Source organism: Procambarus clarkii, chromosome 28 (assembly GCF_040958095.1).
Source record: "Procambarus clarkii isolate CNS0578487 chromosome 28, FALCON_Pclarkii_2.0, whole genome shotgun sequence".
NCBI classification, from domain to species: Eukaryota; Metazoa; Arthropoda; class Malacostraca; order Decapoda; family Cambaridae; genus Procambarus; species Procambarus clarkii.
Genome location: NC_091177.1, coordinates 42,929,652 through 43,001,740, shown reverse-complemented (window position 1 = coordinate 43,001,740; position 72,089 = coordinate 42,929,652). Strand labels below are relative to the sequence as shown.

The 72,089-nt window shown below is 46.5% G+C and overlaps 2 protein-coding genes across 2 annotated transcripts; one reads left to right on the top strand and one right to left on the bottom strand.

Moving 5' to 3' along the window:
- Positions 1–16,546: 16,546 nt before the first annotated feature.
- Positions 16,547–19,377, bottom strand: LOC123755142 (flagellar attachment zone protein 1-like). The gene is made up of 2 exons (XM_045737622.1): positions 19,368–19,377; positions 16,547–17,625 (listed from the first exon to the last, which is right to left on the bottom strand). Exons 1-2 carry the CDS (start codon positions 19,375–19,377, stop codon positions 16,547–16,549), a joined length of 1,089 nt encoding a protein of 362 aa, XP_045593578.1.
- Positions 19,378–20,170: 793 nt separating this feature from the next.
- On the top strand, positions 20,171–26,207 carry LOC123755141 (uncharacterized). The gene is made up of 2 exons (XM_045737621.1): positions 20,171–20,268; positions 24,878–26,207. The coding sequence occupies exons 1-2, from the start codon at positions 20,171–20,173 to the stop codon at positions 26,205–26,207; spliced, it is 1,428 nt and encodes a 475-aa protein (XP_045593577.1).
- The last annotated feature ends 45,882 nt before the right edge of the window (positions 26,208–72,089 follow it).

The following is a 72,089-nucleotide window of genomic DNA, read 5'->3' as shown; positions in this document are numbered from 1 at the left end:
CGCTGTCCACTCAGCCGCGAGTCCCGCGCGCACACATACATTCCATATGAGTGTGTGCACTCACCTCACCAAGTTTAAGTTCAAGTATGTTTATTGAGACAAGAAAAAAATACATCTCAAAGGGATAGAGTAGCTGAGGCTATGGCACGAGGAGCAATGGCCAGTATAAACCCCCATGTGGTTGGCAGCATTCTATGTCTGCACCTACTGGGTTAGGCACCTAGAGAGGTAGGCGTCTCAAAACAAACTCCACCTGGTTAAAATTGCTACCGAAAACTAAACTATCAAGCAGAAATCTACAATCTAGAAACAAGCAACCAAACATGACGTCACAACCATCACCACGCCGCTGTCTGCCCAGCCCCAGACCCTCGCACCGGCCATCCATCCCCAGGTCCGTGTTGTGCTTGCGGGGGTTGAGCTCTGGCTCTTCGGTCCCGCCTCTCAATTGTCAATCGACTGGTGTACAGATTTCTGAGCCTACTGGGCTCTATCATATCTACATTTGAAACTGTGTATGGAGTCAGCCTCCACCACATCACTGCCTAATGCATTCCACCCGTTAACTACTCTGACACTGAAAAAGTTCTTTCTAACGTCTCTATGGCTCATGTGGGTACTCAGTTTCACCTGTGTCCCCTTGTTCGCGTACCACCCGTGTTAAACAGTTTATCCTTATCCACCCTCTCAATTCCTCTGAGAATTTTGTAGGTAGTGATCATGTCTCCTCTTACTCTTCAGTCTTCCAGTGTCGTGAGGTGCATCTCACACAGCCTTTCCTCGCTACTCATGCCTCTTAGTTCTGGGACTAGTCTAGTGGCATACCTCCAGCTTTTTTCCAGTTTCTTCATGTGCTTGACAAGGTACGGACTCCATGCTGGGGCCGCATACTACAAGATTGGTCTTACATATGTGGTACACAAGATTCTGAATTATTCCTCACACAGGTTACTGAAAATTGTTCTGATGTTAGCCAGCCTCGCATATGCCGCAGACGTAATTCTTTTTATGTGGGCTTCAGGAGACCTGCACCTCTTTTTCGCAGGTATATTCCTACGCGGGCCCTAAGCCTCTGGCTGGCCCACTAAGTGTTGCTTGTTTCTGTTTTACTTGGGCGGAGTATGAGTATTTACGACTCGAATGGTCGCTTCAGTAAGGTTTTGCCAAATGTGTTTAACAAGTTTTTCTGCTCTGTTGAATCTAAGTTGAAATCTTAATGGGTTTTTAACTGTGCACTGTGTGAGATAATGTTCCAGTGGTCTGTCGGGCATTTCTCCACAGTGCTGACATTTCCTCTCATCTTCCGTAAGCCTATTTCCCATGCACACGGGTATCCAAGCCTGATGCGATGTAAGTGTACTTCTGTTCTTCTACTGCTCCCTTTCATCAAACTAAGAGGTTTGTAGTTGGTTGAATTCTTGTACTAACAGGTTTGGTGTGATATCAACTCCTAGAGTTTTCTCTCTGTCCGTTACATGAAGTACTTCATTTCCCATTCGGTAGCCTGTGTCTGGCCTCCTGTTTCCACAGCCTAGTTTCATGACCTTGCATTTACTCGCGTTGAGCTTTAGTAGCCATTTGTTGGACCATTCATTCAGTCTGTCTAGATCTTCTTGTTGCCTCCTACTATCATCCTCTGTTTTAACCCTCCTCATAATTTTTGCATCAGCAAAAAATGAGAGGAACTATTCTATACCCCTATGGGAGATCATTTATATATATCAGAAACAGTATATATCAGAAACAGTCAGTCCCGCAGGTACTGACCCCTGCGGGACTCCACTGGTGACGTCTTGCCAGTCTGAGGCCTCACCCCTCACCCCTCACAGTGACTCACTGTCTTCTGTTGCTTAGGTACTCCTGTATCCAATGGAGTACCTTCCCTTTCACTCCTGCCTGCATCTCCAGCTTTTTCACTAGCCTCTTGTGTGGGACTGTGTCAAAGACTTTCTGGCAATCCAAAAAAAGCAGCGGGCCCACCCCTCTCTTTCTTGTCGTGGAATTCAATTTATCCTGTGAGGTATGACTTGCCATCTCTGAACCCATGTTGATGCTGTGTTACAAAGTTTTTACCCTACAGATGTTTCACTAGCTTTCTTCGCACAATCTTCTCCATCAGCTTGCATGGTATGCAGGTTAGGGACACTGGCCTGTAGTTCAGTGCCTCCTGTCTATCCCTTTTCTTGTATATCGGGACTACGTTAGCTGCTTTCCAAATTTCTGGCAGTTCCCCTGTTGCCAGGGATTTGTTATACACTATGGAGAGTGGCAGGCACAGTGCTTCTGCTCCTTCCTTTAGTATCCAAGGGGAGATTCCATCTGGGCCTATAGCCTTTGTCACATCCAACTCTAGTAAAGACTTCCTTACTTCTCTGCTGGTAATCTCAAACTCTTCTAGTGGTTCCTGGTTAGCTATTCCCTCTCTTATCTCTGGGATTTCTACTTGCTCTAATGTGAAGGCCTCCTGGAATTTCTTATTCAATTCCTCGCACACTTCCTTGTCGTTTGTAGTGAATCTGTCTGCCCCTATCCTCAATTTTATTACCTGTTCCTCTACTGTTGTTTTTCTCCTGATGTGGCTGTGCAGCAATTTAGGCTGAGTCTTTGCCTTGCTTGCGATGTCATTTTCGTATTGCCCTTCTGCCTCTCTTCTCATCCTGACATATTCATTCCTGGCATTCTGGTATCTTTCTCTGCTCTCCAGTGTCCTGTTATTTCTATAGTTTCTCCATGCCCTTTTACTCTGCTGCTTAGCTAGCCTACATCTCTGATAAAACCACGTGTTTCTCATCACCTTTTCGTTGTTTTATTTTAGACTGGGACAAACTTGTCTGCTGCTTCTTTAAACCTCTGAATGATGTAGTCCATCATGTCTTGGGCCGTCTTTCTTCTAAGCTCTGTTTCCCATGTTATATCTGATAGGAATTTCCTTATCTCCTCATAGTTTTCCTTTCGGAATGCCAGCATTTTGTTTTCAGTTCCCCTCCTCGAGTTCTTGAACCCTTCTTCAACCAGATACTCAAACGTCAGTACACTGTGATCGCTCATTCCTACTGGGATCTCGAAACCGATTTCTCTTATGTCGGAGTCGTTCAGAGTGAAGACTAGGTCGAGTCTCGCTGGTTCATCGTTTCCTCTCATTCTTGTGGGTTCCCTGACATGCTTGGCTTAAGTGTGTGTGTGTGTGTGTGTACTCACCTATTTTTGCTTGCGGGGGTTGAGCTTTTGCTCTTTGATCCCGCCTCTCAACTGTCAATCAACTGATGTGTACAGATTCCTGAGCCTACTGGGCTCTATCATATCTAGATTTGAAACTGTGTATGGAGTCAGCCTCTACCACATCACTGCCTAATGCATTCCATCTGTTAACTACTCTGACACTGAAAAAGTTCATTCTAACGTCCCTGTGGCTCATGTCGGTACTCAGTTTCCACCTGTGTCCCCTTGTTCGCATACCCCCAGAGTTGAATAGTTTATTCTTGTCTACCCGGTCGATTCCCCTTAGGATTTTGTAGGTTGTGATCATGTCTCCTCTTACTCTTCTGTCTTCCAGTGTCGTAAGGTGCATTTACCGCAGCCTTTCCTCGTAACTCATGCCTCTTAGTTCTGGGACTAGTCTAGTGGCATATCTTTGAACTTTTTTCAAACTTCGTCTTGTGCTTGACAAGATACGGGCTCCATGCTGGGGCAGCATACTCCAGGATTGGTCTTACATATGTGGTGTACAAAATTCTGAATGATTCCTTACACAGGTCCCTGAAGGCTGTTCTGATGTTAGCCAGCCTCGCATTTGCCGCAGACGTAATTATTTTTATGTGGGCTTCAGGAGACAGGTTTGGTGTGATATCAACTCCTAGATCTTTCTCTCTGTCCGTTTCATTAAGTACTTCATATCCTATTCTGTATCCTGTGTTTGTGTGTGCGTGTGTGTGTGTACTCACCTATTTGTGCTTGCAGGATCGAGCACTGACTCTTGGATCCCGCCTTTCCAGCCATTGGTTGTTTACAGCAATGACTCCTGTCCCATTTCCATATCATACCTAATTTTAAAAGTATGAATAGTTTGCTTCCACAACCTGTTCCCCAAGTGCATTCCATTTTTCCACTACTCTCACGCTAAAAGAAAACTTCCTAACATCTCTGTGACTCATCTGAGTTTCCAGTTTTCGCCCATGTCCCCTCGTTCTGTTATTATTACGTGTGAACATTTCATCTATTTCCACTTTGTCAATTCCTCTGAGTATTTTATATGTCCCTATCATATCTCCTCTCTCCCTTCTTTTCTCTAGTGTCGTAAGGTTCAGTTCCTGCAGACGCTCTTCATATCCCATCCCTCGTAACTCTGGGACAAGCCTCGTCGCAAACCTCTGAACCTTTTCCAATTTCCTTATGTGTTTCTTCAGATGGGGGGCTCCATGATGGCGCGGCATACTCTAAGACTGGTCTCACGTAGGCAGTGTAAAGCGCCCTAAAAGCCTCCTCACTTAGGTTTCTGAATGAAGTTCTAATTTTCGCCTGCGTAGAATACGCTGCTGTCGTTATCATATTTATATGTGCCTCAGGAGTCAGATTAGGTGTCACATCCACTCCAAGGTCTCTTTCTCGAATCGTTACAGGTAGGCAGTTCCCCTTCATTGTGTACTGTCCCTTTGGTCTCCTATCACCTGATCCCATTTCCATAACTTTACATTTACTCGTGTTGAACTCCAGTAGCCATTTCTCTGACCATCTCTGCAACCTGTTTAAGTCCTCTTGGAGGATCCTACGATCCTCATCTGTCACAACTCTTCTCATTAATTTTACGTCATTCGCAAACATTGACATGTAGGATTCCACTCCTGTAAACATATCATTTAGGTAAATTAGAAAGAGGATTGTGCCCAGCACCGATCCTTGAGGTACTCCACTCGTTACTGTTCGCCAGTCCTTCTTCTCGCCCCTTACTGTAACTCTTTGGCTCCTTCTTGTTAGGTAGTTCCTCACCCATACTAGGGCCTTTCCGCTTACTCCTGCCTGCCTCTCAAGTTTGTATAGCAGTCTCATGTGCGGTACCGTATCAAAGGTCTTTTGGCAGTCAAGAAATATGTAGTCTGCCCAGCCTTCTCTTTCCTACCTTATCCTTGTTACTTTATCATACAATTCTAAAAGGTTTGTTAGGCATGATTTCCCTGTCCAGAACCCATGTTGGTGCTTGTTTACAAACCCAATGTTCTCCAGGTGCTCAACAAGTCTTAGCCTAATTATTCTTTCAAGTATAATTTGAATATCTTTGTGTGTGTGTGTGTGTGTGTATTCACCTAGTTGTGCTTGCGGGGGTGGAGCTCTGCTCTTTCGGCCCGCCTCTCAACTGTCAATCAACTGTTTCTAACTACTACTACTACTTTTTTTCACATCACATCACACACACACACACACACACACACACACCAGAAAGCAGCCCGTGACAGCTGATTAACTCCTAGGTACCTATATACTGCTAGATAACAGGGGCATAGGGTGAAAGAAACTCTGCCCAATATTTCTCGCCGGCGTCCGGGATCGAACCCGGGACCTCAGGATCACATACCAGCGTGCTAACCGCTCGGCCGGCCGGCCCCGTGTGTGTGTGTGTGTGTGCTCGCCTATTTGTGCTGGCGGGGGTAGAGCTTTGGCTCTTTGGTCCCGCCTCTCAACTGTCAATCAACTGGTGTTCACGTTCCTGAGCCTACTGGACTCTATCATATCTACACTTAAAGCTGTGTATGGAGTCAGCCTCCACCACATCACTTCCTAATGCATTCCATTTGTCTACTACTCTGACACTGAAAAAATTCATTCTAACGTCGCTATGCCTCATTTGGAAACTCAATTTCCACCTGTGTCCTCTAGTGCGTATGCCCCTTGTGTTAACAAGTCTTTATCTACCCTATCAATTCCTCTGAGAATCTTGTATGTGGTGATCATGTCCCCTCTAACTCTTCTGTCTCCCAGTGACGTGAGGTTTAATTCTCGTAGTCTCTCCTCGTAGCTCATACCCCTCAGTTCGGGTACTAGTCTGGTGGCAAAGCTTTGAACCTTTTCCAGTTTAGTCTTATAATTGACTACATATGGACTCCATGCTGGGGCTGCATACTCCAGGATTGGTCTGACATATGTGGTATATAAAGTTCTGAAAGATTCCTCACATAAGTTTCTAAAGGCCATTCTTATGTTAGCCAACCTGGCATATGCCACTGATGTTATCCTCTTGATATGAGCTTCAGGGGACAGGTCTGGCGTAATATCAACCCCCAGGTCTGTCTCTCTGTCTCTTGAAGTATTTCATCTCCCAAATGATTCCTTGTATCTGGTCGCCTGTTCCCTACACCTATTTTCATTGCATTACACTTGCTTGGGTTAAACTGTAGCAAACATTTGTTCGACCATTCCTGCAGCTTGTCCAGGTCTTCTTGAAGCCTCAAGCTGTCCTCCTCTGTCTTAATCCTTCTCATAATTTTGGCGTCGTCAGCAAACATTGAGAGGAATGAGTCTATACTCTCTGGGAGATCATTTACTTATATCAGAAACAGGATAGGTCCGAGTACAGAGCCCTGTGGGACTCCACTGCTGACTTCACGCCAATCTGAGGTCTCACCCCTCACTGTAACTCTTTGCTTCCTATTGCTTAGGTATTCCCTTATCCACTGGAGCGCCCTACCAGTTACTCCTGCCTGTTTCTCCAGCTTATGCGTCAGCCTTTTATGGGGTACTGTGTCAAAGGCTTTCGGAATATCCAAAAAAATGCAGTCGGCCCATCCTCCTCTTTCTTGCTTAATCTTTGTCACCTTATCATAGAATTCTATTGTAAAGCCATCCTGGAACCTCTTGTTGAGGTCTTCACACACCTCTTTGTCATTCTCTGTGTACCTGTCCTCACCAGTTCTAAGTTTCATCACCTGTTCATTCACTGTTGTTTTCCTCCTGATGTGACTGTGTAGTAGCTTTGGTTCGGTCTTGACTTTATTAGCTATATCATTTTCATACCTTTTCTCAGCTGCTGATCACACTAACATACTCGTTCCTGGTTCTCTGGTATCTCTCTCTCTACTTTCTGGTGTTCTGTTATTACGGAAGTTCCTCCACTCTCTTTTGTTCAGCTCCTTTGCTTTCATACATTACCTATTAAACCACGGATTCTTCTTTTGCTTCTCGTTTTTTTCCTGTCGGCCCGGGATAAACCTGCGTACAGCCTCTTGACACTTTTGGGTGACATAGTCCATCATGTCTTGTACAGACTTGGTTCTGAGTTCTGTTTCCCATGATATATCCCTTAGGAGTTTATTCATCTCCTCATAGTTTCCCTTTCTGTATGCCAGCCCTTTGTTTCCCAGTTCTTTTTGGGGGGAGATAATTCCTAGTTCAACCAGGTACTCTAAGCTCAATACACTATGATCACTCATTCCCAAGGGGGCTTCCAACTTAACTTTTCTTATATCCCACTCATTTAGGTTAAATATCGGATCAAGCAAAGCTGGTTCATTCTCTCCTCTCATTCTTGTCGGTCCCTTGACGTGTTGACTTAGAAAGTTTCTTGTTGCCACGTCCAGCAGCTTAGCTCTCCATGTGTCTGGTCCTCCATGTGGGTCTCTGTTCTCCCAATCTATCTTCCCGTGGTTGCAGTCTCTCATGATTAGTAGTCTGGATCCGTTCCTGCTAGCCACAGAAGCTGCTATCTCTATTATGTTTATGGTGGCCAAGTTGTTTCTATCATATTCCTGTCTGGGTCTTCTGTCATTTGGTAGGGGGAGGGTTATATATGACTACTACTATACGATTCTATCCTCCAGTTGCTATGGTGCCAAATATGTAGTCACTGAAACCTTCACAGCTCTGATTAACCATGTCATCAAAACTCCAACCTTTTCTTATCAACAAAGCTACACCACCTCCTCCTCTCCCTTTTCTCTCTTTCCTCACTACATAGTATTCTTGTGGAAACACTGCATTTGTTATGGTTTTCATTAGTTTTATTTCTGTGAGTGCTATTATGTCTGGGTTTTCTTCTAGTGCCCATTCTCCGAGTTCACTTGTTTTATTTGTAATCCCATCTATGTTAGTGTACATTGCCTTGAAGCTCATTTTCTTCTGTTCATTTTCTTGTCCCCTTCTTGGTGAGCATTCTGCTGGTGTGGGCAGCTGTTCCGTGGGTGAGAAGATCTGTGAGGTGGTTTGCAGGGTCTCAGAAAATTTTGGGGTGGGGGTTTAAGGGAAGGGGGGGACAGGTAGGATATGGGGGTAGGGAGATAGGGGGGGACATGGAGGATATGGGGTGAGGAGGAATGGGGAGGGTATGGGATGAAGGGGGGAGGGAGGACGGGGGGATATGGTGGGAATGGGGGAGGGGTGACAGGGTCGGAATGATATGGTTGGGTGAGCATTTGAGTGGGGGCAGGTAGGGAGAGGGGAAGGGAGGGTTTCTATGCAGAGGGGATGCTGGTTGTGGGTTCCCCTCTTGTCTCTGGGACTATTGTGTTGGGGGCTGTGATTTCCTGGTTTACTCCTCTCTCCCTGTGCTTCCTCCTTGCCTCTGCTGCCCTGGCTCTCTCCTCCTTCATCCTGTCCCTCTGGAGGAATACTTTTTTGTATTACTCCACATACTGCAGATGACTCTTACTTTCCAGAATAACCTCCTTCGTGGCCTCGTTTGTAAACACCACCTTTACTAGTCGGCTTCTGTCCCTGTTGTACCAGCCCAACCTGAAAACCTTCTCAATGTTTTGTTCAGTTCCTTTCATCTGTAACCCCTTCAGTGTCCCATGAACTTCCTCTCTGTCCTCGCTATTCCATTCCTGCCTATTGGATCCTTCCTGTTCTTTGATGCTTACAACTACCACTGATCTTTTTCTTTCCAGCAGGTGACTGGTGCACATTGCTGCTTCCTGTGAGGTAGCTGCTTGCATGGCTACCTCCCTCACTGTGTCCATTGCTTCTGAGCTCTTTCTCAGTATTTCCACAAATGTTTCAGCTACAGAGGCATTTCCTTCAAATGCAACATACCCACCTTCCCTTTGAATGATAATCTGATGCTCAGCCTCTTTATTTTTCTCTGGGAGGGATTTGATCTCCTCCCTTGCTGATGTCAGCTCACTTTGCAGGCTGCTAATTGTAATCCTCATTTCATGCATCTCCCTCCAGAATTCCTCCAGAACCTGGGCTAACATTTCCTTCGTTTGGTCACTTTGACTATTCCCTGTTGCATCCTCCTGCCATCTTGTCCCTTTCCCTGATATGTTTTGTAGGGTTAGGCAGGGTGGGCAGAGAGAGAGAGAGAGAGAGAGAGAGAGAGAGAGAGAGAGAAAGAGAAATAGAACAAGAGAGAGAGAGCAAGAGAGAGACACAGAGAGAGAGAGAGAGAGAGAGAGAGAGAGAGACCAAGAGAGAGAGAGTGAATAAGAGAAAGAGAGGGCAAGAGAGAGAGCAAGAAAGATAAGGAGAGGGCTAGAGAGAGAGGGAGAGAGGGGGAAGGGGGAGATAAGAGAGGGGAAGAGGGCGAGAGGGCAAGAGAGTGAGAGGGCAAGAGAGGGAGAGGGCAAGAGTGTCCCAACTGGGACAGAGAGAGAGAGAGAGATGGAGAGAGAGAGAACAGAGAGGGCGAGAGATAGAGAGAGAGGGCGGGTGGGGTGGGGGGGGGGAGGAGGGAGATTGTATGTCACTATCTATGGTGTTCAGTTGACATATAGGGGGAAGGGGGGGGGGGCGGTTTTACCCTGACTTGTTAATCTCTTCTTAATAGAATTCTACGACGAGGTGACATAGATTAAGCAAGAAAGAGAGGGCTGGGCGGACTGCATTTTCTTGGATTGTCGGAAAGCCTTTGGCACAGTACCGCATAAGAGTCTGGTACATAAGCTGGAGAGACAGGCAGGTGTAGCTGGTAAGGTGCTCCAGTGGATAAGGGAGTACCTAAGCAATAGGAAGCAGAGTTATGGTGAGAGGTGAGACCTCCGATTGGCGTGAAGTCACCAGTGGAGTCCCACAGGGCTCTGTACTCCGTCCTATCTTGTTTCTGATATATGTAAATGATCTCTCGGAGGGTATCGATTCATTTCTCTCAATGTTTGCGGACGAAGCCATAATTATGAGAAGGATTTAAACAGAAGAGGACTGTTTGAGGCTTTAAGAAGACCTAGACAAGCTGAAGGAATGGTCGAACAAATGGTTGTTAGAGTTTAACCCAACCAAATGTAATGTAATGAAGATAGGTGTAGGGAGCAGGAGGCCAGATACAAGGCATCATCTGGAAGAGGAAATTCTTCAGGAGTCAGAGAAAGAAAAAAACTTGGGGGTTGATATCACGCCAGACCTGTCTCCTGCAGCACACTTCAAGAGGATAACATTAGCGGCATATGCCAGGCTGGCCAACATACGAACGGCATTCAGAACTTTGTATACCACATATGTCAGACCAATCCTGGAGTATGCAGCCCCAGCATGGAGTCCATATCTAGTCAAGGATAAGACTAAACTGGAAAAGGTTCAAAGGTTTGCCACCAGACTAGTACCCGAGCTGAGAGGTATGAGCTACATGGAGAGACTACGGGAATTAAACCTCACTTCGCTGGAAGACAGAAGAGTTAGGGGGGACATGATCACCACATTCAAGATTCTGAAGGGAATTGATAGGGTAGATAAAGACAGGCTATTTAACACATGGGGCACACGCACAAGGGGACACAGGTGGAAACTGAGTGCCCAAATGAGCCACAGAGATATTAGAAAGAACTTTTTTAGTGTCAGAGTGGTCGACAAATGGAATGCATTAGGAAGTGATGTGGTGGAGGCTGACTCCATACAGTTTCAAGTGTAGATATGATAGAGCCCAATAGGCTCAGGAATCTGTACACCTGTTGATTGACGGTTGAGAGGTGGGACCAAAGAGCCAGAGCTCAACCCCCGCAAACACAACTAGGTGAGTACAACTAGGTGAGTACACACATGCACACACACTGAGTAGTCGGTCGCCGCTGGAGAGAGACACACGTGTTAGTGAGGTCTGCGGAGATTCGTCAAATACTCAGCACATTGAATGCGTATAGAGGCTAGATCATAGTATTTGGCCTCTCGCAGTGTGTAGCAAGCGGGGTGCAACGTAGCATAATCATATCGCAAGCGATAGAGCGAGGAAACTAAAGTGGAACTAGTGGCATCACCGGTGCATATACAGTGTGGAGAACCACGTGGAGCGACATGACCTGACTGCCAGCGTGGGAAGACCCGCCTTGGAACTGCCTGGTTGTGCTTGTTGGGTGGTGACTTGTAAGTGCCCCTCTCTTTGAAGCCTTCAATAAATGTGCAAGGTTTATCTAATATCATATAGTAGTCCAGCCCGTCCTCCAAAAATGGGGTGGTAAATGTGAGGAGACAAATAAGTGCAATTATGTACTATTCATAGCAGTTAGGAATTGTACTTATTTTCACTTAGTATTAAATCGTAGTGTTAAATATATTGTGAATATTTGAGTTTACCCCAAAAACTGAATAGAAAACCACAACCTCACCTAACCGTCTTAGTTTTTGAAGATAATAATTTTATTGCTTCTTAATTACAATTAGTACTTAACCAATAGCTATATTGATATTACAGTTTTATAAAACTAATAAAACAAAACTAAAATATATCAATAAATTGTAAAATAACTCTGGATATTTTAAAATTTTGTATAAAATCTATATTGTTTAATAAACCAGAAAAAAAATTCTTGATATTTAAAACTTGTGTATTTCAAAAAGAAATTGAAAAATTCATACTATAATTCTGAGCGTCTTAACAGAAAACGAGGGGAATTAAATCGGGGGAGGGAGTTGGGTAAATGTAACAGCCCCATAAGTGCAATTATGCACTGGTTATGACAGTTAGAAAGTGTACTTATTACACTTAGTATTAAATCGTACTGTCAATTCGGAGGATGGGTTGAGTAGTCACATATAATGCATTTCATTCGATAATAGAATAGTAATCTTGATAGATTGATAAAGAATGAGACACAAGCTCAAGTTGTTCAGGTGAGCTCAAGTTGGGACATAAATTGAACTGTGTGTGTAGGGATTAAGCCAGTCTGGCAAGATTTACCCTCCCTAAACCCATGTTGGCAGGTTGTCACGAAGTCCCTTCTCTCCAGATGTGTTACCAGGTTTTTTCTCACGATCTTCTCCATCACCTTGCATGGTATACAAGTCAAGGACACTGGCCTGTAGTTCAGTGCCTCTTGCCAGTCGCCCTTTTTGTATATTGGGACCACATTCGCCGTCTTCCATATTTCTGATAGATCTCCCGTCTCCAGTGACTTACTATACACTATGGAGAGTGGCAAGCAAAGTGCCTCTGCACACTCTTTCAGTACCAATGGTGAGATCCCGTCTGGACCAACAGCCTTTCTAACATCCAGATCCAGATTTCTTTGTGTGTGTGTGTGTGTGTGTGTGTGTGTGTGTGTGTGTGTGTGTGTGTGTGTGTGTGTGTGTGTGCGTGTGTGTGTGTGTTCTCACCAAGATATGCTCAATGGGTCAAACAGGGTGTCTTTTAGAATATTCTTAGATTAATGAATTATTTCTCATGCATTTATCATATTTACATTTAACAACATGAATCAAAGGTTTCAATGACTTCTAGGTCTAACCTGTTCCACTTATAGACAACTCTGACACTCAAAACGTTCTTGCTGACGTTCCTGTACCTCAATACTGCTTCCAGCCTCCACCTCTGGCGCCACGTTCTGCAGTTCCCAGCACTGAACAATGCCGTGGTGTTATCGTGCCCCACCCAATCTTTCCTCATGCGGTAAGGTTAACTTTTCTCAGCCATTTCCCAGACCTCAATCCCTTCAGCTCAGGTACGAGTCTCGTTGAATATCTTTGCACCTGTTCCAATTTATCTTTGTCCCATTTACAGGTGAGATTCCATGCTTGGGCAGCGTAATGAAGAGTTGGTCTCACCTCTGCTGAACTTGGAGCCTGGAGAGCCCTTGTGTTTGAATTAAGGCACTTTTCAGGCTTTTTGTTTCTGAAGGTTACATGGATGTTGTATGAAGGTGGTGACCTTTGTAATGGTGTGACCAGTGTTACAGTGGGGACTCTGGTACAGTGGAGACCAGTGTTACAATGGAGACCAGTGTTACAGTGGTGACCTGTGTTACAGTGTTGACCAGTGTAACAGTGGTGACCTGTGTTACAGTGATGACCAGTGTAACAGTGGTGACCTGTGTTACAGTGGTGACCTGTGTAACAGTGTTGACCAGTGTAACAGTGTTGACCAGTGTTACAGTGTTGACCAGTGTAACAGTGTTGACCAGTGTAACAGTGGTGACCAGTGTAACAGTGGTGACCTGTGTTACAGTGGTGACCAGTGTAACAGTGGTGACCTGTGTTACAGTGGTGACCAGTGTAACAGTGGTGACCTGTGTTACAGTGGTGACCTGTGTTACAATGGTGACCAATGTTTCAGTGGTGACCAGTGTTACAGTGGTGACCAGTGTTACAGTGGTGACCAGTGTTACAGTGGTGACCAGTGTTACAGTGCTGACCTGTGTTACAGTGGTGACCAGTGTTACAGTGGTGACCTGTGTTACAGTGTTGACCTGTGTTACAGTGGTGACCTGTGTTACAGTGGTGACCAGTATTACAGTGGTGACTAGTGTTACAGTGGTGACCTGAGTTACAGCGGTGACCAGTGTTACCAGGGTGACCAGTGGTGACCTGAGTTACAGTGGTGACCAGAGTTACAGTGGTGACCTGTGTTACAATGGTGACCAATGTTACAGTGGTGGCCTGTGTTACAGTGGTGACCTGTGTTACAGTGGTGACCAGAGTTACAGTGGTGACCTGTGTTACAGTGGTGACCTGTGTTACAGTGGTGACCTGTGTTACAGGGGTGACCTGTGTTACAGTGGTGTCCAGTGTTACAGTGGTGATCAGTGTTACAGTGGTGACCTGTATTACAGGGGTGACCTGTGTTACAGTGGTGACCTGTGTTACAGTTGTGATCAGTGTTACAGTGGTGACCAGTGTTACAGTGGTGACCTGTGTTACAGTTGTGATCAGTGTTACAGTGATGACCAGTGTTACAGTGATGACCTATGTTACAGTCGTGTCCTGTGTTACAGTGGTGGCCTGTATTACAGTGGTGGCCTGTGGTACACTTGTGACCTGTGTTACAGTGGTGATCAGTGTTACAATGGTGACCAGTGTTACAGTGATGACTTGTGGTATAGTGGTGACCTGTGTTACAGTAGTGACCAGTGTTACAGTGGCGACCTGGGTTACAGTGGTGACCTGTGCTACAGTGGTGACATGTGTTACAACGGTGACCTGTGTTACAGAGGTGATCAGTGTTACAGAGGTGATCAGTGTTACAGTGGTGACCTGTGTTTCAGTGATGACCAGTGTTACAGTGGTCACCACTATAACACTAGTCACCACTGTAACACTGCTCACCGCTGTACCACTGGTCACCACTGTAACACAGGTCACCATTGCAACACAGGTCACCACTGTAACACTGGTCACCATTGTAACACAGGTCACTACTGACCAGTGATGACCAGTGGTATAGTGGTGACCTGTGTTACAGTGGTAACCCGTGTTACAGTGGTGACCTGTGTTACAGTGGTCAATATTACATTGGTGACCAGTGTTACAGTGGTGACCAATATTACAGGGGTGACCAGTGTTACAGTGGAGACCAGTGACACAGTGGTGACCTGTGTTACAGTGGTGACCTGAGTTACAGTGATTACCTGTCTTACAATGGTGACCTGTGTTACAGTGGTGTCTAGTGTTACAGTATTGACCAGTGTTATAGTGGTGACCAGTGTTACAGTGGTGACCAGTGTTGCAATGGTGACCAGTGTTACAGTGGTGACCAATATAACTGTAATGACCAGTGGTACAGTGGTGAACAGTGTTACAGCGGTGACCAGTGTTACAGTGATGACCAGTGTTACAGTTGTGACCAGTGTTACAGTGGTGACCGGTGTTACAGTGGTGTCCAGTGTTTCAATGGTGACCAGTGTTACACTGGTGACCAGTGTTACACTGGTGATCAGTGTTACATTGATGACCAGTGTTACAGTGGTGACCAATATTACAGTGATGATCAGTGTTACAGTGGTGACCAGTGTTACAGTGGGGACCTATGTTACAATGGTGACCAGTGTTACAGTTGGGACCTATGTTACAATGGTGACCAGTGTTACAGTGGGGACCTATGTTACAATGGTGACCAGTGTTACAGTGGGGACCTATGTTACAATGGTGACCAGTGTTACAGTGGGGACCTTTGTTTCAGTGGTGACCAGTGTTATAATGGTGACCAGTATTACAGTGGTGACCTGTGTTACAGTGGTGACCAGTGTTACAGTAGTGACCAATGTTATAGTGGTAACCTATGTAACAGTGGTGACCTTTGTTACAGTGGTGACCCGTATTACAGTGGTGACCTGTGTTACAGTGGTGACTACTGTTATAGTAGTGACCTGTGTTTCAGTGGTGACCTGTGTTACAGTGGTGACCTGTGTTACAGTGGTGACATGTGTTACAGTTGTGACCTGTGTTACAGTGGTGATCAGTGTTACAGTGGTGACCAGTGTTACAAAAGTGACGAGTGCTACAGCGGTGACCTGTGTTACAACGGTGACCTGTGTTACAGAGGTGATCAGTGTTACAGTGGTGACCAGTGTTACAGTGGTGACTTGTGTTACAGTGGTGATCATTGTTACAGTGCTGACCAGTGTTACAGTAATGACCTGTGTTACAGTGGTGACCAGTGTTACAGTGGTGACCAGTGTTACAGTGATGACCAGTGTTACAGTAATGACCTGTGTTACAGTGGTGACCAGTGTTACAGTAATGACCTGTGTTACAGTAGTGTCCTGTGTTAAAGTGGTGACCTGTGTTACAATGGTGGCCTGTGGGACACTTGTGACCTGTGTTACAGTGGTGACCTGTGGGACACTTGTGACCTGTGTTACAGTGGTGTTCATTGTTAGTGCTGACCAGTGTTACAGTGATGACCTGTGTTACAGTGGTGTCATGTGTTACAGTGGTGACCTGTGTTACAATGGTGACCTGTGTTTCAGTGGTGGCCTGTGGTACACTTGTGACCTGTGTTATAATGGTGACCAGTGTTACAGTGATGACCAGTGGTATAGTGGTGACCCGTGTTACAGTGGTGACCAACATTACAGGGGTAACCTGTGTTACAGTGGTGACCTGTGTTACAATGGTGACCAGTGTTACAGTGGTGTCCAGTGTTACAGTGTTGACCAGTGTTATAGTGGTGACCAGTGTTACAATGGTGACCAGTGTTACAGTAGTGATCTTTGTGTTACTAGTAATATACCAGTAACTCATAATCTGCAATCAGTAACTCATCTTCTGCTACCAGAATCTCTTCTTCTGTTACCAGTAACTCATCGTCTGGCACCAGTAACTCATCGTCTGCTACCAGTAATTCATCTTTTGCTTCCAGTAACTCATCATCTGCTACCAGTAACTCATCTGCTACCAGTAACTCATCTTCTGCTACAAGTTACTAATCTTCTGCTATCAGTAATTTCTCGTCTGCCACCAGTAACTCATCGTTTGCCAGCAGTAACTCATCGTCTGCCACCAGTAACTCATCGTCTGCTACCAGTAACTCATCGTCTGCTGCCAGTAACTCATCGTCTGCTACCAGTAACTCATCGTCTGCCACCAGCAACTCATCGTCTGCTACCAGTAACTCATCGTCTGCTACCAGTAACTCATCGTCTGATATCAGTAACTCATCGTCTGCCACCAGCAACTCATCGTCTGCTACCAGTAACTCATCGTCTGCTGCCAGTAACTCATCGTCTGCTACCAGTAACTCATCGTCTGCCACCAGCAACTCATCGTCTGCCACCAGTAACTCATCGTCTGCTACCAGTAACTCATCGTCTGATATCAGTAACTCATCGTCTGCCACCAGTAACTCATCGTCTGCTACCAGTAACTCATCGTCTGCCACCAGTAACTCATCGTCTGCCACCAGTAACTCATCGTCTGCTACCAGTAACTCATCGTCTGCCACCAGTAACTCATCGTCTGCCACCAGTAACTCATCGTCTGCTGCCAGTAACTCATCGTCTGCTGCCAGTAACTCATCGTCTGCTACCAGTAACTCATCGTCTGCCACCAGTAACTCATCGTCTGCTACCAGTAACTCATCGTCTGCTACCAGTAACTCTTCGCCTGCCACCAGTAACTCATCGTCTGCTACCAGTAACTCATCGTCTGCTACCAGTAACTCATGGTCTGCTACCAGTAACGCATCGTCTGCCACTAGTAACTCATCGTTTGCCACCAGTAACTCATCGTCTGCCACCAGTAACTCATCGTCTGCCACCAGTAACTCATCGTCTGCCACTAGTAACTCATCGTCTGCCACCAGTAACCCATCGTTTGCCACCAGTAACTCATCGTCTGCCACCAGTAACTCATCGTCTGCCACCAGTAACTCATCGTCTGCTACCAGTAACGCATCGTCTGCCACTAGTAACTCATCGTCTGCCACCAGTAACTCATTGTCTACTACCAGTAACTCATCGTCTGCCACCAGCAACTCATCGTCTGCCACCAGTAACTCATCGTCTGCCACCAGTAACTCATCGTCTGCCACTAGTTACTCATCGTCTGCCACCAGTAACTCATCGTCTCCCACCAGTAACTCATCGTCTACTACCAGTAACTCATCGTCTCCCACCAGTAACTCATCGTCTGCCACCAGTAACTCATCGTCTGCCACCAGTAACTCATCGTCTACTACCAGTAACTCATCGTCTGCCACCAGTAACTCATCGTCTGCCACCAGTAACTCATCGTCTGCCACTAGTTACTCATCGTCTGCCACCAGTAACTCATCGTCTGCCACCAGTAACTCATCGTCTGGCCACCAGTAACTCATCGTCTGCCACTAGTAACTCATCGTCTGCCACCAGTAACTCATCGTCTGCCACTAGTAACTCATCGTCTGCCACCAGTAACTCATCGTCTGCCACCAGTAACTCATCGTTTGCCACCAGTAACTCATCGTCTGCCACCAGTAACTCATCGTCTGCCACCAGTAACTCATCGTCTGCCACCAGTAACTCATCGTCTACTACCAGTAACTCATCGTCTGCCACCAGTAACTCATCGTCTGCCACCAGTAACTCATCGTCTGCCACTAGTTACTCATCGTCTGCCACCAGTAACTCATCGTCTGCCACCAGTAACTCATCGTCTGGCCACCAGTAACTCATCGTCTGCCACTAGTAACTCATCGTCTGCCACCAGTAACTCATCGTCTACCACCAGTAACTCATCGTTTGCCACCAGTAACTCATCGTTTGCCACCAGTAACTCATCGTCTGCCACCAGTAACTCATCGTCTGCCACCAGTAACTCATCGTCTGCCACTAGTAACTCATCGTCTGCCACCAGTAACTCATCGTCTGCCACCAGTAGAGCAAGAAGCGCCGCAGCAGTATTCGGGCAGATGGTCACCTTGCCTTTATCACTGACATAACCTGAGTAATCAATTGGTCCTCATGCGAAGAACGTTACATTTCGCTCGTATTCGTTACTTAATTAAGGTCAATAAGTTTCGTACTAGAAATTGAAAGCAGCTTGCGAAAGTGACGTATTGTCCCGTTTTCTGTCTTGGGTCCTCTGGTTGGTTAGGAGAGACCACTTTAAATTGACCGTTTTCTTGACGTTGGGAAGCCTTAACAGGATGGACTGGAGTAATGGTCATGGGTGAGGTGAGGAGGAGGACCCAGGAGCCCTACACAACGAGAGTGAGACAGCTCCCACCAACAGTGGAAGAGAGTAATCTTGAAGTGCATTTCATCAAATATATTTCCAGGGTAAACTTTACGAAAATAACGTCTTCAGCACATTTTAAATGAACAAAAATCCAGATATTCTTCAGGAACAACGACAAACCTTCAGATTGCTTTATACAACCTGTATAAGACCAGGTCTGCGGTGTGTAGCACCGGCTCTGAGTTCACATCTCAAATCAAATATTTCTGATACGCAAGAAGACGTGTGTTAGATCTGAGAGAAATTCATCAACAGAAAAAGTGTTGAAAGAGATCGTAAAAAAAAAGTAAATTCTCGAGGCAATTTCAGCAAACGGGTTCAAAAGAAACAACTGCAAGAAACAGGAATAAAAGTAAATATAATGATTTAGGAAAGAGATGGATGTAGGGTAACACAGAGCTACTGCTTGCTCGTGTAGACTCAGTGAGAACATTCAGGAGAACAAGCAACAGGAAACAGCGAGTAACTGAGGGGAAAGACATCAGAGTGGCGAGATGTCACCAGCGGACGTCCACACGGCTCTGTACTTGGACCCATCCTATTTCTAGTATATGTAAACGACCTTCCAGAGGGTATAGACTCATTCCTCTCAATGTTTGCTGATGATGCAAGAATTATGAGAAGAATCAAGACACATGAAGATAGAGACTACAGGACGACCTGGACAAACTGGAGGAATGGTTTGGAAAAGGGCTACTAAAGTTTAACTCAGGAAAGTGTAAAGTAATGAAATTAGGCGAAGGGAGCAGTAGGCTGAACACAAGGTATCATCTGGGAGGTGAAATCCTGCAGGAGTCAAATCGAGAAAAAGATCTGGGAGTTGATATCACACCGAACCTGTCCCCAGAGGCCCACATCAAAAGGATATCATCAGCTGCATATGCTAGACTGGCCAACATAAGAACTGCCTCTAGAAACTTGTGTAAGGAATCGTTCAGGACCCTGTATACCACTTATGTCAGACCAATCCTGGAGTACGCAGCTCCAGCCTGGAATCCATACCTAGTTAAATTCAAGAAAAAGTTAAGAAGATTCAGGGGTATTCCACCAGACTAGTTCCAGAACTGAGAGGTATGAGCTACGAGGAAAGGCTACGGAAACTATACCTAACGTCCCCGGAAGACAGAGATGAAGGGGGAGGAAGGAAGGAAGGAAATATGAGGAGAAAGCACCAAGCCATTACGACTATATTGGTAAGGAATGGTGCCCAACCACTTGGACGGTCGGGGATTGAACGCCGACCTGTGTTACGATATCAAAGCTTTCTATGGAGTGAGGTGTGGTGATATCGATGCCATGAACCTGCACTCCAACTCCAAGGCATAGTGAGATGCAGACAACGCCATCTGTTGGCGTCGGTGTAGCGTCTGCGAAAGGCTCCTGTGTCATACTTCAGTTAGGAGGTGAGCTCGACGATGATGACTTCTGGTGAGTGAAATAGCGATATCAACACCATCTACATGGCTCATTTGATTACAATTTCAGCTCTTCGGTGAAAAGTTGCCATCCTAAGTTCTTTTTATATACTTTCTGTCTGGCTAATGATTCTAATGTTCACAGAGGTGACGTGAAGAATCTGTTACGCTGTGGTAATCAGTTCAGTTTGGGCAGTCCCGAACTCTTGACTTGGTCGTGTGAGAGTACAAGTGGCCGCCGTCGGTAGTAAGCAGTGTGTTGGCTGCTTTACTTGTGCAGTGTTGTGTGGACCGACGTACGACGATTGGGCCAAGAGGAGTTACTAGACGACAGTATTGGCCGTCAGCTGAGAAGTGTTGCTAGTGTGTTGCTAGAGACTTCTGCCAGTGTGTTAGAGACCTCTGGAAGTCATTATTTGTGACCCCAGTCAGCGTGTTGTTGAAGCCCTCAGCCAGGGTGTTAGAGACCCCTGGAAGTCATTATTTGTGACCCCAGTCAGCGTGTTGTTGAAGCCCTCTGCCAGGGTGTTAGAGACCCCTGGAAGTCATTATTTGCGACCCCAGTCAGCGTGTTGTTGAAGCCCTCTGCCAGGGTGTTAGAGACCCCTGGAAGTCATTATTTGTGACCCCAGTCAGCGTGTTGTTGAAGTCCTCTGCCAGTGTGTTTCTGGAGAGCAGATTGTGGGGTATTGGGACATCGTGACGATACAGTGTGTGGGACTGGCCCATGTTGAGGAAGGTGAACTCGCCGGTGATTACCATTGAGCGTGGACGACGTGTACTTGAAGATAGTGGACTCACCGGGCTATGATGAACACTGCAGATATACTGAGTGTCCTGTGTGATAGAGATACTGTGTACATATATGTAGTTATACTTCGATAGATAATATATTGGTGAAGGTGTTTTGTCGTCTTGTTTGCTCCCTTTATTCCTTGCACAATTACTTCGTACCGCCAATTGTTGAAAACTTACCATTTGACTTGGGGATTGGACCATAGTAGAAGAGGCTATAAGGCCCATTAAACAGAAAGAACCCGGTTACTGGCTCAAGCTGGCCGTAATATGAAGCGAGACCGTCCCTCTACGGTTCAGCCCAAGTGGAAGAGTAGGGGAGACATGATAACCACCTACACACTTCTCAAGGAAATTGTCAAGGTGGACAAAAACAAACTATTTAACACGGGTAGAAACCGAACAAGGGAACACAGGTGGAACCTTAGTACCCAAATGAGCCACAAAGACATTAGAAAGAATTTGTTCAGTGTCAGAGTAGTTAACAAATAAAATGCAGTGATGTGGTGGAGGCTGACTCCATACACAGTTTCAAATGTAGATATGATAGAGCTCAGTAGGCTCAGGAATCTGTACACCAGTTGATTGACGATTCAGAGGCGGGACCAAAGAGCCGAAGCTCAACCTCCGCAATCACAACCAGGTGAGTACATACGCAAATATGAACACCAGACACATAAGAATGAACACCGAGATAAGGTTATAGCGCAGCGTCTGGCGGTGCTGCGCCTGGCAGAGCAAGAGGGAGAAATGTTGAGCTGGAGACGGTAAATAACTGGACCATTCGTCTGTGGTCACATTACCGAGAAATGGGACGGTGTTGTGAGGAGGAGTGACGGCTGGGGGTCACTGCCCTCTCACCTGGGTGATTGTTGCTCTGTCTAGTGGCACGTGTTACAGTCACGTTGTTCTCTCTTACGTGTTACAGCCAAGTTGTTCTCTCACGTGTTACAGCCACGTTGTTCTCTCTTACGTGTTACTGCCAAGTTGTTCTCTCACGTGTTACAGCCACGTTGTTCTTTCTTACGTGTTACTGCCAAGTTGTTCTCTCACGTGTTACAGCCACGTTGTTCTCTGTCTTACGTGTTACAACCACGAAGTTCTCTCTTACGTGTTACAGCCACGTTGTTCTCTCTTACGTGTTACTGCCAAGTTGTTCTCTCACGTGTTACAGTCACGTTGTTGTCTCTTACGTGTTACAGTCACGTTGTTCTCTCGTACGTGTTACAGCCACGTTGTTCTCTCTCTTACGTGTTACAGCCACGAAGTTCTCTCTTACGTGTTACTGCCAAGTTGTTCTCTCACGTGTTACAGCCACATTGTTCTCTCTTACGTGTTACAGCCACGTTGTTCTCTCTTACGTGTTACTGCCACGTTGTTCTCTCTCTTACGTGTTACAGCCAAGTTGTTCTCTCACGTGTTACAGTCACGTTGTTCTCTCTTACGTGTTACAGCCAAGTTGTTCTCTCACGTGTTACAGTCACGTTGTTCTCTCGTACGTGTTACAGCCACGTTGTTCTCTCTCTTACGTTTTACAGCCAAGTTGTTCTCTCACGTGTTACAGTCACGTTGTTCTCTCGTACGTGTTACAGCCACGTTGTTCTCTCTCTTACGTGTTACAGCCAAGTTGTTCTCTCACGTGTTACAGTCACGTTGTTCTCTCGTACGTGTTACAGCCACGTTGTTCTCTCGTACGTGTTACAGCCACGATGTTCTCTCGTACGTGTTACAGCCAAGTTGTTCTCTCACGTGTTACAGCCACGATGTTCTCTCTTACGTGTTACAGCCACGTTGTTCTCTCTCTTACGTGTTACAGCCACGATGTTCTCTCTCTTACGTGTTACAGCCACGATGTTCTCTCTCTTACGTGTTACAGCCAAGTTGTTCTCTCACGTGTTACAGCCAAGTTGTTCTCTCACGTGTTACAGCCAAGTTGTTCTCTCTCACGTGTTACAGCCACGTTGTTCTCTCGTACGTGTTACAGCCACGTTGTTCTCTCTCTTACGTGTTACAGCCAAGTTGTTCTCTCACGTGTTACAGCAACGTTATTCTTTCTCTTACGTGTTCTGAACAGCACCTGAAAGGAAGTGTTCACTTAGGTGTTCTGTAATAGCTGCCAGGAAGTGTTCACTTAGATATTGTGTCGTATAGATGGGAAGATATTGTAAGTTGTGGTGTGTTGATATTGTAAGTTGTGGAGTGTTGATATTGTAAGTTGTGGTGTGTTGATATTGTAAGTTGTGGAGTGTTGATATTGTAAGTTGTGGTGTGTTGATATTGTAAGTTGTGGTGTGTTGATATTGTAAGTTGTGGTGTGTTGATATTGTAAGTTGTGGTGTGTTGATATTGTAAGTTGTGGTGTGTTGATATTGTAAGTTGTGGAGTGTTGATATTGTAAGTTGTGGTGTGTTGATATTGTAAGTTGTGGTGTGTTGATATTGTAAGTTGTGGAGTGTTGATATTGTAAGTTGTGGTGTGTTGATATTGTAAGTTGTGGTGTGTTGATATTGTAAGTTGTGGTGTGTTGATATTGTAAGTTGTGGTGTGTTGATATTGTAAGTTGTGGTGTGTTGATATTGTAAGTTGTGGTGTGTTGATATTGTAAGTTGTGGAGTGTTGATATTGTAAGTTGTGGAATGTTGATATTGTAAGTTGTGGAGTGTTGATATTGTAAGTTGTAGTGTGTTGATATTGTAAGTTGTGGTGTGTTGATATTGTAAGTTGTGGAGTGTTGATATTGTAAGTTGTGGAGTGTTGATATTGTAAGTTGTAGTGTGTTGATATTGTAAGTTGTAGTGTGTTGATATTGTAAGTTGTGGTGTGTTGATATTGTAAGTTGTGGTGTGTTGATATTGTAAGTTGTGGTGTGTTGATATTGTAAGTTGTGGTGTGTTGATATTGTAAGTTGTGGTGTGTTGATATTGTAAGTTGTGGTGTGTTGATATTGTAAGTTGTGGTGTGTTGATATTGTAAGTTGTAGTGTGTTGATGTTGTAAGTTGTAGTGTGTTGATATTGTAAGTTGTGGTGTGTTGATATTGTAAGTTGTGGTGTGTTGATATTGTAAGTTGTGGAGTGTTGATATTGTAAGTTGTGGTGTGTTGATATTGTAAGTTGTGGAGTGTTGATATTGTAAGTTGTGGTGTGTTGATATTGTAAGTTGTAGTGTGTTGATATTGTAAGTTGTGGAGTGTTGATATTGTAAGTTGTAGTGTGTTGATATTGTAAGTTGTGGAGTGTTGATATTGTAAGTTGTGGTGTGTTGATATTGTAAGTTGTGGAGTGTTGATATTGTAAGTTGTGGTGTGTTGATATTGTAAGTTGTGGTGTGTTGATATTGTAAGTTGTGGAGTGTTGATATTGTAAGTTGTGGAGTGTTGATATTGTAAGTTGTGGAGTGTTGATATTGTAAGTTGTGGTGTGTTGATATTGTAAGTTGTGGTGTGTTGATATTGTAAGTTGTGGAGTGTTGATATTGTAAGTTGTGGTGTGTTGATATTGTAAGTTGTGGTGTGTTAATATTGTAAGTTGTGGAGTGTTGATATTGTAAGTTGTGGTGTGTTGATATTGTAAGTTGTGGTGTGTTGATATTGTAAGTTGTGGTGTGTTGATATTGTAAGTTGTAGTGTGTTGATATTGTAAGTTGTGGAGTGTTGATATTGTAAGTTGTAGTGTGTTGATATTGTAAGTTGTGGAGTGTTGATATTGTAAGTTGTGGAGTGTTGATATTGTAAGTTGTGGAGACTACTTACACCGGCGGAGAAGAGAGTGGTTAATGTATGTTAGTCTCCGTGATGATTATCACGTGATGAGAGGCGGTGAGGCCAAGCTGGTTATCTGATGAATCACGTTATCAGTCGTTGCCACGTGATGAAGTAACACGTTACCAGTCGGCGCCACGTGGGGAAGTATCACGTTACCAGTCGGCGCCACATGCTGAAGTAACACGTTACCAGTCGTCGCCACGTGATGAAGTATCACGTTACCAGTCGGCGCCACGTGGGGAAGTATCACGTTACCAGTCGGCGCCACGTGATGAAGTAACACGTTATCAGTCGTCGCCACGTGATGAAGTAACACGTTACCAGTCGTCGCCACGTGATGAAGTATCACGTTATCAGTCGTCGCCACGTGATGAAGTATCACGTTATCAGTCGTCGCCACGTGGGGAAGTATCACGTTATCAGTCGTCGCCACGTGGGGAAGTATCACGTTATCTGTCGTCGCCACGTGGGGAAGTATCACGTTATCAGTCGTCGCCACGTGATAAAGTATCACGTTATCAGTCGTCGCCACGTGGGGAAGTATCACGTTATCAGTCGTCGCCACGTGATGAAGTATCACGTTATCAGTCGTCGCCACGTGATGAAGTATCACGTTATCAGTCGTCGCCACGTGGGGAAGTATCACGTAATCAGTCGTCGCCACGTGATGAAGTATCACGTTATCAGTCGTCGCCACGTGGGGAAGTATCACGTTATCAGTCGTCGCCACGTGATGAAGTATCACGTTACCAGTCGTCGCCACGTGATAAAGTATCACGTTATCAGTCGTCGCCACGTGATGAAGTATCACGTTATCAGTCGGCGCCACGTGGGGAAGTATCACGTTATCAGTCGGCGCCACGTGATGAAGTATCACGTTATCAGTCGGCGCCACGTGGGGAAGTATCACGTTATCAGTCGTCGCCACGTGATGAAGTATCACGTTATCAGTCGGCGCCACGTGATGAAGTATCACGTTATCAGTCGGCGCCACGTGATAAAGTATCGCGTTACCAGTCGGCGCCACGTGATAAAGTATCACGTTACCAGTCGGCGCCACGTGGGGAAGTATCACGTTATCAGTCGTCGCCACGTGATAAAGTATCACGTTATCAGTCGTCGCCACGTGATGAAGTATCACGTTACCAGTCGTCGCCACGTGATAAAGTATCACGTTACCAGTCGGCGCCACGTGGGGAAGTAACACGTTACCAGTCGGCGCCACTTGGGGAAGTAACACGTTATCAGTCGTCGCCACGTGATGAAGTATCACGTTACCAGTCGGCGGCACGTCATGAAGTATTCTTGCTAAGAAACACAGACTTTGAATTTGACAAGAATAAGGAGAATCACAATATTAGAAAGGAACAGATTCCCAACATAAGATTAACTTAAAAGACTGTACTTGACCTCTGTGTGATAATGGTGAGGCTTTTCTATCAGTTCATCACCATAACCGCGGTCGGTCGTGGGCGCTTCCCAGTGATCTGTGTGAGCTCTCCTCCCACCACTCCTCCACACTACACAACACTGCTCTTCCCACCACTCCTCCACACTACACAACACTGCTCTTCCCACCACTCCTCCACACTACACAACACTGCTCTTCCCACCACTCCTCCACACTACACACAACCCGTTCTCGCACTTTCGTATAGTCAATATTGATTTATTAAATACGTGCATATGTGACACACTAAACATACTAGTTTACCTTGAAAAGCTTCATAGAAAACACCGACCTTACCTAACCTTCTTAGTAAGTTAAGATAAGCATCTTATTGCTTCGTAATTACAATTATTACTTACCTTTTATAGGAATAGGTTAAGTAATAATTGTAATTACGAAGCAATAAGATACTTATCTTAACATACTAAGAAGGTTAGGTAAGGTCGGTGTTTTCTATGAAGCTTTTCAAGATAAACTAGTATGTTTAGTATGTCACATATGCACGTATTTAATAAGTCAATATTGACTGTAAGTAAGTGCAAGAACGGGTTGCTACACAACACTGCCCCAACACTCCTTGGGGCTAAATACTCTTTGTTACCAACCTTTCTTCTTCTTCTCCCTCTCTAAGCTCCAGCAAGAACGTCTTGGACTTGGTCTCTTTTTTGCTGCTTCACCTGACCCTCGCTCTACCACTGATCTCCGGGGCCCCGCCACTGACGCACTGGTTTCTAAACGTCCCGGCCTTCCTTGTCGTTATCTGCATTATCTGGTCTCACTGAAAACTAACAATGCAATTGCTCTCCCTCCCTCAGACAAGGACATTCCAGTGGTTGTCCTTGATCGTGGGGACTGCCTCCAGAAGCCTCATGTGGAGCTGTCTGTCTCCCAGACTTATGCTCCTCTGGTCTCTAAGTCTTGTGATCGTCTTAAAATGACTTCAAGGAAGCCTCATGTGGAGCTGTCTGTCTCCCAGACTTATGCTCCTCTGGTCTCTAAGTCTTGTGATCGTCTTAAAATGACTTCAACGTAAATTAAAGTGAGCTCTCTAGCGTCTGTCTTCTTGACTTTGATCTCGTCAAATATTTTCGTTTTTATTTGTCCTTTTGTTCATTATTTCTCCGGCCTCACTGAGGCTCACTAACGTGGTGTTCCTCTTCCTCATATAATTGATTCGAGAGGCTCTGTCAGTTATCCTCTTGCCTCCTGGCTGACCAGAACTCTAACGTCTTATCTTAGGACTTATCTCATGTCTTAGCTTAGGTCTTATCTAAGGACTTATCTCACGCCTTATCTTATGTCTTATCTTAGGACTTATCTCATGTATTAGCTTAGGCACCCCCCCCCCTCCGCCCACGTTCGTCATTTTCAGGACTTTATCAATCGAATTTGATGATAATTTTATTTTTAATAATGTTCTCTTGATGATAATCTCTCTTTCCTTCTGAGGCGACTGAGGTCCTTCTTTATCTCCTTCTTGCTATTGACGTCTTCCTCAATCTCATCAGACTCTGTTAACTCTAATTCCTTCTCTTTCAATGGTAACATTTTTCTTTTAGACTTTGGGTATTGCTATGGGATCTATCTCCTGTTCTTGCCGATCTCTGTATGGAGTACAATGAAGTTGCTCTTCTTTCCACTATTCATAATTGTCTTTTTGGTTTCTTTATGTTGACATTTTCTATCTTTAGCCATTGTAAAGGGTCTTTTCCTGCCATTCCTCTTGATCTCTAAACTTTCTTGCTCTTTGTCAATTTCAAAGTTGAATACGAATGGATTATTCTCTTTCGTTTCGAAGATATACAAGTTCACATCTCTGTGTTTGGCGTCTCTCGATCTGCCGACCGCAAGTCTATTCCACAGTGGTATGTACATTAATTTTTTTTGTCTAAATAATTCCTTTCAGCTGAGAAAAGTGTTCACTCTCCTTCTACCTCTGGGCCCTATGCATCTGTGACAGCTTCTTGATTCTGAAATTTCTCCTATTTAGAAGTATTTTTCCTGCCTTAGTTATCCCTTAAATTTGTTGAGGAATGTCTCTAACTAAAAGAACATACATCTTAGACCTGCTCGCAGCACTAGAAGCACTGTACTGTGCCTGACCTTTATATCTGAATTTAAAGATCTTACCAATACCTTCGTCCTCTTGATATAACATTCACCCTCCAGACACCCTTCTTAGATCTCTTCCTGCTTCCAGTGCTGCTCGTGTTTATTTCCTGTTCCTCTTGCCTTCCCCAATACTTTGGTGAAGCTGACCGTATTCTGAATGATAAACTATATGAAAAGATGTCTTCAGTCTGTAAACAAGCAATTCGCTCTTCTGTCATGTTAGGGGCTAATCATCCAATTGATTGGTCTTCTGAAATAATCTATCCTGTTGTTACCCTCTACAGGCGCCGTCTTGTCGACTCCATTCCCATCCACAACATGTCCAACACTGAACCTTAGTCCTGGCTTTGTTGCTGTTGACTCTCGCCTGTCTCAGTCTATAGTCACATGCTCTAACCTTCATATAAACTTAACCTGACTTAACGTTTGCCATTAAAGGCTCTCTCTCTTTTCTTTAGTGTTGCAATCGTTTTCATTGTTAATTTCACTTCTTTCTCATTTCCACTCGGCCTTCTGTAGATGTCTTCATTCCAAATAATACGTCTGGTACACTTCTTAACTTCTGGCCTTCCACCTCACATTCTTACTGTGAAGTGTAAGAATGAATTATATATGAGATATATAACATGAGATATAATAGATAGATTAGATACATGAGATATATATATATATATATATATATATATATATATATATATATATATATATATATATATATATATATATATATATATTAGAACCATAACTACGATTATATTAACATGAGTATAGGAAAAAATTATGAGAACGATATTGCGAACAAAGCGAAAAAGCTTCCTAAATTACTATACAGCAATATAAAAAGAAAAATGTCGGTGAACGACCAAGTGACAAGACTAAGGAAAACAGAAGTAGCATATACAGAAAGTGACAAGGAAATCTGCGAGGCACTGAATACCAGTTTCCATGGAGTGTTCACAACAGAGCCTGAGCAGCTCCCATTGTTAGAAGAGATTACCCTAGATGAAAGACTAACAGATATAGAGGTGACAGCAGAGGAGGTAATGAAACAGTTGACAACACTGGATGTTGTCAACTGCAACTAAAGCAGTTGGATCAGACAGAGTATCACATAACGAAACTGGAAAAGGTTCAAAAGTTTGCAACGAGACTCGTCCCAGAATTACGAGGGATAGGGTATGAGGAGCGCCAGAAGGAACTGAGTCTTACGGCACTAGAAAAAAAGAAGGGAGAGGGGGATATGAGAGGAACATATAAAATTCTCAGGAGAATTGATAGAGTGGAGATAGACGAAATGTTCACACGGAACAGTAACAGAACGAGGGGACATGGGTGGAAGCTGGAAACTCAGATGAGTCACAGAGATGTTAGGAAGTTTTCTTTTAGCGTGAGAGTAGTAGGAAAATGGAATGCACTTAAGGAACAGGTTGTGGAAGCAAATACTATTCATAATTTTAAAACTAGGTATGATGGGAAATAAGACCGGAGTCATTGCTGTAAACAACCGATGGCTCGAAAGGCGGGATCCAAGTGCCAATGCTCGATCCTGCAGGTACAAATAGGTGAGTACAAATAGGTGAGTACACACATTCAGTATAAATAAATATATACTAGTATAAAATCAACTCCTCGTGACAGTGACAAACAACAACACACGCTACAACTCCTCGTGACAGTGACAAACAACAAGACACGCTACAACTCCTCGTGACAGTGACAAACAACAAGACACGCTACAACTCCTCGTGACAGTGACAAACAACAAGACACGCTACAACTCCTCGTGACAGTGACAAACAACAAGACAAGCTACAACTCCTCGTGACAGTGACAAACAACAAGACACGCTACAACTCCTCGTGACAGTGACAAACAACAAGACAAGCTACAACTCCTCGTGACAGTGACAAACAACAAGACAAGCAACAACTCCTCGTGACAGTGACAAACAACAAGACACGCTACAACTCCTCGTGACAGTGACAAACAACAAGACAAGCTACAACTCCTCGTGACAGTGACAAGCAACATGACAAGCTACAACTCCTCGTGACAGTGACAAACAACAAGACAAGCAACAACTCCTCGTGACAGTGACAAACAACAAGACAAGCTACAACTCCTCGTGACAGTGACAAACAACAAGACAAGCAACAACTCCTCGTGACAGTGACAAACAACAAGACAAGCTACAACTCCTCGTGACAGTGACAAGCAACAAGACAAGCAACAACTCCTCGTGACAGTGACAAGCAACAAGACAAGCTACAACTCCTCGTGACAGTGACAAGCAACAAGACAAGCAACAACTCCTCGTGACAGTGACAAGCAACAAGACAAGCTACAACTCCTCGTGACAGTGACAAGCAACAAGACAAGCTACAACTCCTCGTGACAGTGACAAGCAACAAGACAAGCTACAACTCCTCGTGACAGTGACAAACAACAACACACGCTACAACTCCTCGTGACAGTGACAAACAACAAGACAAGCTACAACTCCTCGTGACAGTGACAAACAACAAGACAAGCTACAACTCCTCGTGACAGTGACAAACAACAAGACAAGCTACAACTCCTCGTGACAGTGACAAGCAACAAGACAAGCTACAACTCCTCGTGACAGTGACAAACAACAACACACGCTACAACTCCTCGTGACAGTGACAAACAACAAGACAAGCTACAACTCCTCGTGACAGTGACAAACAACAACACACGCTACAACTCCTCGTGACAGTGACAAACAACAACACACGCTACAACTCCTCGTGACAGTGACAAACAACATGACAAGCTACAACTCCTCGTGACAGTGACAAACAACAACACACGCTACAACTCCTCGTGACAGTGACAAACAACAACACACGCTACAACTCCTCGTGACAGTGACAAACAACAACACACGCTACAACTCCTCGTGACAGTGACAAACAACAAGACAAGCTACAACTCCTCGTGACAGTGACAAACAACAAGACAAGCTACAACTCCTCGTGACAGTGACAAACAACAAGACAAGCTACAACTCCTCGTGACAGTGACAAGCAACAAGACAAGCTACAACTCCTCGTGACAGTGACAAACAACAACACACGCTACAACTCCTCGTGACAGTGACAAACAACAAGACAAGCTACAACTCCTCGTGACAGTGACAAACAACAACACACGCTACAACTCCTCGTGACAGTGACAAACAACAACACACGCTACAACTCCTCGTGACAGTGACAAACAACATGACAAGCTACAACTCCTCGTGACAGTGACAAACAACAACACACGCTACAACTCCTCGTGACAGTGACAAACAACAACACACGCTACAACTCCTCGTGACAGTGACAAACAACAACACACGCTACAACTCCTCGTGACAGTGACAAACAACATGACAAGCTACAACTCCTCGTGACAGTGACAAACAACAACACACGCTACAACTCCTCGTGACAGTGACAAACAACAAGACAAGCAACAACTCCTCGTGACAGTGACAAACAACAAGACAAGCTACAACTCCTCGTGACAGTGACAAACAACAAGACAAGCTACAACTCCTCGTGACAGTGACAAACAACAAGACAAGCTACAACTCCTCGTGACAGTGACAAACAACAAGACAAGCTACAACTCCTCGTGACAGTGACAAGCAACAAGACAAGCAACAACTCCTCGTGACAGTGACAAGCAACAAGACAAGCTACAACTCCTCGTGACAGTGACAAACAACAAGACAAGCAACAACTCCTCGTGACAGTGACAAGCAACAAGACAAGCTACAACTCCTCGTGACAGTGACAAACAACAACACACGCTACAACTCCTCGTGACAGTGACAAACAACAAGACAAGCAACAACTCCTCGTGACAGTGACAAACAACAAGACAAGCTACAACTCCTCGTGACAGTGACAAACAACAAGACAAGCTACAACTCCTCGTGACAGTGACAAGCAACAAGACAAGCAACAACTCCTCGTGACAGTGACAAGCAACAAGACAAGCTACAACTCCTCGTGACAGTGACAAACAACAAGACAAGCAACAACTCCTCGTGACAGTGACAAGCAACAAGACAAGCTACAACTCCTCGTGACAGTGACAAACAACAACACACGCTACAACTCCTCGTGACAGTGACAAACAACAAGACAAGCAACAACTCCTCGTGACAGTGACAAACAACAAGACAAGCTACAACTCCTCGTGACAGTGACAAACAACAAGACAAGCAACAATTCCTCGTGACAGTGACAAGCAACAAGACAAGCTACAACTCCTCGTGACAGTGACAAACAACAACACACGCTACAACTCCTCGTGACAGTGACAAACAACAAGACAAGCTACAACTCCTCGTGACAGTGACAAACAACAAGACAAGCAGCAACTCCTCGTGACAGTGACAAGCAACAAGACAAGCTACAACTCCTCGTGACAGTGACAAACAACAACACACGCTACAACTCCTCGTGACAGTGACAAACAACAAGACAAGCTACAACTCCTCGTGACAGTGACAAACAACAAGACAAGCTACAACTCGTGACAGTGACAAACAACAAGACAAGCTACAACTCCTCGTGACAGTGACAAACAACAACACACGCTACAACTCCTCGTGACAGTGACAAACAACATGACAAGCTACAACTCCTCGTGACAGTGATAAACAACAAGACAAGCTACAACTCCTCGTGACAGTGACAAACAACAAGACAAGCTACAACTCCTCGTGACAGTGACAAACAACAAGACAAGCTACAACTCCTCGTGACAGTGACAAACAACAAGACAAGCTACAACTCCTCGTGACAGTGACAAACAACAACACACGCTACAACTCCTCGTGACAGTGACAAACAACATGACAAGCTACAACTCCTCGTGACAGTGACAAACAACAAGACAAGCTACAACTCCTCGTGACAGTGACAAACAACAAGACAAGCTACAACTCCTCGTGACAGTGACAAACAACAAGACAAGCTACAACTCCTCGTGACAGTGACAAACAACAACACACGCTACAACTCCTCGTGACAGTGACAAACAACAACACACGCTACAACTCCTCGTGACAGTGACAAACAACAAGACAAGCTACAACTCCTCGTGACAGTGACAAACAACAACACACGCTACAACTCCTCGTGACAGTGACAAACAACAAGACAAGCTACAACTCCTCGTGACAGTGACAAACAACAAGACAAGCTACAACTCCTCGTGACAGTGACAAACAACAAGACAAGCTACAACTCCTCGTGACAGTGACAAACAACAAGACAAGCTACAACTCCTCGTGACAGTGACAAACAACAACACACGCTACAACTCCTCGTGACAGTGACAAACAACATGACAAGCTACAACTCCTCGTGACAGTGACAAACAACAAGACATCCTACAACTCCTCGTGACAGTGACAAACAACATGACAAGCTACAACTCCTCGTGACAGTGACAAACAACAACACACGCTACAACTCCTCGTGACAGTGACAAGCAACAACACACGCTACAACTCGTGACAGTGACAAACAACAAGACACCACCTCACCAGGAGTCACGCCGGCCGGGGCACGCGGACCCATCACGTTCCACCGACCAAAGAATGTCTTAAAGAATGCTTCACAAAGTCACCACAATTATTATAGTTGTGGACGCTCAACCGCGCTCCATTTTATTAGACGCAGACACGCAGAGATTGTTGCAAGTGGCATTGTTCCAGTGATGGAGGCTGGCATTGTTCCAGTGCTGGAGGCTGGCATTGTTCCAGTGATGGAGGTTGGCATTGTTCCAGTGATGGAGGCTGGCATTGTTCCAGTGCTGGAGGTTGGCATTGTTCCAGTGCTGGAGGCTGGGGTTGTTCCAGTGCTGGAGGTTGGCATTGTTCCAGTGCTGGAGGCTGGGGTTGTTCCAGTGCTGGAGGTTGGCATTGTTCCAGTGCTGGAGGCTGGGGTTGTTCCAGTGATGGAGGCTGGGGTTGTTCCAGTGCTGGAGGCTGGGGTTGTTCCAGTGCTGGAGGTTGGCATTGTTCCAGTGCTGGAGGCTGGGGTTGTTCCAGTGCTGGAGGCTGGGGTTGTTCCAGTGCTGGAGGCTGGGGTTGTTCCAGTGCTGGAGGTTGGCATTGTTCCAGTGCTGGAGGCTGGGGTTGTTACAGTGCTGGAGGCTGGGGTTGTTCCAGTGCTGGAGGCTGGGGTTGTTCCAGTGCTGGAGGTTGGCATTGTTCCAGTGCTGGAGGCTGGGGTTGTTCCAGTGCTGGAGGCTGGCATTGTTCCAGTGCTGGAGGCTGGGGTTGTTCCAGTGCTGGAGGTTGGCATTGTTCCAGTGCTGGAGGCTGGGGTTGTTCCAGTGCTGGAGGCTGGCATTGTTCCAGTGCTGGAGGTTGGCATTGTTCCAGTGCTGGAGGCTGGGGTTGTTCCAGTGCTGGAGGTTGGCATTGTTCCAGTGCTGGAGGCTGGGGTTGTTCCAGTGATGGACCTGGGGTTGTTCCAGTGCTGGAGGTTGGGGTTGTTCAAGTGCTGGAGGCTGGGGTTGTTCCACTGCTGGAGGTTGGCATTGTTCCAGTGCTGGAGGCTGGCATTGTTCCAGTGATGGAGGTTGGGGTTGTTCCAGTGCTGGAGGCTGGGGTTGTTCCAGTGCTGGAGGATGGCATTGTTCCAGTGATGGAGGCTGGGGTTGTTCCAGTGCTGGAGGCTGGGGTTGTTCCAGTGCTGGAGGTTGGCATTGTTCCAGTGCTGGAGGTTGGCATTGTTCCAGTGATGGAGGTTGGGGTTGTTCCAGTGCTGGAGGCTGGGGTTGTTCCAGTGCTGGAGGTTGGCATTGTTCCAATGCTGGAGGTTGGCATTGTTCCAGTGATGGAGGTTGGGGTTGTTCCAGTGCTGGAGGCTGGCATTGTTCCAGTGCTGGAGGTTGGCATTGTTCCAGTGCTGGAGGTTGGCATTGTTCCAGTGCTGGAGGTTGGCATTGTTCCAGTGCTGGAGGCTGGGGTTGTTCCAGTGCTGGAGGTTGGCATTGTTCCAGTGCTGGAGGCTGGCATTGTTCCAGTGCTGGAGGTTGGCATTGTTCCAGTGCTGGAGGTTGGCATTGTTCCAGTGCTGGAGGCTGGGGTTGTTCCAGTGATGGAGGTTGGCATTGTTCCAGTGCTAGAGGCTGGCATTGTTCCAGTGCTGGAGGCTGGCATTGTTCCAGTGATGGAGGTTGGCATTGTTCCAGTGCTGGAGGCTGGGGTTGTTCCAGTGATGGAGGTTGGCATTGTTCCAGTGCTGGAGGTTGGCATTGTTCCAGTGCTGGAGGTTGGCATTGTTCCAGTGCTGGAGGTTGGCATTGTTCCAGTGCTGGAGGCTGGGGTTGTTCCAGTGATGGAGGTTGGCATTGTTCCAGTGATGGAGGTTGGCATTGTTCCAGTGCTGGAGGCTGGGGTTGTTCCAGTGATGGAGGTTGGCATTGTTCCAGTGATGGAGGTTGGCTTTGTTCCAGTGCTGGAGGCTGGCATTGTTCCAGTGATGGAGGTTGGCATTGTTCCAGTGATGGAGGCTGGCATTGTTCCAGTGATGAAGGTTGGCATTGTTCCAGTGCTGGAGGTTGGCATTGTTCCAGTGCTGGAGGTTGGCATTGTTCCAGTGCTGGAGGCTGGCATTGTTCCAGTGATGGAGGCTGGCATTGTTCCAGTGCTGGAGGTTGGCATTGTTCCAGTGCTGGAGGTTGGCATTGTTCCAGTGCTGGAGGTTGGCATTGTTCCAGTGCTGGAGGCTGGCATTGTTCCAGTGATGGAGGCTGGCATTGTTCCAGTGCTGGAGGCTGGCATTGTTCCAGTGCTGGAGGCTGGGGTTGTTCCAGTGCTGGAGGCTGGCATTGTTCCAGTGATGGAGGTTGGCATTGTTCCAGTGCTGGAGGTTGGCATTGTTCCAGTGCTGGAGGCTGGGGTTGTTCCAGTGATGGAGGTTGGCATTGTTCCAGTGCTGGAGGCTGGCATTGTTCCAGTGCTGGAGGCTGGCATTGTTCCAGTGATGGAGGTTGGCATTGTTCCAGTGCTGGAGGCTGGGGTTGTTCCAGTGCTGGAGGTTGGCATTGTTCCAGTGCTGGAGGCTGGCATTGTTCCAGTGATGGAGGTTGGCATTGTTCCAGTGCTGGAGGTTGGCATTGTTCCGGTGCTGGAGGTTGGCATTGTTCCAGTGCTGGAGGTTGGCATTGTTCCAGTGCTGGAGGCTGGGGTTGTTCCAGTGATGGAGGTTGGCATTGTTCCAGTGATGGAGGTTGGCATTGTTCCAGTGCTGGAGGCTGGGGTTGTTCCAGTGATGGAGGTTGGCATTGTTCCAGTGATGGAGGTTGGCATTGTTCCAGTGCTGGAGGCTGGCATTGTTCCAGTGATGGAGGTTGGCATTGTTCCAGTGATGGAGGCTGGCATTGTTCCAGTGATGGAGGTTGGCATTGTTCCAGTGCTGGAGGCTGGCATTGTTCCAGTGATGGAGGTTGGCATTGTTCCAGTGATGGAGGCTGGCATTGTTCCAGTGCTGGAGGTTGGCATTGTTCCAGTGCTGGAGGTTGGCATTGTTCCAGTGCTGGAGGCTGGGGTTGTTCCAGTGATGGAGGTTGGCATTGTTCCAGTGATGGAGGTTGGCATTGTTCCAGTGATGGAGGTTGGCATTGTTCCAGTGCTGGAGGCTGGCATTGTTCCAGTGATGGAGGCTGGCATTGTTCCAGTGCTGGAGGCTGGCATTGTTCCAGTGCTGGAGGTTGGCATTGTTCCAGTGCTGGAGGCTGGGGTTGTTCCAGTGCTGGAGGTTGGCATTGTTCCAGTGCTGGAGGTTGGCATTGTTCCAGTGATGGAGGTTGGTATTGTTCCAGTGCTGGAGGTTGGCATTGTTCCAGTGCTGGAGGTTGGCATTGGTCCAGTGCTGGAGGTTGGCATTGTTCCAGTGCTGGAGGCTGGGGTTGTTCCAGTGATGGAGGTTGGCATTGTTCCAGTGCTGGAGGCTGGCATTGTTCCAGTGCTGGAGGCTGGCATTGTTCCAGTGATGGAGGTTGGCATTGTTCCAGTGCTGGAGGTTGGCATTGTTCCAGTGCTGGAGGTTGGCATTGTTCCAGTGCTGGAGGTTGGCATTGTTCCAGTGCTGGAGGTTGGCATTGTTCCAGTGCTGGAGGTTGGCATTGTTCCAGTGCTGGAGGTTGGCATTGTTCCAGTGCTGGCGGTTGGCATTGTTCCAGTGCTGGAGGTTGGCATTGTTCCAGTGCTGGAGGTTGGCATTGTTCCAGTGCTGGAGGCTGGCATTGTTCCAGTGCTGGAGGTTGGCATTGTTCCAGTGCTGGAGGCTGGCATTGTTCCAGTGATGGAGGCTGGCATTGTTCCAGTGATGGAGGCTGGGGTTGTTCCAGTGCTGGAGGCTGGGGTTGTTCCAGTGCTGGAGGTTGACATTGTTCCAGTGCTGGAGGTTGGCATTGTTCCAGTGCTGGAGGCTGGGGTTGTTCCAGTGCTGGAGGCTGGGGTTGTTCCAGTGCTGGAGGCTGGGGTTGTTCCAGTGCTGGAGGTTGGCATTGTTCCAGTGCTGGAGGTTGGCATTGTTCCAGTGCTGGAGGCTGGGGTTGTTCCAGTGATGGAGGCTGGGGTTGTTCCAGTGATGGAGGCTGGGGTTGTTCCAGTGATGGAGGTTGGCATTGTTCCAGTGATGGAGGTTGGCATTGTTCCAGTGATGGAGGTTGGGGTTGTTCCAGTGATGGAGGCTGGGGTTGTTCCAGTGCTGGAGGTTGGCATTGTTCCAGTGCTGGAGGCTGGCATTGTTCCAGTGCTGGAGGCTGGCATTGTTCCAGTGCTGGAGGCTGGGGTTGTTCCAGTGCTGGAGGCTGGCATTGTTCCAGTGATGGAGGTTGGCATTGTTCCAGTGCTGGAGGTTGGCATTGTTCCAGTGCTGGAGGCTGGGGTTGTTCCAGTGATGGAGGTTGGCATTGTTCCAGTGCTGGAGGCTGGCATTGTTCCAGTGCTGGAGGCTGGCATTGTTCCAGTGATGAAGGTTGGCATTGTTCCAGTGATGGAGGCTGGCATTGTTCCAGTGATGGAGGTTGGCATTGTTCCAGTGCTGGAGGCTGGCATTGTTCCAGTGATGGAGGTTGGCATTGTTCCAGTGATGGAGGCTGGCATTGTTCCAGTGCTGGAGGTTGGCATTGTTCCAGTGATGGAGGTTGGCATTGTTCCAGTGCTGGAGGCTGGGGTTGTTCCAGTGATGGAGGTTGGCATTGTTCCAGTGATGGAGGTTGGCATTGTTCCAGTGATGGAGGTTGGCATTGTTCCAGTGCTGGAGGCTGGCATTGTTCCAGTGATGGAGGCTGGCATTGTTCCAGTGCTGGAGGCTGGCATTGTTCCAGTGCTGGAGGTTGGCATTGTTCCAGTGCTGGAGGCTGGGGTTGTTCCAGTGCTGGAGGTTGGCACTGTTCCAGTGCTGGAGGTTGGCATTGTTCCAGTGATGGAGGTTGGCATTGTTCCAGTGCTGGAGGTTGGCATTGTTCCAGTGCTGGAGGTTGGCATTGGTCCAGTGCTGGAGGTTGGCATTGTTCCAGTGCTGGAGGCTGGGGTTGTTCCAGTGATGGAGGTTGGCATTGTTCCAGTGCTGGAGGCTGGCATTGTTCCAGTGCTGGAGGCTGGCATTGTTCCAGTGATGGAGGTTGGCATTGTTCCAGTGGTGGAGGTTGGCATTGTTCCAGTGCTGGAGGTTGGCATTGTTCCAGTGCTGGAGGTTGGCATTGTTCCAGTGCTGGAGGTTGGCATTGTTCCAGTGCTGGAGGTTGGCATTGTTCCAGTGCTGGAGGTTGGCATTGTTCCAGTGCTGGAGGTTGGCATTGTTCCAGTGCTGGAGGTTGGCATTGTTCCAGTGCTGGAGGTTGGCATTGTTCCAGTGCTGGAGGCTGGCATTGTTCCAGTGCTGGAGGTTGGCATTGTTCCAGTGCTGGAGGCTGGCATTGTTCCAGTGATGGAGGCTGGCATTGTTCCAGTGATGGAGGCTGGGGTTGTTCCAGTGCTGGAGGCTGGGGTTGTTCCAGTGCTGGAGGTTGACATTGTTCTAGTGCTGGAGGTTGGCATTGTTCCAGTGCTGGAGGCTGGGGTTGTTCCAGTGCTGGAGGCTGGGGTTGTTCCAGTGCTGGAGGCGGGGGTTGTTCCAGTGCTGGAGGTTGGCATTGTTCCAGTGCTGGAGGTTGGCATTGTTCCAGTGCTGGAGGCTGTGGTTGTTCCAGTGATGGAGGCTGGGGTTGTTCCAGTGATGGAGGCTGGGGTTGTTCCAGTGATGGAGGTTGGCATTGTTCCAGGGATGGAGGTTGGCATTGTTCCAGTGATGGAGGCTGGGGTTGTTCCAGTGATGGAGGCTGGGGTTGTTCCAGTGATGGAGGCTGGGGTTGTTCCAGTGATGGAGGTTGGCATTGTTCCAGTGATGGAGGTTGGCATTGTTCCAGTGATGGAGGTTGGCATTGTTCCAGTGATGGAGGTTGGGGTTGTTCCAGTGATGGAGGCTGGGGTTGTTCCAGTGATGGAGGCTGGGGTTGTTCCAGTGATGGAGGCTGGGGTTGTTCCAGTGATGGAGGCTGGGGTTGTTCCAGTGATGGGGGCTGGGGTTGTTCCAGTGATGGAGGCTGGGGTTGTTCCAGTGATGGAGGTTGGCATTGTTCCAGTGCTGGAGGCTGGCATTGTTCCAGTGCTGGAGGTTGGCATTGTTCCAGTGCTGGAGGGTGGCATTGTTCCAGTGCTGGAGGTTGGCATTGTTCCAGTGCTGGAGGCTGGGGTTGTTCCAGTGCTGGAGGTTGGCATTGTTCCAGTGATGGAGGTTGGGGTTGTTCCAGTGCTGGAGGCTGGGGTTGTTCCAGTGCTGGAGGTTGGCATTGTTCCAGTGCTGGAGGTTGGCATTGTTCCAGTGCTGGAGGCAGGGGTTGTTCCAGTGCTGGAGGTTGGCATTGTTCCAGTGCTGGAGGCTGGGGTTGTTCCAGTGCTGGAGGTTGGCATTGTTCCAGTGATGGAGGTTGGGGTTGTTCCAGTGCTGGAGGCTGGGGTTGTTCCAGTGCTGGAGGTTGGCATTGTTCCAGTGCTGGAGGTTGGCATTGTTCCAGTGCTGGAGGCTGGGGTTGTTCCAGTGCTGGAGGTTGGCATTGTTCCAGTGATGGAGGCTGGGGTTGTTCCAGTGCTGGAGGTTGGCATTGTTCCAGTGATGGAGGCTGGGGTTGTTCCAGTGCTGTGTTACAGACCCGAATCCAGCGTCCGAGCCTGGAGCAGTGACGACCACGCCATCTGTGGGTCAGCTCCCGAAACCCCCTCCAAATGGACGACGACACCTGGTGAGGACGAAGTGTACTGGCCACAAGGGCTAGTTTCCAGTCATGATTAGCTCGTAACACAGCCGCTGCTGACCTCTGGTGAGGTGAAGCTTAGACAGCAACGCCATCTATGAAGTGGATACGTCGGGCGTTTGTGTCTAAGCCTGTAAGTAAGGTGTCTTAGTGTGTCTCTATTACTGATGACGTGTCTGATTACAGAGTCGACCTGGGACTGCTGAATCGGACAGTGGATCAGTCTACCCAAGGCAGTCGTCCCGTCTCCTAGTGTTTGCTGCAGCAGCTGTGAGTCACCCCCGGATGAACACTGTGGTGTTGACCTGCCTGTGAAGTGGCAGGTGAGGGATTGTCATATCCGGGACTGACTGGTGGAGACGCTTATCCGCTGGGGAGTTGTGGCAAGGAGAGTGATCTGTGTTATCACACGAGGCTCCTGACTAAGGGTTCGCGACCTTAGTATCGATCGTGGAGTGGCCTAGCCAGCGTCGCTGATTTGGAACCTGCCAGCTATCTGCTGGACTTGTGGTTGACGGCCTCCATGACGGTGCCCCCAGTGGAACTGTGTTTTGGCTGGCCTGTGGCCGGGGTAGACTCAAGATTCTCGAAGGATTAATCGTGAGGCCACAAGAGCACCAAGAACTTAGCATCGTCGAGCACCGTGGAACACTCCGCGTCTTCAGAAGAAGACTACTTTGTTGATAATAGTGTTTATACCCCCTCCCCCTTGTGTTAATCTTTATATAGTATTTATGGTGAAGGTGTTAATTATATTATTAAGTTTTTGACTTTATTTCCCTTCCCCTTTTATTTTACTTGCATTACGGATCGCACCCCTTGAAAGCCACTACTGGCTTGGGGCCGGATACCCTTCCTCTAACAACATCAGAGTAAGAACCCGGTTGCGACCCGAGAGGGCCGTAACACAGTGGAATCACTGACTGGGGGTCACTGACACAGTGACACATGAAAGACTGATTAAAAAGTTAGAAGCTCACAGTATTGGGGGTACTATATTAAGTTGGATTAATGCATGGCTATACCAAAGGAAACAAATAATAAATGGGATTGAATAAGAGTGGGAAAATGTTGTATGTGGAGTGTTTCAAGACTCTGTCCTGGGACCTCTGTTATCAATACAAATAAAAATGAAAATGTTAGTTTGTTTAAAATCGCCAATCTCTGAAAGTTCTTCTTGCTTTGAAATTTTCACACAACGTTCCATTCACATCTGAGCGGGGTTTTATATACATACTATATAGATGTCACGTCTGTGACAGGAAAAATCATGTTTTTTTTTTTAAAAGCTGTGTTTTTTATGTGAGGGAAATCTTCAAAACCTCTTTACTGATTGCTTTGAAATTTTGATATAACGTTGCATTCATATAGGCGCATCTTTTGAAATACCTAGTATATACATGCCTCACCTGTGACTATATACATGCCTCACCTGTGACTATATACATGCCTCACCTGTGACAGGAAAAATCATACATTTTTTAAAGGTATGACTAAACAGCGTCATCTGTTGGACGTAGGAGCAACACTGACTTTAATCTCCGAAAGTTCTTCACTGAATGCTTTGAAATTTTGATAGAACGTTCCATTCATATACTCGTGTGTTTTTATATACCTATTATATAGATGCCAAACCTGTGACAGGTAAAAAAAAAAATTTAAACAGCGCCTTCTGTTGCATGTAAAAGCAACACATGCTATACTAACTATGTTACGATTCCCTTTCAATGTTTCCGATTGCATTGATAAATTGAATTTTCATAGATCTTGAATTATTTTAATTTTGATATAATAATTTTGTGTGACGTAACATTGGAATTGAGCTGTGTTGTTTACCATACCGTTCATTTCGTAAATATAAGTATAGATGCCACACCTGTGACAAGTAAAAACATTTTTTTTTTTTTTAAGAAACAGTGCCATCTGTTGAACATAGAAGCAACACACACTATACTAAATATGTTACAATTCCATTTCAGTGTTTCCGAATACAATGAGAAATTAAACTCTCATAGATTTCAATTTATTTTCAATTTAATTTAATTATTTTGTGTGACATTGTGTTGGAATTGAGCTGTGTTGTTTACCATACCGTTCATTTTGTGATTATAGTTATTTTTTTTTTCATTTCGTGTTTTTAACTGTTTCTTATATTTCAGTGATAGAAACATCAGATCATTTGATGATCCCAATTTTCTGATGGAACATCAGATCATTTGGGAATGCATCGGATGAGGGAGTGGGGAATGGTGGGGAGGACGAGGGGACAAGAGTGGGTTATGGTGGGTAGGACGAGGGGACAGGGGATGGGGGTAATGGTGGGGGAAGACAAGGGGTTGGGGGGGTTAGGGTTGGTGGGGGTAGGGGCAGGGGAATGGACAATGGTGGGGAAGACAAGGGGGACAGGGGAGTGGGAGATGCTGGAGACGACGAGAGGGACGGTGGAGTGGGGAATGGTTAGGAGGAGCATGGAGTGAGAAAGATGGAGTAAGGGTTGGTGGGGAGGCAACCCGTTCTCACACAAGAAAAGACATTTCCCTGGAAACACAAACCAAAACTGTCTCTATTTTCCGCTTGTTACAACTTGTAATAAAGCTGTTACATCTTGGCTTAACGTGTTTATGACGTATTAGAACGTTGTTACAACTTGCTATATTGGTTGTTATAACTGGTTAGGAAGTGTTAAAACTTGTTCGAACGTTGTACCAACGTCGTAGTTTCGGTGTGTGTTTGGCGGGTTGTGACTAAATGCTTATAGTATTTATGTTGCTAATGAGTATAGTCCCTATGTGGTATATTCCCAGTTATATTTTGTGTCAAGGCACTAATTCTTCCTCACGTACTAATTTACGTCTCATCCATCGTACTCGTCCATCGCCGTAGACAGCAGAATAGTCGTGATTGGTTCAATTTTAATGAATATTATATTTTTCCAGTCACACATGTGTTGTGAAATTTACCTACGATTGTCCAAGCTATTAGAATATTATGTATTAAATGCATCCTATTGAAGGCTCGTGGTTTTGTTTTGAGAAATGTTGGTTGTTCTCAGTAAATAATAAGCACTATTAATTATTACATATAATAATGGAGTTTCGCCAATCAACGTAATATACAATAGTGTGTGCTTTAAATATGTCAAGAGAATGGAGTGTTGGAACGTCTTTAGAAAACCATATTTCATTTTAAGGTGTATGGGATACACTACTGGAAACAGGATTGATATAGAATGTATGTATGGTTGTTAGTATGGGTATGGGGTCGCCTACCATTTGTAGGATGGGTATGGGGTCCACTACCAACCGTGTGTCTTTCGTCAACTACCAAATACACAGAGCAAGAGTTTCAATCTCATTTGTATGGATATCCTCACACATAGGAGGCGCACTAGCCTGTCACAGATGGGCGCTAGGCAGCTAAAACTGTAAGTGATAAGCCTGAAATTGAGTGGGATATTGGCATTACATGCATTACAATCTCTGCTGTAAAAGCCGCAATATTTCAGCAAATTGGGGATGACAGACGAGCAGTTACTGACACTCAAAGGCCAGAAAGGACATGTGTAAGGAGCTATGACATGTTCAGAACCGAGAGAGATATATTGCATAAAATATCAACTAGAAAGTGTGATATTGTAATTGCCAGAATTAGGCTGAGATATCAATATCTGTGGCAGGTGGCTGTAGGTAATACTGGTTTACACAGGTTTAACGTGCTGTGGTTTGTAAAATTCTCATCCCTGATTTTTATGGGAATGTGCTCCATATTCACTGTCTGGAGGGGTGAGGGAAGACAGTAGAGGTGAGGGAAGACAGGAGGGTTGAGGGAAGACATGAGGGGTGAGGGAAGACATGAGGGGTGAGGGAAGACAAGAGGGTGAGGGGAAGACAGGAGGGTTGAGGGAAGACAGGTGAGATGCGGGAAGAAAGAATGGTGAGGGAAGACAGAAGAGGTGCGGGAACACAGGAGTGTTGAGGGAAGACTGGAGAGATTAGTGAAGACAGGTGAGATGAGGGAAGACACGAGGGGTGAAGGATGACAGGAGGGTTGAGGGAAGACAGGTGTGGTGAGGGATGAAATGAAGGGGTAGGGAAGACATGAGGGTTGCGGGAAGAAAGAAGGAGTGAGGGAAGACAGGAGGGGTGAGGGAAGACAAGAGAGGTGAGGGAAGACATGTGAGATGCGAGAAGACAGGAGGAATGGGGGAAGACAGGAGTGGGTGAGGGAAGACAGGAGGGGTGAGGGAAAACAGGAGGGGTGAGGGAAGACAGGAGGAGTGGGGGAAGACAGGAGTGGGTGAGGGAAGACAGAAGTGGTGAGGGAAGATAGGAGGGGTGAGGGAAGACATGAGGGGTGAGGGAAGACAGGAGTGGTGAGGTAAGACAGGAGAGATGAAGGAAGACAGGAGTGGTGAGGGAAGACAGGAGTGGTGAGGGAAGACAGGAGTGGTGAGGAAAGACAGGAGGGGTGAGGGAAAACAGAAGGGGTGAGGGAAGACAGGAGTGGTGAGGGAAGACAGGAGGGGTGAGGGAAGACAGGAGGGGTGAGGGAAGACAGGAGTGGTGAGGGAAGACAGGAGGGGTGAGGTAAGACAGGAGGGGTGAGGAAAGACATGAGGGGTGAGGGAAGACATGAGGGGTGAGGGAAGACATGAGGGGTGAGGGAAGACATGAGGGGTGAGGGAAGACAGGAGGGGTGAGGGAAGACAGGAGGGGTGAGGGAAGACAGGAGGGGTGAGGGAAGACATGAGGGGTGAGGGAAGACAGGAGTGGTGAGGGAAGACAGGAGGGGTGAGGGAAGACAGGAGGGGTGAGGGAAGACATGAGGGGTGAGGGAAGACAGGAGGGGTGAGGGAAGACAGGAGTGGTGAGGGAAGACATGAGGGGTGAGGGAAGACATGAGGGGTGAGGGAAGACATGAGGGGTGAGGGAAGACAGGAGTGGTGAGGGAAGACATGAGGGGTGAGGGAAGACAGGAGGGGTGAGGGAAGACATGAGGGGTGAGGGAATACATGAGGGGTGAGGGAAGAGAGGAGGGGTGAGGGAAGAGAGGAGGGGTGAGGGAAGACAGGAGGGGTGAGGGAAGACAGGAGGGGTGAGGGAAGACAGGAGGGGTGAGGGAAGACAGAAGGGGTGAGGGAAGACAGGAGGGGTGAGGGAAGACATTAGTGGTGAGAGAAGACAGGAGTGGTGAGCGAAGACAGGAGGGGTGAGGGAAGACAGGAGGGGTGAGGGAAGACAGGAGTCGTGAGGGAAGACAGGAGGGGTGAGGGAAGACATGAGGGGTGAGGGAAGACATGAGGGGTGAGGGAAGACATGAGGGGTGAGGGAAGACATGAGGGGTGAGGGAAGACAGGAGTGGTGAGGGAAGACAGGAGGGGTGAGGGAAGACAGGAGGGGTGAGGGAAGACATGAGGGGTGAGGGAAGACAGGAGTGGTGAGGGAAGACAGGAGGGGTGAGGGAAGACAGGAGGGGTGAGGGAAGACATGAGGGGTGAGGGAAGACAGGAGGGGTGAGGGAAGACAGGAGTGGTGAGGGAAGACATGAGGGGTGAGGGAAGACATGAGGGGTGAGGGAAGACAGGAGGGGTGAGGGAAGACAGGAGGGGTGAGGGAAGACATGAGGGGTGAGGGAAGACAGGAGGGGTGAGGGAAGACAGGAGTGGTGAGGGAAGACATGAGGGGTGAGGGAAGACATGAGGGGTGAGGGAAGACATGAGGGGTGAGGGAAGACAGGAGTGGTGAGGGAAGACAGGAGGGGTGAGGGAAGACAGGAGGGGTGAGGGAAGACATGAGAGGTGAGGGAAGACATGAGGGGTGAGGGAAGAGAGGAGGGGTGAGGGAAGAGAGGAGGGGTGAGGGAAGACAGGAGGGGTGAGGGAAGACAGGAGGGGTGAGGGAAGACAGGAGGGGTGAGGGAAGACAGAAGGGGTGAGGGAAGACAGGAGGGGTGAGGGAAGACATTAGTGGTGAGAGAAGACAGGAGTGGTGAGGGAAGACAGGAGGGGTGAGGGAAGACAGGAGGGGTGAGGGAAGACAGGAGTGGTGAGGGAAGACAAGAGGGGTGAGGGAAGACATGAGGGGTGAGGGAAGACATGAGGGGTGAGGGAAGACATGAGGGGTGAGGGAAGACAGGAGTGGTGAGGGAAGACAGGAGGGGTGAGGGAAGACAGGAGGGGTGAGGGAAGACATGAGGGGTGAGGGAAGACAGGAGTGGTGAGGGAAGACAGGAGGGGTGAGGGAAGACAGGAGGGGTGAGGGAAGACATGAGGGGTGAGGGAAGACAGGAGGGGTGAGGGAAGACAGGAGTGGTGAGGGAAGACATGAGGGGTGAGGGAAGACATGAGGGGTGAGGGAAGACATGAGGGGTGAGGGAAGACAGGAGTGGTGAGGGAAGACAGGAGGGGTGAGGGAAGACAGGAGGGGTGAGGGAAGACATGAGGTGTGAGGGAAGACATGAGGGGTGAGGGAAGAGAGGAGGGGTGAGGGAAGAGAGGAGGGGTGAGGGAAGACAGGAGGGGTGAGGGAAGACAGGAGGGGTGAGGGAAGACAGAAGGGGTGAGGGAAGACAGGAGGGGTGAGGGAAGACATTAGTGGTGAGAGAAGACAGGAGTGGTGAGGGAAGACAGGAGGGGTGAGGGAAGACAGGAGGTGTGAGGGAAGACAGGAGGGGTGAGGGAAGACAGGAGGGGTGAGGGAAGACAGGAGGGGTGAGGGAAGACAGGAGGGGTGAGGGAAGACAGGAAGGGTGAGGGAAGACAAGAGGGGGTGAGGGAAGACAAGAGGGGTGAGGGAAGACAAGAGGGGTGAGGGAAGACAGGAGGGGTGAGGGAAGACAGGAGGGGTGAGGGAAGACAGGAGGGGTGAGGGAAGACAGGAAGGGTGAGGGAAGACAAGAGGGGGTGAGGGAAGACAAGAGGGGTGAGGGAAGACAAGAGGGGTGAGGGAAGGGTGCTGAAGGGTAGTAATAATGGGATGATGGTATTAAGAGAAGAAAAACCAACTCGTGTTGGAGGGGATAATTTTGCTGGCAGAGTGATGCTGCTTGGTGCATGGTGGAGCACGGGAGGGGTGGTTGGAAGGGTGGTGGGAAGGGGGTTTTGTGCAGGGCAGAGAATGAAGGGTAGGATGGCAAATATCAGGGGAAAGCGCCAATTCGTTACTTGGACACCTGGATGAGGTCAGGATATGGATTGGAGAGGGAACGGGGGGAAGGAATGGTGCCCAACCTCTTGGACGGTCGGGGATTGAACGCCGACCTGCATGAAGCGAGACCGTCGCTTTACCGTCCACGCCAAGTGGTTTGAAGAGCGTGTGGGAGAGAAAGAGTGGTTGTGTGAGGGAATGTTGTTAGGCACAGGTGAGGTGGAGAAAGAGAGATGGAGGGGGGGGGAGGTGCGGCGGAGGCGTTTCCTCACCTCCTGGAATAGGAAATGAGAGTGCCCACTTGAGTGAGCATCTTCCCTCTACCTCAGCTGAGTATATAGGTGCCAAGTTCATGGGCGCCCTCCTATAATCACACTATGTCTCTCATTTTATTTCCAACCCCTATCTCTGCCTTTTTCTGAGTAAGAGACATGACCTGTTACTCCACACAAGTCTAGCCCTCCCCCCTGGGCGTCAGCTGAGACATGACCAGTTACTCCACACAAGTCTAGCCCCCCCCCTGAGCGTCAGCTGAGACATGACCTGTTACTCCACACAGGTCTAGCCCCCCCCCCCCCTGGCCGTCAGCTGAGACATGACCTGTTACTCCACACAGGTCTAGCCCCCCCCCCCCTGGGCGTCAGCTGAGACATGACCTGTTACTCCACACAGGTCTAGCCCCCCCCCCCCTGGGCGTCAGCTGAGACATGACCAGTTACTCCACACAGTAGCACTCCAGCACCGCGCTGGCCGCCACAATGAGAGATTAATACGGGTTAAGGGCATGTGGACTCGAATGTTTGCCTTCGACGAACAAATAACTACACTCTGGAGGAGTGACCAAGGCGCCAAAGAGCTAAGCATCTCAGGTGGAGATGAAGGCCTTCATGTCTTCCCGGACTTCACTTCCACAAGCAGTACCACACCTTCCTCACCTGGATCTCTGCAACATGCTTGCAAGCAACTCTAGCATTCAGTGATTGAGGCTCTTGGTTGGATCCTGAGCCAACTCAAATAAATGACAATGTCATTGTCGATAGATGTGTTTAAGTTCCTTGAAGTTCCTTAATGTGATTATTTGAGCTGTGTTGAAGCTCCTTGTTACACACAGAAATCACAACAGCGTGCTGCATCAAATGAACAAATCCACAAGGTCCGTGACGAGGGTTCGAACCTACGTCCGAGAGGATCCCAGACGCTGCTTAATCGACTGAGCTACGACATGGTTAAAAGAATTGCAACCGGGAAATCATCCTGATTTACCAACGGATCCTGCAGTCTCTCCGAGAGACAAACCAGGGTTTTACGCAGTTCCCCCATGCACCCGAGCTATGTCAATAGGCTGTTCTACCTCTTCGACCTTACATCATTACATACAAAAATCACAATAGCGTGCTGCATCAAATGAACAAATCCACAAGGGCCGTGACGAGGGTTCGAACCTACGTCCGAGAGGATCCCGTAACAACCGTTTTGCGTAATTTGTCGAGGCACCTCGTGGCTCCAAGTGTAGTGTGCCATCGTCCCGCAAGGATACCATACTGCCTCTGAGCGGTATGGGGTAGTCTGGCGGTCAACTCCAACCGTCTTTGGGGGAGAGAGAGCCTGCCTCTCCCACCAATACCACCAAACACCTACAATTTCTCCCCTGGGCAGAGGGCACCTTCCCTCTGGTACTTTGACTACTGCGACTCCATTGCAACATATCCCGGTGACCCGGGTCACAAGCGTTAACCTCCCTTGACTCCTCTCGTATAGACAAGTTCAATGACAACCAACCTGGTTCACTTTAGACATCAACCTGCGAAGTTAGACGTTGCAAGCACTTATTCAAGCAATTAATTTGGTCTCTGAGAGTGACAGTTCTCAGGTCGGAGACCTGGTCGTCTTGTCAACCAGGACGCCGCTGTTCGCAGTTTAATAAATCACAGCCTGATTGATGAGGTATTCTTTGGAGGTGTTTGCCAAGTTCTAGATTTGTTGAGTTTCTGGAGGGTACAGTGACTACCGTAGTCTTATATATGCCAACCGTAGGTAGGAATCACTATGAACGCAATTCGTTGGTTCACATCAGTCATGTAGGCCTGTTCCAAAGATGTTGTGCAGGCACACTTAGGTAAGTAAACTCAGTTTAATTTCCACCATTCTTCTTTCAAATGTACCTTACAGGTGAGTGTGTGTCATCTCGAACATGTAGGCTTTCTGGGACCATTATTTGTTAAGCACACACACACACACACACACACACACACACACACACACACACACACACACACACACACACACACACACACACACACACACACACACACATATACACACACACACACACACACACACACACACACACACACACACACACACACACACACACACACACACACACACACACATACACACACACACACACACACACACACACACACACACACACACACACACAAACACACACAAACCAGTACCCAAATGAGCCACAGAGATATTGGAAAGAACTTTTTTAGCGTCAGAGTGGTTGACAAATAAAATGCATTAGGAAGTGATGTGGTGGAGGCTGACTCCATACACAGTTTCAAATGTAGATATGATAGAGCCCAATAGACTCAGGAACCTGTACACCTGTTGATTGACGGTTGAGAGGTGGGACCAAAGAGCCAGAGCTCAACCCTCGCAAGTACAATTAGGTGAGTACACACACACACATACACACACATACACACACACACACACACACACACACACACACACACACACACACACACACACACACACACACACACACAGGGTTGATAAAGACAGGCTGTTTAACACAAGGGGACACAGGTGGAAACTGAGTGCCCAAATGAGCCACAGAGATATTAGAAAGAACTTTTTTAGTGTCAGAGTGGTTGACAAATGGAATGCATTAGGAAGTGATGTGGTGGAGGCTGACTCCATACACAGTTTCAAGTGTAGATATGATAGAGCCCAATAGGCTCAGGAACCTGTGCACCTGTTGATTGACGGTTGAGAGGCGGGACCAAAGAGCAAGAGCTCAACCCCCGCAAGCACAACTAGGTGAGTACAACTAGGTGAGTACACACATGCTCACACATCTGTGCGAGGTCAGTGATAATAGTGAAAAGATCACTGGTCGCAGTGGGCATTAAAGAATAGAAAGGCTCCGGTAAGACTGAATGGATTAGTAAGGACAATGAGGCATCGAGAGGGATCCTAGAGGGGGTTACAGATGAAAGGGGCTGGACATAGATAGCATAGAGAAGGTTTTCAGGCTAGGCTAGTACTACAAGGATAGGCTGGTACAACAAGGACAGAGATCGCCTGATAAAGATAGTGTTTACTAAAGAGATCGGAAAGGAGGCAATTCTAGCAAGGAAGAGCCAGCTGTACAATGTGAGAGGTTACAGGAAGGTATTCCTCCAAAGAGGAGGGAAGAGAGAGTAACAGCAGCAAAAGCAAGGGGGAAGCGCAGGAGGAGAGGAGAGAACCAGGAAACCACAGCCCACAATTCAACAGCCTCAGAGGGGCGTGGGTAACTCCCAACCAGCACCCCCAGCAACCCCATAGGAGAGGACAATACCACCATCTTCCTCCCCATAGGAAACCCCCCCCCTCTTACCCTGAACCCTCCCTGTCCCCCAATCAAATGCTCATTCAACCCTCCCACCACCTTTTCCCCCAAGATTCACCCTTTCTCTCCCTGTACCCCCCCCCCTTCCCCCTCACCCCATACCCTTACTGTCCCCTTTCCTCTTTCACCCCATACCCTCTCTGTCCCATCCTCCCTATCACCCATTTCTCCCTGGTTCCCCCTCCCCCTCACCTCATACCCGTTCTTAGCCCCCCCCTCACCCCATACCCTCCTTAGCCCCCCTCATGCAATATCCTCCCTTTCTTCCCCCCCCCCTCATTCCATACCTTACCCCCCCCCCCCACTCCTTGCCTCAAAATCCGTTGGGACCTTGGTAACCAACTCACAAATTCCCTCCACAACCACTGATCTCCCTGCCCTATCCCCACCCCACGCTTCCGTGCATTCTCCAACCATTGACCTCCCTCCCCCTTAACCACATCCCACCCCCCCACCTGCTCCCCCATCCCATGCTCTAATTGACCCCCAACACCAGACCCTCTCAGCCACACCATCCCAGACCATTCTGGCACCCCCTCTACCAGATTCTCCCAACCCTATCACACCCCAGGTCCCTCAGATCTTCCTTCCTAAGTCCCCCCCCCCCCTCCCAATACACCCCTTGTACCCCATCTGTAGTGGAATCAACAGAAAACGAGTATGGACAGAAGAGAGTCAGCTTCAAGGTAATGTACTCGAACAGGTGGAATATCAAGCAAGGCAAGTGAACTTAGGGAAAGAGCACAAGAAGTGAACCTGGATGTAATTGGACTCACGGAAACAAACCTTTCAGCAAAAGTAAAGAATGCGAAGACATTTCCTTTCAATGTTTGCTGATGATACTAAAATTATGAGGATGATTAAGACAGAGCAAGATAGCAAGAGAAAAGATGACCTGGACAAACTACAGGAAAGACCCAGCAAATGGCCATTAGAGTTTAACTCAAACAAGTGCAAAGAAATGAACAGTTGGGAGCAGTAAGCCAAACACAAGGTACCAACTGCCAGATGAAATTAGAGTACTAGAGTATGTGGCTCCAAAATCGAGTCCATATCTAGTCAAACACAAGACGAAGTTAGAGAAAGTTCAGAGATATGTCCCCAAGCTAGTCCCAGAGCTGAGAGGTATGAACGACGAGGAAAGACTACTGGAATTAAACCTCATATCACTGGAAGTCAGAAGAGTAATAGGAGACATGATTATCACCTACAAAATTCTCTGAGGAATTCACAGGCCAGATAATGACAAACTATTTAACACCGGTGGAACATTAACAACGGGAAACAGGACACAAGAATTTTTTCAGTGTCAGAGTAGTTGACAGATGGAATGCATTAAACAGTGATGTGGTGGAGGCTGACTCAATACACAGTTTCAAATGTAGACTTGACAAGGCCAGTAGCCTCAGGAATCTGTACACCAGTTGATTGACCGTTGAGAAGCGGGACCAAAGAGCCAGAGCTCAACCCCCGCAAACACAGCTAGGTGAGTATAACTAGGTGAGTACACAAACAACGGGACAAAGGTGAGAGCTTGATAGTGGTCCCGGACGTTGTTTGTTCACCTTGTGGTGTGTTGTTTGTTCACCTTGTGGTGTGTTGTTTGTTCACCTTGTGGTGTGTTGTTTGTTCTCCTTGTGGTGTGTTGTTTGTTCACCTTGTGGTGTGTTGTTTGTTCTCCTTGTGGTGTGTTGTTTGTTCACCTTGTGGTGTGTTGTTTGTTCACCTTGTGGTGTGTTGTTTGTTCTCCTTGTGGTGTGTTGTTTGTTCACCTTGTGGTGTGTTGTTTGTTCACCTTGTGGTGTGTTGTTTGTTCACCTTGTGGTGTGCTGTTTGTTCACCTTGTGGTGTGTTGTTTGTTCACCTTGTGGTGTGTTGTTTGTTCACCTTGTGGTGTGTTGTTTGTTCTCCTTGTGGTGTGTTGTTTGTTCACCTTGTGGTGTGTTGTTTGTTCACCTTGTGGTGTGTTGTTTGTTCTCCTTGTGGTGTGTTGTTTGTTCACCTTGTGGTGTGTTGTTTGTTCACCTTGTGGTGTGTTGTTTGTTCTCCTTGTGGTGTGTTGTTTGTTCACCTTGTGGTGTGTTGTTTGTTCACCTTGTAGTGTGTTGTTTGTTCACCTTGTGGTGTGTTGTTTGTTCACCTTGTGGTGTGTTGTTTGTTCACCTTGTGGTGTGTTGTTTGTTCACCTTATATGTTCAGACCCGTTACTGTAGCTCATTGTCCCCACCTGGACTGTAATATACCGTATACAAACCTGCCTGGACTGTAATATACCGTATACACACCTGCCTGGACTGTAATATACCGTATACACACCTGCCTGGACTGTAATATACCGTATACACACCTGCCTGGACTGTAATATACCGTATACACACCTGCCTGGACTGTAATGTACCGTATACACACCTGCCTGGACTGTAATGTACCGTATACACACCTGCCTGGACTGTAATGTACCGTATACACACCTGCCTGGACTGTAATATACCGTATACACACCTGCCTGGACTGTAACGTACCGTATACACACCTGCCTGGACTGTAATATACCGTATACACACCTGCCTGGACTGTAATATACCGTATACACACCTGCCTGGACTGTAACGTACCGTATACACACCTGCCTGGACTGTAATATACCGTATACGCACCTGCCAGGACTGTAATATACCGTATACACACCTGCCTGGACTGTAATATACCGTATACACACCTGCCTGGACTGTAACACCGTATACACACCTGCCTGGACTGTAACACACCGTATACACACCTGCCTGGAGTGTAACACACCGTATACATATATAACAAGCACACCTGCTCAAGGTTACCAACACTGCGCGCCTCACTACCGTCACATGTTTGGAGGAGCTGGAGGAGGGACGCCATCTTGGGCCTCCAGGTCCCTGGTCTATGATGGAGGAAAGGTTCTTTTACTTGAGTTTCTTGTCCTTCTTATCTCTCTCTCGAAGCCACATTCATCACTCTCTTCCTCTCAGGTGAACTCTTTGAAGAAATTTTGAGAATGATTTATTCGTGACGATATCTACTGCTTCTTACTCTTGTGTGTGTGTTTACCTAGTTGTGCTTGTGGGGGTCGAACTCTGCTCGTTCGGCCCGCCTCTCAACTGTCAATCAATCAACTGTTAGTAAATATTTACAAATGTGGTTTTTTCCACACACACACACACACACACACACACACACACACACACACACACACACACACACACACACACACACACTTGGTCATGGAAATGGCTACTGGAGTTCAACACCAGTAAATGCAAAGTTATGGAAATGGGATCAGGTGATAGACGACCAAAAGGACAGTACACAATGAAGGGGAACAGCCTACCTGTAACGATTCGAGAAAGAGACCTGGGAGTGGATGTGACACCTAATCTAACTCCTGAGGCACATATAAATAGGATAACGACAGCAGCGTACTCTACACTGGCGAAAATTAGAACTTCATTCAGAAATCTAAATGAGGAGGCTTTTAGGGCGCTTTACACTGCCTACGTGAGACCCGTCTTAGAGTATGCCGCGCCATCATGGAGCCCCCACCTGAAGAAACACATAAAGAAACTGGAGAAGGTTCAGAGGTTTGCGACGAGGCTTGTCCCAGAGTTACGAGGGATGGGATATGAAGAGCGTCTGAAGGAACTGAACCTTACGACACTAGAGAAAAGAAGGGAGAGAGGAGATATGATAGGGACATATAAAATACTCAGGGGAATTGACAAAGTGGAAATAGATGAAATATTCACACGTAATAGTAACAGAACGAGGGAACATGGGTGGAAGCTGGAAACTCAGATGAGTCACAGAGATGTTAGGAAGTTTTCTTTTAGCGTGAGAGTAGTGGAAAAATGGAATGCACTTGGGGAACAGGTTGTGGAAGCAAACTCTATTCACAATTTTAAAATTAGGAATGATAGGGAAATGGGACACGAGTCATTGCTGTAAACAACCGATGGCTAGAAAGGCGGGATCCAAGAGCCAAGCTCGATTCTGCAAGCACAAATAGGTGTGGCAAATAGGTGAGTACACACACACACACACACACACACACACACACACACACACACACACACACACACACACACACAGAAAGAAAAAGACTTGGGGGTTGATATCACGATAGACCTGTCTTCTGCAGCACATATCAAGAGGATAACATCAGCGGCATATGCCAGGCTGGCCAATATACGAACGGCATTCAGAAACTTGTGTAAAGAATCATTCAAAACTTTGTATACCACATATGTCAGACCAATCCTGGAGTATGCGGCTCCAGCATGGAGTCCATATCTAGTCAAGGATAAGACTAAACTGGAAAAGGTTCAAAGGTTTGCCACCAGATTAGTACCCGAGCTGAGAGGTATGAGCTACGAGGAGAGACTACGGGAATTAAACCTCACTTCGCTGGAAGACAGAAGAGTTAGGGGGGACATGATCACCACATTCAAGATTCTGAAAGGAATTGATAGGGTAGATAAAGACAGGCTATTTAACACAAGAGGCACACGCACAAGGGGACACTGGTGGAAACTGAGTACCCAAATGAGCCACAGAGATATTAGAAAGAACTTTTTTAGTGTCAGAGTGGTTGACAAATGGAATGCATTAGGAAGTGATGTGGTGGAGGGTGACTCCATACACAGTTTCAAGTGTAGATATGATAGAGCCCATTAGGCTCAGGAACCTGTACACCAGTTGATTGACGGTTGAGAGGCGGGACCAAAGAGCTAAAGCTCAACCCCCACAAGCACAACTAGGTGAGTACAACTAGGTGAGTACAGGAGGCCTGGTAGCCTGGTGGATAGAGTGCAGGACTCTAATTCTGTGGCGCGAGTTCGATTCCCGCACCAGGCAGAAACAAATGGGCAAAGTTTATTTCACCCTGAATGCTCCTGTTACCTAGCAGTAAATAGGTACCTGGGAGTTAGTCAGCTGTCACGGCTGCTTCCTGAGGTGTGTGCGTGGTGTGAACACAAATGTAGTTAATAAACAGTTGATTGACAGTTGAGAGGCGGGCCGAAAGAGCAAAGCTCACCCCCCCCCGCAAGCAAAACTAAGTGAGTACAACTAGGTGAGTACACAGACACACACACACAGGAAGCAGCCCGCAACAGCAGTCTAACTTCAAGGCACCTATTTACTGCTAGGTAACAGGTGCATCAGGGTGAAAGAAACCCTTCCCATTTTGTTTCCTCCATCTCCGAGGATCGAACCTGGTCCCTAGGATTACGACTCAAGAGCGTTGTCCACTCAGCTATCAGGCCCCTGTCTCAACTAGTTGTACTGAACTAGTTGTACTCATCTAGTTGTACTCATCTAGTTGAACTCAACTAGTTGTACTCATCCATTTGTACTCAACTAGTTGTACTCATCCATTTGTACTCAACTAGTTGTGCTCATTTAGTTGTACTCAACTAGTTTTGCTCGTCTAGTTGTATTCAACTAGTTGTACTCATCTAGTTGTACTCAACTAGTTGTACTCAACTAGTTGTACTCATCTAGTTGTACTCATCTAGTTGTACTCATCTAGTTGTACTCATCTAGTTGTACTCAACTAGTTGTACTCATCTAGTTGTACTCATCTAGTTGTACTCATCTAGTTGTACTCAACTAGTTGTACTCATCTAGTTGTACTCATCTAGTTGTACTCATCTAGTTGTACTCATCTAGTTGTACTCAACTAGTTGTACTCATCTAGTTGTACTCAACTAGTTGTACTCAACTAGTTGTACTCATCTAGTTGTACTCAACTAGTTGTACTCATCTAGTTGTACTCAACTAGTTGTACTCATCTACATGTACTCATCTAGTTGTACTCAACTAGTTGTACTCATCTAGTTGTACTCATATAGTTGTACTCAACTAGTTGTACTCATCTAGTTGTACTAAACTAGTTGTACTCATCTAGTTGTACTCATCTAGTTGTACTCATCTAGTTGTACTCATCTAGTTGTACTCAACTAGTTGTACTCATCTAGTTGTACTCAACTAGTTGTACTCAACTAGTTGTACTCATCTAGTTGTACTCAACTAGTTGTACTCATCTAGTTATACTCAACTAGTTGTACTCAACTAGTTGTACTCATCTAGTTGTACTCATCTACATGTACTCATCTAGTTGTACTCAACTAGTTGTACTCATCTAGTTGTACTCATATAGTTGTACTCAACTAGTTGTACTCATCTAGTTGTACTAAACTAGTTGTACTCATCTAGTTGTACTCATCTAGTTGTACTCATCTAGTTGTACTCATCTAGTTGTACTCAACTAGTTGTACTCATCTAGTTGTACTCAACTAGTTGTACTCAACTAGTTGTACTCATCTAGTTGTACTCAACTAGTTGTACTCATCTAGTTATACTCAACTAGTTGTACTCAACTAGTTGTACTCATCTAGTTGTACTCACCTAGTTGTACTCATCTAGTTGTACTCACCTAGTTGTACTCATCTAGTTGTACTCAACTAGTTATACTCAACTAGTTGTATTCATCCATTTGTACTCAACTAGTTGTGCTCATCTTGTTGTACTCATTTAGTTGTACTCAACTAAGGGTGCTCATCTTGTTGTACTCATTTAGTTGTACTCAACAAGTTGTACTCAGCTAGTTGTACTCATCTAGTTGTACTCATCTAGTTGGACTCAACTAGTTGTGTTCATCTAGTTGTACTCAACTAGTTGTACTCATCTAGTTGTACTCAACTAGTTGTAGTCAAATGGTTGTACTCAACAAGTTGGACTCAAATAGTTGTGCTTGTAAGGTTGGGCACCTGCTCTTGAGTCCCGGTTTTTAGCCATTATTCGTTCAGTGTAATGACTCTTATCACTTGCAGGCGATGAGTCACAATAACGTGGCTGAAGTATGTTGACCAGACCACACACTAGAAATTGAAGGGACGACGACGTTTCGGTCCGTCCTGGACCATTCTCAAGTCGATAGATCGACTTGAGAATGGTCCAGGACGGACCGAAACGTCGATAGATCAAGTCGATAGATCGACTTGAGAATGGTCCAGGACGGACCGAAACGTCGTCGTCCCTTCAATTTCTAGTGTGTGGTCTGGTCAACTCTTATCGCTTGTTTATCTTATCATATTTACATGTAAAGTCTTGAAGTGTCTTCGTCAAGTGCCTCGTCTAGTTCGCCCCGGGTGTTGATGTGTCTGAGACTGAACAAGTTCTTTCTGGCATTCTTGTGAGTCATTTGTGTTTCCTTTTGTCACTTATGTCCTGTTCTAGTGTTTCTTAATTTGAACATTGCCTTTATGTCTACCTTGACAATCTCTCTTAGTATCTTGCACGTCGTTATCATGTCTCTCCTATTCCTTCTTTCCTCCAGTGGGCTGTGTGGGAACCGACCTGTGAGATTTATATTTATTTAATTTATATGAATTTATATAGAATTTATTTTTACGTTAATTTATATATTTCGATAGCAATTTGTATGATGTTAAGTGGACTGTATTTCTGCAATAATCTCACAAATCGATCCACTACACGTTAGTGGGGTTTTATATTGAATTTATATATATGCAGCCAATTAAACTACAGTATTAACTACATATTAGTATACATTAAAGAGGTTCCTTATCTTATTATACAGCAGGCTTAGTCCACCAGATATAACTAGGATGTAGACACCTAATTTCTTCGTGTGAGGCAGCTTTCATCACCCAGTAACTGATTCACAAAGCTTGCTTCCTCTTCTTGACCTGTCAAAAGGACGCAAGCTAAAAGCCAGAATCCTAATATATGACAGTTATATCAGAGAAACCACTGCACAATGAATCATAAAGACCAAGGCTTAATTACCTTTTGTATGAGGCGATTTCACATTCTAACCGGCTCACCCTTGTCTACCTAACATTTAACTGGCCAGAAATGATTAGATAAATGGGTTTCGGCAGAACACTTTCCTTGTATTTGATGACAGTGTATTGATGATAGAAGACCTTTGGTTTCTATAACACTTCGTCCAAGAGAAATTAACAGGAGCCGAATTTGGTCCCGTGCACCTCTGGTCGAAGAACAACAATGGCTGACCACTCCCTCACTCACTGACGCCACTGGCCTACATTGTCCAGATATCAGAAAGTGATAGAAGGGTCACATTTACTCTATTTTAATACTGATAATTAAGTTAATTTATATGAGATGTTTTTATGATGTAAAAGTCCAAAGACTAATGTATTTAAGAATAATTCCCAGCAGAATAGCTGGTGAATTTATAATAGTATGTGGCAATGATATCCCGTTTTCTTTAGACAGAAAGTTCCACTACAAGTTACATTTTCTATGGGTAACTTGTTTATACAATGCAGCAATATTATCTGCCTGTATGTTATATTAGTAATTGGTGTCGGATTTTCCGACATAATTCTCCGGGGGCTGCTCATGGGTCGAAGTCCTATTTAGAACAGACGAACACCGATACTCCTCCTTCGAATTATTAGATTAATTTGAGATTAGTAGTTAGTAATCACACATTTGTGCGTCTGTTCGTACAGGACGGATGTCCCGTACTAGAATTGCAGGGGTTAGAAGTCTAATGCGATTTCATTTCCCTGTTAACTCTTGAAAGGCTAAAATTCAAGCCTAAATACTTATTATTTAACCCAAAAGACTGGATGTGATCAAGTACTACAGTCAAGTATGATTCAGGGACTGCAGTGTGATCAGTGACATTAGATATAACGTGAAGCTTGTTCAGGTAACTGGACACTGATATATAAACACTGAGGCCCATGGAATTCATCTTGATTAAATAATAAATGCATCAAAATCAGTCATCAGATTAATTGGGGTTTAATTTAGTTAATTGATTCAGAGGATTGAATAACCCATCATTAAAGTCAAGAATGGTTCTGAGACTGCAGTGGGTTCAGTGACATTGGTCGTAGTGACTTGTAGCTGATTAGGCTACTGTTCACTGATTTTCCACTGAGGCCTCATGAACTCATCTTCAGCTTTAAATGATGATATCAACATCAACCTCTGTTACTATAGTCAGCTGTAATCTCCTTAGTATAATGCTACTGGAGAAATATAATCAGCTGACAAATTTAGATTTCTACTGGTATTGTTTATCTGCAGCCATAGGTCTCCTCAGGCTTGATACTGGGCCTGAGAGTAATTTGCCTCCTGCAGAATTTAACATGGTTATGCCCTGATATTTAGTAGGGCTACGAATGAATTGATGGTAGTAGTCTGTCCCTACAGGGAGAGCTATTTGGCATTTGATTTGCTCAAATTTACCTGCAGCTACTTGATAATAGCTTTCCAGGTCAGCATAATCAACTTGAGATTGTTGTGACAAATCTTCACATTTCTTGATCTGTCTTGTTAAGTGGCCTTTAAGACCTGCAAGGGTTCTTTTCACTCCCCCTGCATTATCCATACTGGCTAGTTGGTGAAGCCTTGTGGGGCTTGTAATGGGGCTGCTCATAATACTGAACAAGCACTGATGGTAGCCTAGGGTAAAATTTCTGCACTCACTAGGCTGTAATCCTACCTCTACTAGAGGTTAGCACTTAAAATTAATACACATTATATATATACAATCATACACACTAATGATTTGAGTGAAAAACCAGTGTCACAGGAAGTACCTTTAGGTTAGCTCTTCTTTATCACCCTAGGATGGTATAGACACTAATTAATCACTCAAAGGTGTAATGATCATAAGTAAATTATTATATATATACACAACTCAACTCGAGCTGGTAACAATTATACCCAGAATAGGGTCTGCACCATTCATTAATGGTGCTAGGTTGTTCAATATAGTGCAACTAGACTATGGTAATAATGGGACTAGGCTGAACAATAAATAGTTCAACTAGTCAATGGTAATATCCTACCCTGTTGTGGGTTGGCAATTGGTAAATATTATATTGTGAACACTAGTGCAATATATATTAAATAATTCTCTATTTTGGAGAAATAATATACACAATTATTGATAATAGCCTCTTAATAATACACTTTGAGGTTCCACAGACTGACTATCTCGTCACTCATTTTTCTACTGAATGTGTTCCAACGACGCAGTACTGAGTCACTCGTTAAAATATTTTTTAAAAATTTAAATTTTATCAGATCAATCTGGTAGTGGTTTTAAAATAAGCGCCTTTAGATTGCACACAATTTGATACCAAAATCAAAGATATAACATGAAACTTGATGTCCAAACACTTGAAATATTATAAATAGGCCTATGGTTCGAATATTAAAATATTTGTTAAAATTCTATTTATTGTCCTATTATCTTGGGAATAGTTTCGCTTTTTTATTGCAAACAATTTGATACCAAAATGAAAGATGTAACACAAATATTTATGTCAGAACACTGGAAAGATATAAATAAATTTGTGATGATGAGCGTCCAGAATTAAAATATTTGTTAAAAATCCAGTTATTGCTCTATTGTTCTGGGACTAGTTTTAAAATACTCGCCTTTTTATTGCGAACACTTTGATACCAAAACGAGCGACGTAGCACGAAATTTGATGTTATCAAATTGAACGAGTTGAACATTAGGTTGCAATGTACAAAATGGTGCTCGTTCACGGGTAACTTTAGGCTTTTCTGCGGGGAGGCACTCCAGCCTTTTGTACATTTTATTCATACACATATGTAGGGAATTTAATTGCGAACACAATGATACCAAAACGAGCGATGAAGCACGAGAATTAAGGTGTAAAAAATGGAACGAGAATGCACATGTTACTGATTTTGTGCGTTTTTGCCGACTTTACGCTTTGCTGTTGGGAGTCACGCTAGGCTTTTGGACATTATATTTATACACACCTGTAGAGAATTTAATTGCGAACACAATGATACCAAAACGAGCGACGTAGCACGAGAATTAAGGTGAGAAAGCTGGAACGAGTATACACATTTGGGTGTCACCGTGCGCTTACCCGCACGGAGGGGCCATGACCCCCCTGTCAACCGCGAGTTTCCACGGAGCGCGAAAGTGTTTGCCTCTATGAAACTTCTAATATTATCAAGAAGTATTAAATATTATTAGTGACCTCGCGAAATAAACTCCACAAAATTCGTGGATAATCTCTCGCGAAATTTAACACCACAAAATCCGTGAACAATCTCGTGAAGACACAGCCACTAATTTGGCTGGCTTCAATATAAGCGCTGTCACGGAATAAGAACCCACCAAATCTTTGGTTTACCATGAAACGCTGATGAGGCTGAACTGAACTGTGGGGCTCGTGAACTCTCTCGAGGCAACGCCGCCGTCTTTGACTGGCTTTGTATCAATCACACTGCACTAGTATATTTAATGATTCCACTGGTTAATTCCACAGCCAGCTCGGTAAATTGTTTCCTTCCTTTCTTCCTTTAGTGTTATTTTATGTTCTGGTCAGTCTTTCTTCTCGTTGTGTCTCTTCCTCTAGAAGTCACAGATTAACCCCACTGGTCACTTTTAACCCCACCGATACTGGTACACGTGTCGCTACAGCCCCTTCTCAGGAAGTGGCTGACCGATTGGCCATGTTGTCCTGCATTGGGGAGACCACTGTTTGGATCTCCAAAAATGCCCGATTAAATGCCAACATTGGCACAGTTACTCTCCCGCACTATGTTATGACTTATGATAGGGTATTGAAACAGTGCCACGAGGATATTAAACATATCTTTGAGGCCCAAGGCTATTCTATCCTCCAGATTAATGCGTTCATTCGACCCCATCATGGTCGTCGTCGTCAGCCTCTTTGCGATGTGAAGATCACTTTTGAGAGTCAACCCCTTCCATTTCCCATAATTCTTTCTGGTGCCAGATGCTCCGTTCAGAAGTACATCCCCTCTTATCGTATCTGTAACAGTTGCTGGAGATTTGGGCATGGTCCCTTCAAGTGCACAAGTGAGCAGTCTCTATGCCCCTTGTGTGGAGACTCAGGTCATTTTAAGGCAGCGTGCTCTTCTTCCCAAGCTCACTGCATCAATTGCGGTGACGCCCACCCTACCTTCTCCCACACATGTGTGCACTACAAATTTGAGAAAGCTATCCTCAATATTAAATATCGCGATTATTTATCTTTTCCTGAGGCGAGACGCCAGGTATGCTGTCTTCCCTCTTTCTCTAGTACGTCTTATGCTTGAGTGTTGCGATCCACTTCGCTTTGCCCTCTCCCACTTTCTCAGTTTCGCAATCGTTTCCAGGCCTTGGACACGAAAACCTCCACCTCAACTACCCCTTTCCGTTCTGAGCCAGAGGGACTGCCTCCTGGTTCTTCGTCTGGTGTTTCTTTCCTTCCTTCCCACTCTTCCCTGTCTCCTGTGCCCTCTTTTCCTTCTCGTCCCAGTCCTTTTTCTCAGCCTTTCCCTCTGTCTTTTGGCCCTCCACACCACCTGTGCATCCAGGCTGTTGTCCATCCTTCTCCTCCCAGCAATCTTCATGTTGACTGCTTCCGTTCTCCTTTTCCGGTTGAGACTGTCGAGGCTGTTGCCCAGTACATTGCTGCTGATACACTCTCCTTTTTACTCCCCAGCAGGATAGAAGACCTCGCTCTCTTCCTTACCTTCCGACTCCGATTCTATCACTGCATCCTCTCCCATTTCGGTGGCAGAGTCTTTTGTCCCATCTATGGAGGTTCTATTGGTCCTCGATTCTCTCTCTCGGTTACTGCCCCTTATGAGGTGCGCCCCTCTATTTCTGTCCCACCCTTCCCCTGATTTCCTTGACCACCCCTTTCCGATCGCTGTCTCCTCCCACTCCGGACTCAGTCTGTCTCTGGTCCATCCTCCTGCTCCCTTGACGCCATCGTCCTTGCCAGATTTACCTATGCCTCGTGACCCCGATTTTACTGATCCCGATCATACTTAGTATACTGTATTCCTCATTGCCTTTGTTTCTCACTTGTTCTCTATTTCTGTTCTCTTTTTTCTTGACAATGTCTATTATTCAATGGAATATTCGGGGATTTTATGTCAACTTCCACGAACTCCAACTTCAGATAACACAGTTTTCACCGCTTTGTATCTGTCTCCAGGAGCCGATGCTTGGCGCTCGTTCTGGTCGCTTCCGTGGTTATTCCTTTCTTCGCCTCCAGCTTTTGATAAGGGCCCATAACTGTACTACTCTCTTGATCAGTCATGATATTTCCCCCCTACTTTTTCAGTTGCCCATTCAGTGTTCTTCAGCCCGTATCTTTGTGATTAAATGGTATACGGTCTATTCCATTTATCTTCCCCAAATGTCCCACTTTCTTTTCCTTATCATAATCACCTGTTGGACTCTTTACCAGAGCCTCTGCTCCTGTTGGGTGATTTCAACTGTCGACATCACCCTCTGGGGTGATGTTCTGACAAACACCCGGGGCTGCCTTCTCCAACCGTCCATCCTCTCTTCTTTTCTGTTCCTTCTGGATTCTGCTGAGCCCCACTCATGTTGATTCACGCACTCACACCTACTCCTGTCTTGAGCTTTCTCTCTGCTCGTCTTCTCTTTATTTAGACTTCACATGGCGGGTTCTTGATGACCACCATATGAGTGACCAAATCCCCATCCGTGTCACGTTTTTCTCTTTTCATCCTCTCCTCTCCTTTCCAAGGTGGCAGTGTGCCAAGGCTAACTGGAATCTATTCATTCACCCTATATGCCACTCTTTCCGATCTCTCTGCTCTGCCTCTCCCTCTAGCTCTCCTCCTCATATTCCTGACACCATATTAGACGCTGCCCTCCGCTCTATTCCTCGCTCTGCCTCCCGTGGCACGGAGAAGTGTGGTCCCTAGTGGAACACACACTGTGCTCGGGCTGTCTGCCGTAAGCGTTCAACCTGGAAGAACTCCTCTGCCCCAGATGTGGAAGAAAATCCGTATGATAGCGGGTAAATTTGTTTCAGATGTCTCGCTAGGCCTTCACTATGCTAGTCCCTCTTTCCTCAAGTATTTTCTCATCTTTCTATGTTGACGATCTTTCCCTCTGCTGTCAAGGTGATGACTCGCCTTTTCTCCAACGACGGCTTTAACTTGCGATTGATGCTGTGTCGTCGTGGACCACCAATCATGGCTTCACTTTCTCTACGACTAAAACATGTGCTATGACTTTCACTCGGAAGGAGGTCGTTCTTCGTTCCCCTTTGTCACTTTATGGTAATCCCCTTTTTTGTACAAAGATTCTACAAAGATTTTGGGGTTAATCTTTGACTCTCGTTTGTCTTGGTCGCCCCATATCTCTTACCGCCGAGTTGAATGCTCTAAAGCCCTTAATCTACTTAGTCTTGTCCCATACTTCCTGGGGAGCTGATTGACCTACGCTCCTCTACATTATTCTCTCGTGCTGTCTAAACTCAATTATTGCTGTCCCTGCTTACTCGTCTACCTCTCCCTCAACTCTTCATCGTCTTGATGCTTTGCACCAAACTGGTTTACGCCTCAGCTCTAGTGCCTTTCGTTCGAGTCCTACCCTAAACCTGTATGTTGAAACTGGCGTCCTGTCGCTACAGGATCGCTGTGATCACTACTGTCTTCCCTACCTTGTGCGGTCTCTACAACATCCTCACTCTCGCTTATGTCCTTTTTTGGCCTTCTCCTGTGGTCCCTCTTCTCTTTCACCTCTCACCTATTTTTTGTATGGTTGTCTCGCTTGCTGGGTTCTCCTTCGGTTCGTGTTACCAATATTTCCCCTCGTGTCGTTCCATCCTTGCCCCCGTGGAGGGTCCCCCTCCTAAGTTTTTTAAAACCCTGACCCTCATCACCTAAACTTTTAACCCTCCTACAGTTCTGAAACACCTTTTACTTGCACAATTTCTTCACATTCCCGCTCCATCTCCGTCTTCACCGATGGGTCTAAGTCTACAGACGGTGTAGGCTACTTTGTTGTTTTTCCTGACCCCACACCTATACATGTCGCCTGCCTCCAAAAACAAGCATCTTCATGGCAGAGCTAAATACTATGTTGTGTTCTCTTCATAAATTTTCTCGTTGTCAATCTTCCTTTGCTGTGGTAGTTGATTCTTGCAGTGGTCCACTGCAAGACTCTGTGGCTCCTTTAATCCATGGCTCTGTGGTCCTTTAATCCTGTCCGTTCGGCCCATTAATCCTGTAGTCGAAATTTAACATTGGCTGTTTCTAATCTTGAGCAGATTTAAAACAGTGGAGTTTGGCTGGGTTCCCAGCCATATTGGCGTGTCCTTAAATGAGCGTGCGGATTCAGCCGCTAAGGAGGCTATCCACAATTGTCCCATCTCCCGTAATGGTATTCCTTTTTCAACTTTTACCCAGTTATTCATTCCTCAATCCTTGCCCATTAACAGGGTCATTGGTCTTCTGTTACTGGTAGCAAACTGCATGCTCTTAAGGGTAGTGTGTCCCTATGGCCTTCCTCCTACCACCGTAACCGGCGGTGGGAAATGGCTCTGGCAAGGCTGCGTATTGGCCATACACGTTTAACTCACGGATACCTAATGGAGCGCCGCCCTGCTTCTTATTGTCCAAAATGCATTGTCTCCTCTTACGGTCGTGCATATCGTTGTTGAATATCCTGACTTCAAGGACGTGCGTGTGTCTTGCTTCCCGACCGTCCCCCGCGGTCACTTGTCCCTCGATAGAATCCTTGATAAATCAGATTCCTTTCATATAGTTCGCCTTATGTTTTGTTCTGTTATTGGCATCCTTAGTGATATTTAGCGACTCTTGAATATCCCGCACATTTGATGGTGCTTCATAGACATGTCAGTTGTTATTGTTTAAGATTTAGCTACTCAGAACGTCCATGTAGCACGGGCTATAGTGAGCCCCTAAAAAAGCCTACCCGGCTTGGTGTCTTTGTTTGATAATTACTTACTTGCTAACGCACCTCACTCCCTGTGTCCCAGAGAAGCTGACACACTAACACACCTCACTCTATGTATCCTTGTTATTGACTGGAATACCCAAAACAGAGATTGAAATCGCCTTCGTTAATTTAAATACATAATTTGCATACTAGCGAGTTAAGAGATTAATTAAAGGCGTTATTGAGATTTTCTGCAGTGAATAAATTTAATATTTTGCATATGCAAATGTGAGGTATAATAAATAAGGAGATGAAGTCGTGAGGAACATTATCAGGGCAACGTGTGTGTTCTGGTAAATTTAACTATAAAAATGTTGTTCTGCATTATGTATAATTTTTCTTATGATAATTTTCATTTGATGATTTAATAGGTAATATAATATGCAAATAAAAGTAGGCTAATGTACATGTACTTAGAGGTAATAATGGGGTATTGAGAGGGTATTGTAATCTATAGATAGTTGTGGTTATTGTGCATTAGAGTTTTAAATAATTCTAATGTCTGTTATTCAGATGCAAATGTGATAATTAAAATAATTGTTTGAGAATAGTGAGGTATGTGTGTGATGGGGTCTTAGGAACGCTGAACGATTTCCTCATCTTATGTCATCCTCATGACAGCCTCATGACATTTCCTCATGACATCCTCATGTCATCCTCATGACATCCTCATGACATTTCTCATCTTAATAACCAGTTCCCGTCAAGCCTAACAGGTACTGGTTGTTTCCCAAAAGGGAGGCATAGCACATATTAGTTCACCATTAAAGGGACAAAGTTTGATAGCCTATATGACGAATGCTATCCTGTATAGTAGAAATGTTTTGCTATCCTGTATAGTAGAAATGTTTTGCTATCCTGTATAGTAGAAATGTTTTGCTATCCTGTATAGTAGAGATGATTTGCTATCCAGTAGAGATGTTTTGCTATCCTGTATAGTAAAACCGTTTGGCTATCCTCTATATTAGAAACAATTTGCTATCCTGTAGATTAAAAAGGTTTTGGAATCCTGTATAGTTCCCTGGATCCCTGTATACCCTGGACCATGGTTCCCTGTACACTCTGGTCCATGGTTCACTGTACACTCTGGACCATGGTTCCCTGTACACTCTGGTCCATGGTTCCCTTTACACTCTGGTCCATGGTTCCCTGTACACTCTGGTCCATGGTTCCCTGTACACTCTGGTCCATGGTTCACTGTACACTCTGGACCATGGTTCCCTGTACACTCTGGTCCATGGTTCACTGTACACTCTGGTCCATGGTTCCCTGTACACTCTGGTCCATGGTTCCCTGTACACCCTGGTCCATGGTTCCCTGTACACTCTGGACCATGGTTCCCTGTACTCTCTGGACCATGGTTCCCTGTACACCCTGGACCATGGTTCCCTGTACACTCTGGTCCATGGTTCCCTGTACACTCTGGACCATGGTTCCCTGTACACCCTGGTCCATGGTTCCCTGTACACTCTGGTCCATGGTTCCCTGTACTCTCTGGTCCATGGTTCCCTGTACACCCTGGTCCATGGTTCCCTGTACACTCTGGACCATGGTTCCCTGTACACCCTGGTCCATGGTTCCCTGTACACTCTGGTCCATGGTTCCCTGTACACTCTGGTCCATGGTTCCCTGTACACTCTGGTCCATGGTTCCCTGTACACCCTGGTCCATGGTTCCCTGTACACCCTGGTCCATGGTTCCCTGTACACTCTGGTCCATGGTTCCCTGTACACTCTGGTCCATGGTTCCCTGTACACCCTGGTCCATGGTTCCCTGTACACCCTGGTCCATGGTTCCCTGTACACTCTGGTCCATGGTTCCCTGTACACCCTGGTCCATGGTTCCCTGTACACTCTGGTCCATGGTTCCCTGTACACTCTGGTCCATGGTTCCCTGTACACCCTGGTCCATGGTTCCCTGTACACTCTGGACCATGATTCCCTGTGATGGAAATTATCCAACACTTATTATAATGTTATTCTTCTGAGAAAGGATTTATATATTAACAATAGTAATTTACTAATATTACTAACTGTTAGAATAATTATATTAATACCTTTCCTACTTCCTAATTAATTTACTGAATATTTGAACGCTCCAGCGTGGGTGCGTCTAATCACTTAGGAAAACTAATATCAACATACCAGAAAATTAAGTGTTATTCTCATTCCTTATCAGTATTCTTTACTAAGAATTATTGACTGGTTATCAATAATCTAGTGATCACTTCAATTCCCGGTTTGAGCTAAAGATCACAGTTTAACAGCAATCTCCTGTTATCTTAGAGTTGACATGGAGTAATGAAATTCTCAATCCATTTTCATTTAATTTTCATTCATATGAAAACAGTTTCATGTTAATAATTATAAGACGAGCATACCAATATTACCATCCTGATAATTAACCCTAGTCTTAATATCTCACGCGGTTGAGAAATTATTAGAAAAATAACTCTTCATAATAATGCTCCATGCCCTTGCGCATGCGCGGACGAGACGCGGAGAAGGCAGAAGCGACGGCATCCATATTGCCCCAAGTCACGGTGTTGAGGCAGCTCATATTTATATCGACTCATAATTACGTCATCCTTGCTGCGGCGGGAGCCAGGGATCATGGGTGTAATGATCATGTCCCGAGGGGGGCGTAATGCAACAAATTTCCTACTGATGTTTGTTTAATGGTGCACTTTTGAGCATTTACGCGTAGGTTGTTCGTCGTCAGGACACGAGATAACTCCATCACCAAAGTTAGTCTTAACGTCGATTATGCTCCCACTTTTCAATCAGAAATAGTGGTATATTACCTTAGACAAGGCATTCTTTACAATGTAATCGTGATTTCAGTTGGAGTTTATTGTCAGGAGGAGGAGTCAACTTGTCTGCCATGTGGGTGCCCGGACAACGTGCCCGGACAACGTGCCCGGACAACGTGCCCGGACAACGTGCCCGGACAACGTGCTCGGACAACGTGCCCGGACAACGTGCTACAACAAGAGTGACGCCCTGACGGTCCCTGGCGCCTACAGCCTTCCCTACTACAACAGCAAAGCTGTCTTAATACATCTGTAGTAATTGATAACCCTTCCTGGACGATTAATCTTTCATATATTTTAACAAATCCTTTATCATTATACAATATAAATTTCATGTACAAATTTAAATTATAATATTCTACTCTGATGAAGAACCATCATCGGACGAATGCGCTAATAACGGAACTTTTCCTCAGCGCCTGTACCACCCAAGTTGTGAGAGTACAAGTTCGTGGAATTATTTTCAGTACACTTGCACCAAAAGTGGTGGTCCTTCGTAGCTATTGAAGTTATCATTTAATTAAAATATTTGGAGTACACCCTGGACCGTGGTTCACTGTACACTCTGGACCGTGGTTCACTGTACACTCTGGACCGTGGTTCACTGTACACTCTGGACCGTGGTTCACTGTACACTCTGGACCGTGGTTCACTGTACACTCTGGACCGTGGTTCACTGTACACTCTGGACCGTGGTTCACTGTACACTCTGGACCGTGGTTCACTGTACACTCTGGACCGTGGTTCACTGTACACTCTGGACCGTGGTTCACTGTACACTCTGGACCGTGGTTCACTGTACACTCTGGACCGTGGTTCACTGTACACTCTGGACCGTGGTTCACTGTACACTCTGGACCGTGGTTCACTGTACACTCTGGACCGTGGTTCACTGTACACTCTGGACCGTGGTTCACTGTACACTCTGGACCGTGGTTCACTGTACACTCTGGACCGTGGTTCCCTTAACACTGTGGACCATAGTTCGCTGGTCCAGAGTGTACAGTCATTATATGCTGGTCACAGCGGGCCACAGCAAGTCACAGCGGGTCACAGCGGGTCACAGCAGGCCACAGCGGGCCACAGCAGGCCACAGCGGGCCACAGCAGGCCACAGCGGGCCACAGCAGGCCACAGCGGGCCACAGCGGACCACAGCGGGCCACAGCAGGCCACAGCGGGCCACAGCAGGCCACAGCGGGCCACAGCAGGCCACAGCGGGCCACAGCAGGCCACAGCGGACCACAGCAGGTCACAGCGTGCCACAGCAGTTCACAGCGGGCCACAGCAGGTCACAGCGGGCCACAGCAGGTCACAGCGGGCCACAGCAGGTCACATCGGGCCACAGTAGGTCACAGCGGGCCACAGCAGGTCACAGCGGGCCACAGCGGACCACAGCAGGCCACAGCGGGTCACAGCGGGCCACAGCAGGCCACAGCGAGTCACAGCAGGCCACAGCAAGTCACAGCGGGTCACAGCAGGCCACAGCGGGCCACAGCAAGCCACGGCGGATCACAGCGGGCCACAGCAGGTCACAGCGGGCCATAGCAGGCCACAGTAGGTCACAGCAGGCCACAGCAGGCCACAACGGGCCACAGCAGGCCACAGCGGGTCACAGCAGGCCACAGCGGGGCGCAGCAGGCCACAACTGGTCACAGCAGGCCACAGTGGGCCACAGCGGGCCACAGAGGGTCACAGCGAGCCACAGCAGGCCACAGCGGGCCACAGCAGGCCACAGCAGGCCAAAGCGGGTCACAGCAGGCCACAGCAGGCCACAGCGGGTAACAACAGGCCACAGCAGGCCACAGCGGGCTCCAGCAGGCCACAGCGTGTCACAGCGGGCCACAGCAGGCCACAGTGGGTCACAGTGGGTCACAGCAGGCCACAACGGGTCACAGCAGGCCACAGTGGGCCACAGCGGGCCACAGCAGGCCACAGCGGGTCACAGCAGGCCACAGCGG

Coding starts and splice junctions, on each gene's coding strand:
- LOC123755141 (XM_045737621.1), top strand. CDS start 20,171: ATGCAGACAACGCCATCTGTTGGCGTCGGTGTAGCGTCTGCGAAAGGC. Junction 20,269..24,877: donor CTCGACGATGATGACTTCTG/GTGAGTGAAATA, acceptor GGTGAGGCCAAG/CTGGTTATCTGATGAATCAC.